This window comes from Onychostoma macrolepis, chromosome 12 (genome assembly GCF_012432095.1).
Source record: "Onychostoma macrolepis isolate SWU-2019 chromosome 12, ASM1243209v1, whole genome shotgun sequence".
NCBI classification, from domain to species: domain Eukaryota; kingdom Metazoa; phylum Chordata; class Actinopteri; order Cypriniformes; family Cyprinidae; genus Onychostoma; species Onychostoma macrolepis.
In genome coordinates this window covers 30,927,080-30,999,168 of record NC_081166.1, presented here as the reverse complement: position 1 = coordinate 30,999,168, position 72,089 = coordinate 30,927,080, and the positions used below count along the sequence as shown (strand labels likewise).

The window sequence follows — 72,089 nt, the reverse complement described above, 5'->3', positions numbered from 1 at the left end:
CTCAACCCATCTTTAATTTCGTCTAATTCCTCCATCTCTATATTTGTCACGAATCTGGTCTGCACTCCCGGTCACTCACCACTAGAGGTCACCCGCACACATCACATGGACTCCATTTCCCATCATTCATTGCACTAACGACACACACAGCTCCTTGCACTGATCACACACAGCTGATTCCCATTTGCACACAGTATTTAAACCCTGGACATTCTCTCCCTCGTTGCCGAGTATTGTATGCATTATCGCTGCCCTACAGAGCCCCGTTAGTTTTCCTTGCCTTGCCTAGCCTTGCCTTTGTTGTTTAATCGTGTTTTCCCCTGCCTGGACTATCGCTGACGTTTTGGACTACCTCTCCTGTCTCGCCCCTTTGGATACTGTTCGCTGATCATCGACCCACGCTTGTCTCTGTTTACTCTTTGTCTCGCCCCTGTTATACCTGTTTGCCACTGTTTGACCCTGCCTGTTATGACCACGTCTCTGCCTAATAAAAGTCTGCAAATGGATCCGCACGCCTCTCGTCTCGTCAGCCCCGTAACAATATTACTAATTTTATTATCTGATCATTCTGCTGTGTTTTGCAGTGTTCCTCTTTCCGATGTTAAAGCCAAGTCCCCTAGATGGCGCTTTAACACATCATTATTAAGTAATCAGACTTTCATATAGACTTTCAAAAGAATATATTAAGGAATTTCTTGAAATCAATATGCCCTCTGATGTGGATCCTCAAATAATGTGGGAATCGACCAAGTGTGCTATACGAGGATTCTGTATATCTTTTTCTTCTACTCTTGCCAAAGCGAAAACTCACCAGTTTACGCAATTAGAAAATAAAATCCAATCATTGCAAAACCTACAAAAACAACATTTTACTGAGCAACAGGCTACATAGTTGTCCTCTTTAAAAGAAGAATATGATTTACTTTCACACTCAAAGGCGGAATTTATTTTACATAGGACTACGCAAAAATATGATTTTGAATCAGAGAGACCTAGTCATTTATTGGCCCTTAGGTTGAAAGAATGCGAGTCTAAGGCATATATTAGCGCAATAAAATCATCGGATGATCAGGTCACCACGAAACCTGTGGCAATTAATGACATATTTAAAGGTTTTTACATGAATCTGTATAAAGCCGAAACAGATTTTGATGAACCAATTTGTAAGCAGTATTTAGATAAATTGGAACTGCCTCGGATCTCACAGATGGATAAAGAATCTTTGGAGGCCCCATTAAGTTTGGAGGAGCTCCACATCTCTCTAAAAAGCCTTCAAAAGGGCAAATCGCCAGGTCTAGATGGTCTCCCCCCTGAATTATATTTAGAAATTTGGGATTTGGTAGGGACACTTATGCTTAATTCATTTAATTTTGCAATTGAACATGGGGTATTTCATAGAGATCAAAAAACATCACTGATTTCATTACTTCTTAAAAAAGGGAAAGATCCATTAGATTGTTCCAGCTACAGACCGATTTGGCTTATCCCATGTGATCTTAAAATCTATGCTAAAGTTTTTGCTTTTCGTATGGAGAAGGTAATTCATAGTCTGATCAAGGAGGACCAAACTGGTTTCATCAAGGGGCGCAATGCATCTGACAATATGTGTCGACTCCTACATATTCTTGACTTTGCAGACTCCCACCCGACCCCTTGTGCGGTCTTTTCACTTGATGCAGAAAAATCCTTTGACAGGCTAGAGTGGAATTATATGTGGGCAGTTCTGCAATGTTTCGGCTTCGGTGAACACTTCATTTCTATGATCAAGACATTATACCACTCACCTGCAGCATCAGTCATAACTGGTAATATTATTTCCCCCCCATTCCCTTTGCAGCGGGGAACAAGGCAGGGATGTCCGCTTTCCCCCTTATTGTTTTGCTTATCTCTTGAACCCTTAGCACAAGCATCAGGAAATCTGAAGTATCGATTAAGATTCATGATCATAATCATAGTATTTCATTATACGCTGATGATATTATTCTATATTTAGACCACTTTGATGTTTCAGTCTCTAGTATAATTAAGGAATTTGATCATTTTAGTAGCTTATCAGGATATAAAATAAATTGGAGCAAATCTGCTTTAATGCCAATTAACAATGTTAAAGTTAATTCTTCTATTCCCTCATTTATCCCTATTAAGGAATCTTTCATCTATTTGGGCATTACCATATATAAAAATATTAATAAGATTGCCAGAGACAATTTTAATAATATTTTAGTTAAGGTCAAAAATGACATTCAAAGATGGAAGAATCTTAAAGTCTCTCTTCAAGGAAGAATCTCCACTGTTAAGATGAATTTGTTACCTCGATTTAATTTTTTTCTCTATGCTACCACTTTCTCCCCTCCAGGTTACTTTAAGGAGATCAACTCCGTAATTTCTAAATTTATCTGGAATGATAAATGCCCCAGAATTAAACTTACCACATTACAACATCCTAATAGCGCAGGAGGACTGGCTGTACCAAATTTTGAACTGTATTATTGGTCGTTCCAGCTTAAGGCTCTTCATAATTGGGTTGATCCTCAATCTACAGTTTCTTGGAGAGTGATTGAAGCTGACAAGGTTAAACCAAATAGACTCCAAGATATGTTATTTACTGGCACAGGAAAAAAAGGGGATAATTATAAATTTGGTCCGGTTGTGGCCAACTCTATTAAAATCTGGAAAATGGTGGAACGTCGGATAGGAGGAACCTTCAAATTTTGTAACAGTAAACATTTATGGCACAATTTTAATTTTGTATGCGGAAATCGTCCATTTGTCCAACCCTCTTGGTCCTCTTTAGGTGTAAACACGTGCGGTGATATATATGATAACCAGGGCCTATGTTCATTACAGACATTAAGAACCAAATTTTGTCTACCAGCATCCGCATATTTTGTCTTTCTTAAATTACGTTCTGCTCTCAAAGCGTATGGAGTTCCTTGGGCATCTCCCATCTCCTCTCATCCTATGCAGGATTGGATTGCACCATCTGTTGGTCGGCCATCTGTTTCTTTAATATATAATAAGATTATTGATTGCATTACAAAACCTCTTTCTATTAAAACTATTTGGAATAGGGAATTATCTGACCTTAATTTATCTGTCGACTGGGAGAGAGTGTGGTCTAATCTCAGTTTAACATCTAAAAATCTGGCTCATCGTCTTATTCACTTCAAAGTCATTCATAGAGCATACATAACTCCTACCAAAAGATTTAAAATGAAACTACAACCGAATCTCAACTGCCTTATATGGAATACTACATCATCAGGTACTTTTCTGCATATGTTTTGGGAATGTCCTGTCGTCATCAGTCTATGGACACATGTAAACCTGGTTTTATCATCGTTACTGCAAATTGATTGGTCTGTTAATCCAAGTTTGTGTCTTCTTAATGATGATTCTGGTCTCTGTATAAGTTCAGTGCAAAAGAGAATGTTGTTTGCTGGTTTTACAGCTGCAAAGAAGACAATAATACAAAACTGGTTTACACCGCACATGTGCGGAAAAACATATTGGATCCGTAGCCTCCTGCAAATAGTGACTTGTGAATGTACAACAGCACGAATCAATGGGGCCAAGCCTTCTACCATTGATGCTTGGCGGTGCTTTCTCTTTGATATACGTGACTGTATAAAGGAGTGACTTTTGTGTTTTTCTTGTCTTTCCCTCTCTCCCTCCCTTTGACTGGACTTTGAGATATTGAGTATGTGTCTGTTGTTTTTTATTATTTTTTTATTATTATTTTATTATTATTTTATTTTATTTATTTATTTATTTATTGGGTGTTATGTATGAAAAATAAAAAATGTTGATAACAAAAAAAGTGTGTACTTTTAGATATTTAAATAGATGTGCAATTTTCCAAATATTGTATATTATATTTTTTTTGTTTACTCGCCAGACTATACAGTATATCTATATCTCTGTCTATCTATCTATATCTATATCTATGTGTATATATATTAGGGGTGTCAACGTTAACGCGTTAATCATGCGATTAATCAAAAAATTTTAAAGTGTTAATATTTTTTTAACGCAGATTAATCGTTTGATAAGGTTTGACCCCAACTTCTTCCCGTCATCGCAGCGCGGAAGGTTATCTATCATTGTGTGATGAGGGTACAGCACCAGTGTTGCCAGGGTAATGGCACAAGTTTGAAAATACAGTCACGGGAAAAAATTACAGAGCCGTGGGTTGCGGTTTTTTGGGCTACTCTTTTAACCCTCTGGTTGTGTTCGGGTCAAATTGACCCGAAGAAGATTTTCTTTTTTCCGAAAATACTAGTTAACGTTATCGCATTGGACTCAAACTTACTGACTTTGTTCACATAGGGTATAAGTACTTCTCATAATTTTTTTTCGAATTTTCGTAATTTTTTGTGGGTTTTATTTCACCTAGTAACACTTGTTGTGTTCCCGGTCAAAAACAACTGCTTATAAATCTGTAATTTTGCTATATTATCACCAAATATTGGATTCATTCTTTTTGTCAACTTGTTTTCTTTCATTTAGGACTGGTTTTGTGTTTCTATTTGCATCTGATTAATCGTAAGCCTAATTTATCTGAGAGTAGGTACCTCATTTTTTGAGTAAAAAAAAACATTTTTTATGAATAATTTTCACAATATTAAACAAAAAATTATAAAAATTTGCACTGTTTATCACACTAGTGTGCTTTAATGATTAATCAGAAAGTTTGGTTTTAAATGCTTTTATTTTGTACAAAATTGCAAAAAGTCACACTTGTGGTGTTCCCGGTCAAAAATGACCGGACTCCAAAAAATTGCTTATAAATCTGTAATTATGCTATATTATCACCAAATATTGGATTCATTCTTTTTGTAAACTTGCTTTCTTTCATTTAGGACTGGTTTTGTGTTTCTATTTGCATCTGATTAATCGTAAGCCTCATTTATCTGAGAGTAGGTACCTAATTTTTTGAGTGAAAAAGGCATTTTTTATGAATAATATTCACAATATGAGATAAAAATTTATGAAAATTTGCACTGTTTATCACACTAGTGTGCTTTTATGTTTAATCAGGAAGTTTGCTTTTAAATGTTTTTATTTTGTACAAAATTGCACAAAGTCACACTTTGAAAGTGAATGGGGAATAATGAAAGTAAGAGAAACAACTAGTATTCAGGAGCATGTTGTGCTTGCAAACATAAAGGCCTTGGACCAGTGCGTGTGTGGATGCATGTATACTCACGCTATCACACACACACACACACACACACACACAAACGCACGCACACACACACACACGCACACACACATCTATGCATACAAACTATTGTGAGTATTACACCTATTTCATCCTACCGTGAACTGCATGCAATATGCTTTTATGAATGTGATATTATAACTCTCTCTCTCTCTCTCTCTCTCACACACACACACACACACATATTTTCAGATATCAAATATCAGATTCATAAAAGCATATTGCATGCAGTACGGGTAGGATGAAATAGGTGTAATACTCACAATAGTTTGTATGCATAGATGTGTGTGTGTGCGCATGCAAGGCTTGTGTGTGTGTGTGTGTGTGTGTGATAGTGTGAGTATACATGCATCCACACATGCACAGGTCCAAGGCCTTTATGTTTGCAAGCACAACATGCTCCTGAATACTAGTTGTTTCTCTTACTTTCATTATTCCCCATTCACTTTCAATGGCCGGCCATTTTTGACATGTGTGACTTTGTGCAATTTTGTACAAAATAAAAGCATTTCAAAGCAAACTTCCTGATTAAACATTAAAGCACACTAGTGTGAGAAACAGTGCAAATTCTCATAATTTTTTATCTCATATTGTGAAAATTATTCATAAAAAATGCGTTTTACACTCAAAAAAATGTCTACTTTCGGATAAATGAGGCCTACGAATAATCAGATGCAAATAGAAACACAAAACCAGTCCTAAATGAAAGAAAACAAGTTGACAAAAAGAATGAATCCAATATTTAGTGATAATATAGCATAATGACAGATTTATAAGCAATTGTTTGGAGTCCGGTCATTTTTGACAGGGAACACGACAAGTGTGACCGGAGTCCGAACACAACCAGAGGGTTAATGTACCACGGCCGACCAACGTGTGTATAGACAAATAAAAATTAAAATAGATCCTTTTACTAATGTGTATTATACTTGGAATGTATCCCTGGCAACTTAAGAATGGAGAGGCGGTTGTAACATCACAAACAACGTGAGTTTCAGCCGAGCACGTTAAGGCTTTTAAACAGCAGAAATAAAAATGACAACAGCCACTATAGATTATATAAGATAATAAACACACGATTATGATAGATATGGTCTGTATGTGATGTTCAGCAGGGAATGTGTACATCTCAAATGCTAATTTGTGCAGCGATATAAAAAGGCTATAAATAGCATATTTTAACAACAGTAAACAACCAAATTCTACATGTGATCGCAAAAGGAAGTTATTACAAACACTCGATGGTGGTTTGAAGAGAATTTGGAGTAAAAGTGTACTATTAATCTCATAAATTGTTTTATGTAGCATGTTAGCTCTAATGCAGGTGCAGAACAGGTCCAATTCTTCTTTATAATGCATTTTGTCATAATATTTCATGTAAGGTCGCAAGAAAGGTTTTGTATTTATTTAGAAATACTTTTGATAATAGTTGTGTAAATGTATACTGGGATTGAAGCGATGTGGCTTGGTAAATGTTTTATTGCCAGTATAAAGGCTGATAATGGCTGAATAAAAACAAAATAATGATAAAAGAATAATAAGGATTATGTTTCATACCTGGCGGAAGTGTGAAAGGTTCTGTTTCCTTAAACTAGTTTGTCATGCATTTCTTTTTCAACACATTTACAGGTAAATCCTAGTATTTCAAATTTGCGATTAATCATGATTAATCACAGTCCGTGACTGTGATTAAATTTTTTAATCGATTGACAGCACTAATATATATATATATAAAGCATATGGTGATGTCACACAACAGAAGGAGACAGACAGGCGAGTATAAGAAACAGTCTTTATTGAGCAGAGGCACGGAATGGAGTAGGAAGTGACTAGAGGATCCAAGGCAGACTTAGCTGATGGTAATGGGAAAGTCTCTCCTTTGAAGAGGAGTGGACACGATGCAGATGAAGGGTAGATGATAGATCCTGGATGACAGAAGCTGGGCAGAGTTCCAAGGCAATGGTAAGTATCAGGTAAGGAGTCTGTAGAGTACGTACAGTATAGACGAGACCAGACAAGGGTTTGCAGGAGAGGTGGTTCTTTATAGTGACTGTGTTGATGAGGTGCAGGTGCCTTGAATCAGAACTCTGGGGAAAGTGACCGAGTGGGTGGAGCATGTTGATCTGGTGACGATGGGTGGCAATTAGTCTGTGATGGTTGTGACTCTGTGACAGTACCCCCCCTCCATGGTCGGCTCCTGACGACCGGATGGTGCGCTGACGACGGGGTCTACCTCGACCCCTTGGAGCTGGGCGATCTGGATGTTCAGAGTGGTATTGTGTGAGGAGCGCGGGATCGAGGATGTCATGACGAGCGACCCAGGAACGCTCTTCAGGACCGTAGTCCTCCCAATCTATGAGGTATTTTAGTCTGGACCCTGTCGCCGCGAGTCGAGGATGGTCCGGACCCGATAGACGGTCTCCTCATCTGCGATCTCGGGAGAAGGAGGTACCTCATCGCCACCAGATTCTGTGGGGGAAGACAACAAAAGGTTCAGAGTGAGGTTTGAGGAGAGACACATGGAAAGATGGTGAGATGCGATAGTGAGGTGGAAGGTTTAGCCTGTAGGTGACTTCGTTGAGCTGCCTCTGCACCGTGAATGGACCTATGTACCTAGGACTCAGCTTACGGCAAGGCAGGCGGAGACGAATGTCCCGTGTCGAGAGCCATACCTTCTGACCAGGTTGGTAGCGAGGGGTTGGTGTTCTTCAGGTGTCAGCTTGCCTCTTGTGTCTCCGCACTGCCTGTTGGAGATGCACATGAGCCGAGTCCCATACTCTCTCGCTCTGCTGGAACCAGTGGTTGACAGCTGGCACTTCCGAAGGCTCACCCGACCAGGGGAATAATGGAGGTTGGTACCCTAGGATACATTGGAACGGGGTGAGCCCCGTGGTGGACTGTCTTAAGGAGTTCTGGGCATACTCCGCCCACGGAAGGAATTCGCTCCAGCTGTCCTGGTTCTGGTGGCAGTAGGATCTCAGGTACCTCCCGATCTCCTGAACCTTCCGCTCGGTCTGACCGTTAGTTTGAGGGTGGTAACCAGAGGAAAGGCTTACCGACACTCCCAGCAGTCTGAAGAAGGCTCGCCATACTCGAGAGACAAATTGGGGTCCACGATCCGATACGATGTCTTCTGGAAGGCCGAAGTGACGGAATACATTCTGAAAGAGGGCCTCCGCCGCTTCGAATGCCGTAGGTAATCCCTTGAGGGGTATGAGTTTGCATGCCTTTGAAAACCGATCTACGACGACAAACACACAGGTATGGTTGTCAGAGCATGGGAGATCGGTCATGAAGTCAATGCTCAGATGGGACCATGGACGGTTGGGAATGGGCAGAGGAACCAGTTTTCCTTCCGGAAGTCTCCGGGGAGTGTTTGTGATGGCACAGACCGAGCAGCCCTTGACGTATCGAGAGGTATCCTGAACCATGGTGGGCCACCAGTAGCATTGTCGTAAGAGCGAGAGGGTACGAAGGCTACCTGGGTGTCCAGAGCCCGGAGACGTATGCACTGAGTCCATGAGGGGTAGACGATAGGTTGGTGGCACATAGAGAAGCCCCTCTGGACCTCCCGGCGGAGCAGGTTTGGAACGGTTAACTTGGGTAAGTAGCTCATCGATGGACCATAGAATCGGACTGACAATCATGGCTGGAGGGAGGATTGGTTCAGGATGATATCCGCGGGGGACCCCTCCAGCACCATGAACACGATCTCCTCAGTGTGTAGGCATCCTACGCTGAGCTTTAGTGTGGAAGAGAGGTGTCTGATGTGACCACGGCCCAACGGCTTTCCTTGGATGGTGTGAATTCTCAAGTCCTGGGAGCAGCGTTTCTTGTGGACATTTAGTTTCTGGAGAATTTGGGGGGAGATGAAGTTCCCTGCTGAACCTGAGTCGATGAGGGCTTGCGCTGAAACACAAATGTGTGGAGTTAAGAGTTGTACAGTTGTCCGACCTAAAGGAGCTATTTGAGGTGGAAGTTGAACAGAACTCACCGCTGGGCGAGGTGGTCGAACTGGGCAGGTTGTGATGACATGACCCTCTCCTCCACAGTACAGGCAGAGGCGATGAAGAATTCTCCTTTGACGCTCCACTTGTGTCAGATGGTAGGAGTCTATCTGCATGGGTTCAGGTGCTGGAAGGGCGACTGATGATACGGCGGGTGGAGGATGCAATGCGGGTTCAGAGAGGGTGCATGCTGTGAGATGTCTGATCGTGTAGCAGACGTGGAGGGCTGGAGAGTCAGACGAACAGCGTTAACCAGTTCAACAAAAGGATCGGATGGCCGATCAGCGGGAGTCTCCGTGGAGCTCTGCATTTTAAGGTCTGGTCTTCTGTCACACAACAGAAGGAGGCAGACAGGTGAGTATAAGAAATAGTCTTTATTGAGCAGAGGCACGGAATGGAGTAGGAAATGACTAGAGGATCCAAGGCAGACTTAGCTGATGGTAATGGGAAAGTCTCTCCTTTGAAGAGGAGTGGACACGATGCAGATGAAGGGTAGATGATAGATCCTGGATGACAGAAGCTGGGCAGAGTTCCAAGGCAATGGTAAGTATCAGGTAAGGAGTCTGTAGAGTACATATAGACGAGACCAGACAAGGGTTTGCAGGAGAGGTGGTTCTTTATAGTGACTGTGTTGATGAGGTGCAGGTGCCTTGAATCAGAACTCTGGGGAAAGTGACCGAGTGGGTGGAGCATGTTGATCTGGTGACGATGGGTGGCAATTAGTCTGTGATGGTTGTGACTCTGTGACAGGTGAAGCACAGCATAAAATAATTTTATCAATTCATACAGGTCTAGAAGTACATACAGCTGTATTACCAGATAAACACCCAGGTATCGGATCAGTACTCGGTATCGGACGATACCCTGAGCCTAGGTATCGGAATCGGTATTGGGAAGGGAAAAAGGGTATCGGAACATCTCTAGACAATATCAGTCATTAGTGTATTTAGTATTTTCTACACTTGATGAGGAGGATCAATTAATCATTTGCCACCCAATAATGTTTATGACAAAGCTGAAGATGTCAAATGCTCAAGGCATTGATGTTTGCCTACAAAACCACCATGGTGTCTGCACCCCTTTACCTAAATTCACTACTTCTGACTTATGTGCCCTCTAGAAGCTTGCATTGTGCAAGTAAACGGCACATTACAGTGCCATCCACAAAATCACTTTCACAGACTTTTACATTAACTTTTCCCTCCTGGTGGAATGACCTGCCCAACTCAATCCGAGCAGCTGAGTCTTTAAGAAACAGCTAAAAACACTTTTCTTCCATCTTCATTTGACCCTCTAACTCTAGCTCTCTCTATTCTAATTCTCTTTTATCTACTTGCTTTCTTTCTTTCTTGTTAAATGAAAACACTTCACCCTCTAACACTTGCACTCTCCATTCTATTTCTTTTCTATGTGCTTGTTTTCTTTTTATTTATTATTTAAAAAAAAAAAAAAAAAAAAACTTGCTATGTGTAATGCGTTAGGCTAACCAAGACATAGCACTTACATATTATTGCTCTTTTGTTGGTTTTGCTTGTGTTGTCTTCATTTGTAAGTCACTTTGGATAAAAGTGTCTACTAAATGTAAATGTAAAGGTCTTATATTCATCTTCCTGTGTGTGTGTACACAGCTAGTTTGTGACAGCAGTTGGCTCTCAGCCCTTTTTTAACTTTCTGTGGGTTCATGAGAGCATTAGTTTCGCTTTCATTTACTTTAACCTCAACACAATAAAAAAAATGAAAAAAAACCCCCTCAAATTGCCAATTTCTCAAGAAATAAATCACTCTTTATCATTTCTCAAAGGAGAGTTTTGTCATACTGTGAATCACTATTCTTAAATACACTGCAAAAAATGGTATGAGCTATCTACTTAAAAAAATTATGGTAACAATACTACACATAATAATTTTGAGTAGTTTTTAAGGCTTGAATTTTTAATGGTATCTACTTGAATAAATAATTTAAAATCTCCTGAATTATTTAATCTATGACACCGTAACGAATCCGGTCCATGACCTTCCGTCCAATTGCTACCAGAGGTCGCCCTTCCATTATATTGACTTTCACACCACACAGACTGTTATACATCACCCTGGACAGCATTTCCCATCATCCATTGCACTGATTACACACAGCTGTACCAATCACACGCTTACCTGAAAGCTATTACACACAATATATAACACCCACTCAGATCCTGCTCAAGTTGCCGGGTATTGTCTGCATTTATTACTCTCCTAGTGGTAGCACTTTATGGAGCCAGTTTCCTATCTGAAGTTTTGTCTAGTTCCTAGTTCTAGTCTCAGTTCATAGTCTAGTCTAGTCTTGTCTTGTGATTGCCCGTTACCTGATTATCTGCCTGTCTTGGATTTATCTTGTCTTCTCTTGTTATCGGATTACCCCTCTTGTCAAGCCCCCTGGATAATGTTAGTCATCGATCGACGACGTCCGTTTTTGGATTTCTCTTTTGTGTCGCCTGTACCATACCTGTTTGCCATTGGCAGAACCTTGCCTTTTTTTTTAAGCTTTGCATATGGATCCGTACGCCTCTCGTCTCGTCGGCTCCGTTACAGACACAATGAATTTAATGTTGTTAGTGAAATGTGCTCATTTATTAAGTTGATTCTCAAAAGTCTGTGATTTTGAGTAAGGCATGTTTGTATTTTACTTTGAGTGATTTTGTACAATTAAAAGACTGTATACAGCCTGACAGCTCAAGTGGGAAAATACTTGATAAATACTGAAAATACTGCACTAGCATTAACAAAGCATCACGCCTCACAGTTGTAGTACATGCAGTTATCCATAACCATATTCTCTACTCTTCAATGGTAATGACAGAATCTTCAACATAACAAACTCTTTCAAATGTCAAATATAACTGAACGTTAAACATTAATAGATGTTTCCCTTCACTCAAAAACACATAAAATAGCACTTAATTTCAATGTTTACTCTCCATATCCAGCCATATGCAAAGCATGCTGGGAACTAACAATCATCGCTAAAATAAAACTGCAAAATTGAGCTAATTCTCTTAAAATAAATAGCCTTCTTTTCTTTTTTTCAATTTAATCAGTTCCTCAATTCAAGCCTCAAAACTGCCTAAGTTTCCTTAAAAGATGACGAAAACATATCTCTTGGTTTTATTACTGAAAGGTTCTCAATATTTTCTATACAACACCGAACCACAATTTCTTTAATAAAATATACACACTATTTTTAATTATCACCTTAATTTTTTTAATGAAAATTACCCATTATTCATTTTTTACAGTGGAATGATCAAGTCACCCTTATTTATATAGAGCTTCATACAAAACCGATTGTGTCAAAGCAGCTTTACAGTGTTAAACAGGAAAATGGTGTGTCAATAATGCAAACAAAATTTCAATTCTGCTATAAAGCAGTTCTAAATAGAGGACAATAATAACAGTACATTTTTCAGTTAAAGTAAGTTTGTCGTTGATTCAGCGACGTCACCGTCCAGCTCAGTTCAGTTCTCTTCAGATAGTGTCTCTGCAATAAAGTCGATAGTGTTGTCAAAAATTAAGTGTCCCCAACTAGGCAAACCAAAGGCGACAGTGGCAAGGAACCAAAACTGCACCGCTGACAAAAATGGAGAGAAAAAAACCCTTCGGAAACCAGACTCAGTCGAGGGGGCAGTTCTCCTCTTGCAAATAGTTGTAAATGTTGTAAGTTTAAAAATGACTGTGTGGTCATTGACAATGAAGTACAAAACCACAGCAGAGCGGAAAGATTTTGGCGGTTTACAGAAAACGGCCTTGTGCTTAGTCAGACCATCTGCAATGATGAGAAAAAGAATAGACATCTGTTTGGTTAGAAAGGTTAGAAAGTTTCTCGGTGAAAATAAAAATGTGACTTTACACTCACATAGCAAGAATTTACAGACCTTTGTACATTAAAAGAGATTACCATAAAAGGGTTGCACCATTTATTGTGTTAAACCATGGGTGTGTAAATACATCAGATGAGGTGTTGCAATTTTTAACTTGCAAAAGAGGACAGCGTTGAATTTCTCTTTCATGCTTGCTTTCTTTTATGTCTCTCTTCCTTTATGTCTTCCTGTCTTTCTTTTTTATTCTGCTCACAGTATCAAACACTTGATCATTACATTTTATTTTTTCTATCACAGCTTGGAAATTTTCCTGGTTTAAAGTTAAATCAATACACGTGACCTACCCATATGTACGGTGGCCGGGAAGTGCAAAACAACATTACAAAGTGTGAAACACTTTTACGAAGCTTGAGACAAATTTACATTTTGGAAAACATTTTTACCTATCATAAAACACAATTACAAGGGAAAAACACTTTTACCAAGGACGAAACAAATTTACATTTTAGAAAACAAATTAACAAGACGCAAAACACTTTTACCAGTCCCGAAACAAATTTACAATGACAGATTCTTCACGGAAAGGGAATGTACCACACCCCAGAAGTGACGCGGTGAAAGGTGGTGTTGTTGGTGAGCGCGGTAAATTCGTCTTGTGGTTGTGGAGTAAATGCCGTAAATAAAAGTTTATGGTGACCGAACATGGACTGCGGCCGAGCGATGTTTTGCCCGTTTTGTAGTGATGTAAAAATGAAGCTTTGTGAAGCACCAAGGCTTCCCCTCAACTGTATCGTAAAAAGGTTCATTACTCAAAGCTTTTCAAAACGATGCACACTAACGACATCTTGTGGTCAAAAGGTGGAAAAAGCTGCCTTTGCGTCCCAGACGACCCAGCCATTTTTGGATTGTTTCAGATAATATACATCAGTTTGTGCTATGAAAATAAAACAAAGAAAGTATTAACGCTATATAAATTAATCTTTTACATGTCAGTCGTTGTTTTACACAATATATGAATAAATGAGTGAATAAATTTGTGGAAAAAATAGGCAAGAATATATGATATGCATAAATGATCAAAATAAAAGAAGATTATCAGAATGGTCAGCTGAAGTGATTGTGAAGCGGGAATTAATACAAAATGAACATGCACAAAACTACACATGCATATATTTATTCGTATATTGATTCATTCTTATCAAAGAAGTGAGTGACACTTCCGTTTTGTGGCAAACACATGAGCAGCTTAACACTGTCCGGCTGTCGAGACGTCCCCTGTGTTTCCGTCTGGTTCGCGTCCTTTAGAAACTCCAAACACCGACCACACGTACAGCAAAACCGCCTTAAGCTGCTCATGTGTTTGCCACAAAACGGGCAAAACATCCCTCGGCCGCAGTCCATGTTCGGTCACCATAAACTTTTATTTGCGGCATTTACTCCACAACACGAATTTACCGCGTTCACCAACAACACCACCTTTCACCGCGTCACTTCCGGTGTGTGGTACATTCCCTTTCCGTGAAGAATCTGTCATTGTAAATTTGTTTCGGGACTGGTAAAAGTGTTTTGCGTCTTGTTAATTTGTTTTCTAAAATGTAAATTTGTTTCGTCTTTGGTAAAAGTGTTTTTCCCATGTAATTGTGTTTTATGATATGTAAAAATGTTTTCCAAAATGTAAATTTGTCTCGAGCTTCATAAAAGTGTTTCACGCTTTGTAATGTTGTTTTGCACTTCCCGGCCACCGTACATATGCTCTTATAAATCCAGAAAGCATATAATGGTGATCGCTGAATATCTGCAAACATTTGGGCAATTGTTAATTTTGGGAAAAAAATGTAATAGTGTCTCCAGCAGGTTATGAATACTGCTACTAACAATCTCTCACTTTCTCTATTCTGTCTTTTATAAACATTTTCTAACTGAAAGCTTGTTTGTCACTGAGAAAAACTGTATGTTGTAAGGCATGTTTCTTTATGCTCCCCTATGTAGGCACTTACCTTTTCTTCTATATTTAATATATAGCTTTAATACCCGCAGTGAGCAGGACAAAGACCTCAATCAATCTTGAGCTTTATAAAATATCCTTATTAAAATCACTTTATAAATAAATTTGATAAATACATGTTATGTAACAGTCAAATTGACCCTTTAGCGACACCTACATATAAATTAGTGCTGTCAATCAATAAAAAAAAAAGTAACTAATTAATTGCACATTTTTCTGAAATTAAATCGCGATTAATTGCGATTAATCCCACATAACATTAAAGTTTTTAATTATACTTTTACATTGCGATAATTTGATATTCAATCTTCAAATTAATGTAGAAAGTATATTTTTAATATTTGTTTAATGCCATCTTTTTTTTATGACTGAAGGCAAGTATCACTGATACCAATTGATGTCTTTCCCTAATGTTTAACCATTGACTCTAGCCATTCAAAATTAAAACAATCTTCACATAAACCCATTATAATAAATGTCATATAGCCTATAGCTACCTGTGCCCTTCAGCAAGAAAATATAGCCTAATTTAATAAAGTTATCAAACACTAAATTCTAAAGTAAATAAAGTTAAAGCTTAAAACTACAGAAGTTATTGATTTCCTCTTTTTAATTTTGTTCTTTGATTAACAGACATCACAGCAGCTGGTTCTTAGGTTATTTTGAATGCTACTTTAAAAACTGCCGCTGAACTTGATGCGGATCTGACACTGCTTTAAATGTGACTCATAAATAATAAATACTTGCATGCACAGTTTTAAGGCAGCTTTAATCGCCATCTTTTGTAACTTCATGAGTTAACTGACGACATATCTACAACACTGCATACTCTTAGTTTCATTTGGGTTTGAATATGATACAGCACTTTAATATAGACTAATACAGCGTGCGCCGGAACATTTATGCGTGCACTTGAAGAGCACATGCTACGAGCACAGTTTAACGGCTGACAGGACAGGAAGATTCGTTTTTACTGACATATGTGACCCTGGAGCACAAAAGCAGTCATAAGCAGCAGGTATATTTGTAGCAATAGCCAACAATACATTGTATGGGTCAAAATTATACATTTTTCTTTTATGCCAAAAATCATTAGGATATTAAGTAAAGATCATGTTCCATGAAGATATTTTGTTGCTGAAGTGAAGTTGGAGTGCGTGTCTGAAAAGTGTCCCGTTTGATGTATTCGTAAAGACGTTCTGCATCTGAATAAATGCAATTCTTCAGCAGTATTGAGTGGGGTGGCCAAACCTAGCCCCTGTGTTAATTGCGTTAAATATTTTTCATGCGTTAAACTGAAAAAATTAATTGCCTGCGTTAACGCGCTAATTTTGCGTTAACCACTATTATTAATATAATTCCAGGACAAATACCATCCCATGTTCACTGGAAAATCATGCCTATGATGTTATGTTGCTTCTTGCACATTTCATGAAAATTGTCAGGTGAAATGTGCCATGCATGCGGCTAAAAGTAGTTTTATCCAAAAGAGATGAACACGAATCTGGCAACATTTTATTACATTGGGCGTTCTCGTTTTGAAATTAAATGTCCAAAAAGGTTAGTGGTGCTAAAAGGTTAATGCCTTAATGCCAAAAATAAAGTTATAACACCTCTTTCACTAGACGCTTACGGAGCATTCTGCAGGTACATTGCTGTACCATGTGAGCTACCTAGCAAATGTACTTTGTCAGAAAAGCCAGACATATGGAGCTGGTTGTGATGCAAAGATCAAAATATATTAGTTTACAAATCATGCATTCATGAGCTCAAAACACAGTACTGTGCAAGAAACCATGCACAAGTAAGTCTTTATTAATCAATAATCTGCTCCTGTAATCATGATTTGTGCAAAAGTGAACAGCAATAAATGTTTTTGACGTTTTACTGCCTCTCATGTTCATTTTAGCTGGAACCTGCTGTGAATTTTATGTGAAAGAATGGTTTTGGAGTTTTGATAGAATGTAAATAGAGGCACGTCTACAAATACAAACTCTACATCTTCAAGGTGCTGTGTGATTTCCTTTAACACTAGTAGGGCCAAATGGAATTGCAATTATTTTAACAAACAGGTTTCCCAAACCACCTCTTCTGACCCCTGTCTACCATAAATGTATTGCCTAATTCCTCTAATAGAGCATTTAATACACTCACTATAAAACATTTTTTAATACACTCACTATAAAACATTTTTATAAACAACAAAACCAGGGCTATTAATAAAATACCCAGGGCTTCATCCTGTGGCTGTTCAAAAGCCACCGAAAGGTCAAGGGTCAGCATGCTGCTATTGTCAGATGAGGTTTCCAACAACAGTGCATGCTGTAGATTCTGATACTTGTTTATATTAGCCAACTCGTTTGCCTTTCTCCTTCTTTAGACATCTCCATGCAGCTTTTAACATATTTCCACAAGAGCACACTCGACTGTAAGGCCTTCTGTCGGTCTCCTTCGGTCTCTTGCGTGTTTGGGAATGTTGCCACCCGTCTCCAGTGTCAGGATAGGGCTAATTTTAGCAGGACAGCTGAATGTGAGGGGTCATAATGCTGGATAAAAACAGTGGCCAATCGGACAGGCAGCTGTTGTGGTCTGTGCCAGATCCTTTCTTCTCTCCACCTCTCTTTCTCTCTCCCTCGCTTCAAGGGTCGCTCCATTTTGTCTGTGCTCCTTTCAGCAAGAAAGGTAAGAAATTAATTTTTAAATGCATCTAAATTCTGTCTTAACAGGACGTTGATATTAAAAGACTATCACAGTGCTAATGAGTATGAATAAGATAACAACAGGAATAGGAGGGTGTGGTTGTGTGCTGGCTTTATCAGAGCAAGAGTTATATATTTCCTTCCTGATTACTGAACTCAGAACTGCAACAAAGCGCATAACCTGAAGAACTGTGATCATTGTTATCATGATGTTGCTGGTAGTGCTAAATATTGCAAAAGGCTGCCTATATATCTAAAGGATTCTGATATGTAATTGGCTTTTGGTGCAAGATCAAGATGCTTTAAAGCAATTAAACAATATTATTTTTTTCAAATAATTTTAGTTAAATATATAATTTTACCATTTAAATCTCACAGCATACCAGTATGGTCACTACCAATATTGACACCGTTAGATCAAACATGATTGACATGTTTAATGATAAAAAAAAAAAAGGCAACATTCCAAAGCAATATAAATCTCCATGTAAAAATGAGACCATTTTTCTAACTATTGCAGAAATGCAACAATCTTGAGCTGATTTGAATGATATTCACACAACAGAGCCATTTAGTAAATCACACCTAAACCATTCTAAATGATTCATTTGGATTGATTCAAAACAGTTTAATGAATCTGAATAAACTGCACTGGCAAGCTTCTGTCAGCCCAATGTTACAATGCAACTGTACTAGGCCTTCTATACGTATATATTTCTGATATTACTTTCTTTTTGTAGCTTTTTTTAAATTTTTTATAACCAATGGCTCGTTATAATCGTTAAATTATTAAAAATTAACAAAATTAACCACAAATTAATCATCAGTATCAATGCTTGAGACTTAAAGTGCGCAAAAAGGGGTTAAAGTGTAGAAATAATCAAATACTTTATTTGCAGGAACAAACAGAACAAAAGAAAACATGCATACTTTTATATATACCCTTGTGCGAGAACAGCACATCTACACAAGTGCAGCAATAGGCACTAGTTTATATATAGTCTGAACGCTTAGGCAGTAGTGTCAAAAAGGGCAAAGGTAGAATCAGTGGATGAAGGGGGTGGCAGGAAAGAGCTTGTCCTACATAACTCACATAAAGGTCAACAATTAGAGTAGCAAAGCTTGACACGTACAGAACTCTTGAGAAGGACAGAAAGCAGGAGTAATCGATAGTCATTATGAGGAAATGAGAAGAAAGATAAATCTGAAGAGCAGGAATTAAGCGTACTGTCACAGTATAATTTCCCTGTACACTAATAAATGAAAGCAGAAGTTCTCTCTAAAAAAAAAAAGGAGCATCGCATGTTTTTTGAGATATGGTTCAAAAATAATCTTTGTATTTAGATTAAAAGTTTGTCAAAACACTTCCTCATCACAACATCCCTTTGAGTCACCATTAATTATTTAGCAGATGTTTTAATCCAAAAAGGAAATTACAGTACTTCCTGCAACAACCAAGAGCGCCGTGCTGAAAGGGTAGGTTATGGTTTTTAATGCATTATATCTCCTACATCACATTACACATTCTGCACTTTGTTTATTTAATTTTTATGGACATATCAAAGAAATACCATGGTATTGTAATCATTAAAGGTCATGTGTGTAATTTTATTTTTTTCAGCATTGCAATACCAGCTTAAACAAAGCCAACTATAGGTAAACCATAAAGCACTGCAGGAATGAGTCCTAACACAATGAAACGAGTTAGTCAATGGGTTTTTTGAATGGGCTTTTGGTTAAATGTCTGAAATAAGGCCTGTGGTGAACACAAGCTCAGGACATTTTCATGCTTTATTCTACAACAAAAAACATCAGTAATACCCTAGATTTATTTAAGCTTTCATGTTTCTGGTAAAAAGGTGGTTGCTAAAATGTCCCTAAATAGGACTAAAAACAGAACTCACTCATTAGTCCGCTTTGTGTTTATACTTACTAGGGGTGTCCCCGACTAAGGATTTTCATAGTCGAATCAGAATTTTCGAATCTTGCTGATAGTCAAATCATATGTTTGGGGGCGGGCAAAATACATTACCAAGAGTCAAGTTAGACATTCGACAGTCATAATTACTGAAGTTAACACACAGGTAAAATGTGTAACGGACACCTCGCAGATACAAAAATAATGTTTTATGTTTTGATTAAAAGATAGTTAACATTAAATGTCAGCGAAACCCTAAGAATTCACAATATTTTTTACAATAGTGCTCTCATTATAATGTTATGTATATGACAGTAGTTACTGATGTTCTGCATTTCTGTTTTGAGCTGCGCGCGCTGAAGATGACCAGTAGGCTAGAATGAAGCATATCATAGCAGGTTTTTAATCAATGGGAACTTATTTCTCACACATATAATATGCTTCGTTATTTATACAACATAACGACTTATAGGCTATCTGCACAAAATGCCCCGAATGCATGAATGTGTCTGCGCAGCGCTGAATGAACTCGGACACGTTCTTCAGGCAACAACGTGCAGAAACACGGCAATTAAACTTTTTTATATATATTTTTTAAGTCTTATAATAGTGCTCTCATTATAATGTTATGTATGTGTGGGGCGGTGCAATTTTGAGACACAAGCCCAAGTTTTTACTAGTAAGAAAGTCCGACTACGCCACCCTAGGAGTTAACCCCAGGGAAAATACTCAAACCACTCAAAAATTGAGTAATAAAGCACACAGGTTCGGTTCCCTCATAGAATTAGGCAAGAGACGTGAGTAAAGTACAAAAAAACAAAAACAAATGTTTATTAATACAAAGATGGTTTAAAATGTTGGACACTAAAACCCACAAAACACTAGAAACCCCACTTCAAACAGAAGAAAACAAAATTGCAAAAGGAAAAAGATAGAATAATTCCTGCAGGGCTGAGGTTCCCAATGGCGGGAATCAATGTAAGTGTCAGTTTGAGTCTTCTTAAAGATTTAAATCCTTGCCGCCAAGATGCTCCTCTGTCTGTCACGCATGGAAAGTGAAACTTAAATCTATAGGGGTGGTTGGATTTATTCACGCACGTTAAAATATTTATCTAAAGCTTCTTTCTTTTCAGATTCTTATTTACAGCACTATCTTAATAGGCTGTATTAACTTATTGGGAGAAAACTAGTAATTCTGTGTGAAATCAGACATGTGGGCACCCATATAGCCAATGTGGGACGACCGTAACACCTCAGCGAATATTCGACTGTGAGATTGGGAGTCGAAACAGGCTCCTCCTATCGAAGCATCGAATCTTCGACTATTCAGGGTCACCCCTAATACTTACACTACAAACTACTTTAACTTAAAATTTACAACTTGTAGAAATTTAAATAAAGACCGAAAGAGACTTAGTGATTGACACTGAAGTCGTGAAACCATGGTGTCATTTGTTTGTAGCTTAAATTTAACTTTTTACTTTAAGCCATATTATTTAGGCTTTGTGAAGATCATTATGATGAACAAAGCATGTAAGAATCATAAACTCTTGTTGGTCACAGAGCTTATTCTCTGCAATCCAAAAGCCAATGGAAAAATACATGTTTTTTTTTTTTTGTCAAACTAGGATGATGCAAACATATAGGTTCACCTCCAAAATATGTCATCCTTGCAGCACTCTCTAGTTTTCCAGCCCAAATTTGACTAAACCAGTGGAGCAGGTTTGGTGCAGAATTATCTCTTTGACTAACCTGTGGCCAACCGATTGGGAAAGTTTTGTGAAACCTGTTTGAAAACAACCATCCGTTTGATGACACTACTGACACTGAAATTAGTACTTCATGTCTCGTTAGTATGTTCCACAGTATTATCTGATAGCATCAGTGTATTGCACCCCTATCACATTAACTTATTTGGCTACTGTCTGCTTTGTTCCTGATTTCACTTTCCTCCTTCCAGTAAAGATGCCTCACGCATATCCATTCCTGAGCCCCGATCAGAAGAAAGAGCTGAGCGATATCGCTCAGAAGATCGTCGCGTCAGGAAAGGGAATTCTTGCAGCTGATGAGTCCACAGGTATGAACACTTAAACACTTATATGCTTTCAAAATGCTAGCCCTTGCAAATGGAGAATTCTGTCCTTATTCTCCGGCTTTCTTTTTACTGTGCATCATTTTAGGCAGCGTCGCAAAGCGCTTCCAGAGCATCAACGCGGAGAACACAGAGGAGAACAGAAGGCTGTACCGTCAGCTGCTCTTCACCGCAGACGATCGCATCCTGCCCTGCATCGGCGGTGTCATCCTTTTCCATGAGACGCTCTATCAGAAGACTGACGATGGCAAGCCCTTCTCTCAGCTGATCAAGGAGAGAGGTATGGTGGTCGGAATCAAGGTGGACAAGGGTGTTGTACCTCTGGCCGGCACCAATGGAGAGACGACCACACAGGGTATGGATGACCTTTCTTCATATCCTTCATTTTATGAGTTTTATTCTGTCTTTGCACAAATGTTCACATGTGCCCCCCTCAGGTCTGGACGGGCTGTACGAGCGCTGCGCTCAGTATAAAAAAGACGGCGCTGACTTTGCTAAATGGCGCTGTGTGTTGAAGATCACCCCCACTACTCCATCTCGTCTGGCTATCATTGAGAACGCCAATGTACTCGCCCGCTATGCCAGCATCTGCCAGATGGTGAGCCACTTTACAGCCTGCGACATAACACTTAACTTTGAACACAATTCAAAGTTTTCAGTCACGTGACTGGTGCGCAAAACATCCATAACATGAAGCTGTGCAGTCAATTTTCCATCTGTTTCAAGCCATGAATATTTACATCATCTCTCTAATAGAAGAAAAACAAAGTTATGTGACCAAAGGCAAGGCAAATTTATTTATATAGCACATTTCATACACAGTGGTAATTCAAAGTGCTTTACATAAAAGGAAGTGAAATAGTCATAAAACAAAAAATAAATAATAATAATAATAATCACAACAATAAAAACAAGGAAATTATATAAAATTTGATTTAAAATGAATTTAAAACAGTTAAGAGTAGAAAATGATTATACATAAAATACAGTGCAATCAGTTCAGACGTAGCACAGTGCTCATTCAACAAATGCACAGCTAAACAGATGAGTTTTGAGTCTGGATTTAAATGTGGCTAATGGTTTAGGACATCTGATCTCTTCTGGAAGCTGGTTCCAGCTGCGGGCAGCATAATAGCTAAAAGCAGACTCCCCTCGTTTTGTGTGAACCCTTGGTATTTCTAACTGACTCGATGCTAATGATCTGAGTGGTCTGTTAGGTTTATATTCAGTGAGCAATGTATTTGCAATGTATTTAGGTCATTGAGTAATTTATAAACCAAACTGCAAGTTTTGGACACTTGTGATCCATATACATCCCCCGCTGCAGTATTTTGGGACAGTTTAAAAAATATCAAATCCAGTATACACCTTACTGACGATCCTTGCAGATGAGCTTAGAACATAAACGCAACAGGCTAAACCCACGCACACACTATGCGATTTTTAATAGTCCTTAACGATTGTTGCTTGTCAGACTGTACGAACATGATGATCATGTCACACTGTGGGATATCACTTGTCATTAATGTCAGACTGTACGACAGTCAAGATGCGTTAAAAACGTCTGCTCATAAGGAAACTTATCTGGAGTTTCACATTATCAACACACACACATTCAGTGACCGCGAGCTGCATTATGCGCAGGGCTGAAATATTGGCTATCATGAAAAGTATATGAATGGCAGCAATACCAGCATATTTAAGAAGAATAGTGTAAGCAGCACTACACACCTAATCGAAAAAAGCATCGCAATAGTTGTTTATCATAGCAAAGGCAACATATCATTTGGAGTTTATGGCGGTTAGAAGAAATCTCTAGCATTAATTCTGATCATGGCTTGCCTTGAAAAACGAAGACAGTTTGACATTCGTCGTAGATGTCACACTGCAGGACAATGCGCCAACTTTTCTGACACTGCCAGAATTTCGTCGGAGATAAGATCTGATCGCAACAGCCATTAATCGGCTATTAGTAGGTGAACATCTCAGACTAGCGATCAAAGACTACAGATTTTAGTGCAGGATTATAGGAATCTCTTAGGATTTTCAAAATTTGTCTCAGACGACCAAATCATGGCCAAAACCGTACAGTGTGAGCTGGGCTTAATTCGCATGTTAATTTTGCATGTTGCATATTCTGAGTTCATCTGCTTGCCTGCATATAGAATGTTTTATAGTAAAGTGTATACTGAATTTGTATACTTAAATTTGCCTTAATTCATTGACCCACATTAAGCATTTTCTTTAAAATGGTTAAATATGGAATCTTTGAAAAACGACCTGAATCACTTCTTATCCGAACCCGACATGCATAAATTATTTTTTCAAAAAGAAAGACCTGACCCGAGACAGACCCGATGAAATTAGACCCGTAATCCGACCCGACCCGATGGCATTTATTTTCAAACCGACTGGACCCGAATGTAAACGGCATTGACGTGTGCACAGCCCAGAAAAATCCCAGTGTCTTGCTGACTGATTTGGCCGCTGCTCCATTACTTTCATTTATTTATTTATTACTTTATATTTTTCCTGCCTGGCTGCCTTCGGCTTTCAATTGTGACCAGTGGATTTGAAAAATAAATGTGATACTTTGATAAAAATTATATCGATAGCCTTATAAATCATGGATTTAACTACGTTATTTACCTCATCTCCAGTGAAGGGCTTCTGCACACAAAAAAGAGAAGGCATGAACATGCAGCGTAATAAAGCGAATGGCTTTTCCTGATGGATCTCATATCTATAAGATGAATTACTTAAAAATGCACTTAACACGAACGCGCAAGTATACATCCGGGATAGTTTAAAAGAATTTGGGTCTTATCAGGTCCATTTGGAAAAAGCACATTTATTTTAAAATTCCCGAGACCGAAGGCTGCTAATACCAAACCCAAACCATGTCCAAGGCACTCGTTGAAGTTTTGGACCCGAACCCGCTCGGGTCTCGGGTCTTGGGTCAGACCTCGAGTTTTCGGATCCAAGTGGACCCATGAAGACCTCTAGTATGCATCATCAATAAGGTGATATACTGAATTAGATCTTTCAATAATTTAGCGCATTTAATACAAACCTGGTAAAAAATAATTAGTGGACAGCAGATGAAAGCCTTGTTTTACCCTTCAGGTGGGTGTTTCTATAAGGGTGTGACGTTACGTGACAACTACAAAAAACAGAATTGTTTATGTACATTTAAGTTTTATTGTAATAGTTCATGGTGTGCAAAAATGCTGAATTATAAATTAATTATGAAATAATCAACAAACATGATTTAAAGGTCTATTCGGTGGTTCATTCATTAGGGCTAGCTCCACTGTTCTACATGTATTTTAAATACAGTATTTAGAGAGAACTAACTGTTGTCATTGCTTATCTCAGTTTTATGTAACTAGTAGCACTGTAATTTTATGTAAATAAATAATAGTACTACTATAAGATACTAGTGAGTTTTTAGACAGCGGTCTACACAACAATTCATTCCCTTATCCATCAACCCCTTAAAGTTGTAACAATGTTTACTCTCGTGTTTTGTCATAATTTCTGTCTTCTGGCCGTACAGGTAGTGAATAAACCTTATATAATTCATACTTATAATTACGCACCTTATATAATTTTTTTATAGTTATAATTAATATGTTTTTGCTGATGTAAACAACAAAAAATATTGAAAGTTTTTGGCATATATTTTGTATGGCTATACGTGTATTTAGTTGCACTTATAATTCTTGTTTGTTTCTCTGCTGTCTGTGCCCTTATCAGAAAACAGACTTAAAGCATTCACATAGGCAAGATGTCACAACTCATTTACACTGGTTGCTGTTGTCTCCGCCAGCATGGCATCGTGCCCATCGTGGAGCCTGAGATCCTGCCTGATGGTGACCATGATCTGAAGAGATGCCAGTATGTGACGGAGAAGGTCCTGGCGGCTGTGTACAAGGCTCTGTCAGACCATCATGTGTATCTGGAGGGAACCCTGCTGAAACCCAACATGGTGACCGCTGGCCACTCTTGCTCCCACAAGTACTCTCCTCAGGAAATAGCCATGTCCACCGTCACCGCCCTGCGCCGCACCGTTCCGCCGGCCGTCCCCGGTGAGTCGCTCCACCTGCGCTGCGTCCCACACGGGATATACCTGCCTCCGGAGGGCACTGCCCAATAGAACAACCACGGCCGCTATATTGAAGGGTACACCTGATGGATTCTTTGCACAGGTTTCACGAGTTCACCTGCCCATCCAGACCTAGGCCCGTATTCACAAAACTTTTTATCTTAACACTAAGAGTTCTCCTAAATAGCAGTAAAAGTTTTTAGTTAAGAGTTTTCTCTTAAAACCTATTCACAAAGCTGCTGAGAAAAACTTTTACTAAGGAATAGAAAGAAGTCTTAAGGCCTTTCCACACTGAGCACGAAAAAACGAAACGAATTTCGGATGCGATAACGCGCTGGAATAAAACAATAGCTTCCACATAGACCACGAACATTCGCGCACCGAAAATGCAAAATGTTTTTTTTTCGTCCAGTCCGACGAATCTTTTCAGTTTCGCAAAGCGAAAACACGGGCCGTCCAATAAGATTTGAGCTAGGATCACGTGACCGGAGCAGCTGCTGTTACACAAAAGGGTGAGAATGGTGGTTTCAAAAACCAGTGTAAAAAACAACGAAGAAGAGTATCCCGGATAAGAGAGTGGATACTGAGTTCTTGTTATCGTTGATATTTGAGAACAGATTTATTCTCACATGTTCTTCATACAGAATAACATTTCTAATCATTTCTAATAATGATCTGTAGACGTGCGCGAGTGTAGACCTAGATCTTCCATATTTAAAAAAAAATTGAGTGAAACATTTTTCTACAAATGAAATATGAAAGCAAATAGACATGATTATGACGATATATTTTCTGTATGTGTTTTGTATGCAGCTCATGGTATTTTTTATAGCAATAAAGGAGGTTTATTTTAGTTTGTATTTATGTTTACAAATATTAGCAGTGTAGCATTATTAAACATACAAAGAGTGCATGTGTATGCTTATTATAGAATCAAAATAAACTATAGATTGCAATCGGAAGTTATTACAAGCACTCGATGATGGTTTAAAGTGGGTAAGCAAATACATTAATAATTAAATACATTATCAAGTGTAGCTTGATGCTAATTGTACTTCTAATTATATTTTAGAATGTAACCTATTCTTTTTTTTATGTGTTTTTTTTTATTATTTAAGAAAAACACAAGCATCTCAAGGCATAATACAAGTATCAATCTGTTACAGAACTAAATGAAAAAAAACAAAAAAAACACACACAAATAAGTAAGCATAGTAAATGTCCATACACCTATAAATGTTTAGCTACAATAATATAAACATACAGATAAATATCTAAACATCAAGCAAGAAGAAAAGGAGGAGGAAGAAGGGAGAAAAAAAAAGCACGCACAAAACACATTTTATTCAAAACCTGCCTCCTTAAAATGTTCCAAAAATGGGCTCCAAGACTTTATAAAAAGATCGGGTTTCAATCTAACTCCAATTTGAATCTTTTCAAGTTTGAGGGCAAAAAGAATGTCAGAGACCCATTGACAATAAGTTGGAGGAGATGGCAGCTTCTAATTAATTAGTATAAGCCGTCTAGCCAAAAGTGTGCAAAATGCAGTATTTTCCATCTCTAAAACTGTCAATTTCACATTTTCCGGAAGAACCCCAAATAGAGCTGTCAAAGGTTTAGGGTCTATTCCAAATGCTTTTTCAGCATCTAGAGAGACCACAACTTCGAGATTGTTGGAGTGAGGTGAATAGAAAACATTAAAGATGCGCCTAATATTAAAAAAGAATGCCTGTCTCGAACAAAACCAGTCTGATCCGGTGAAATTACTCTATGCAATGTTTTTTCAAGCCGAATAGATAATATTTTGGCCAATATCTTGTAGTCACAATTTAAAAGCAATATGGGACGGTAGGAGCTACAATCGGGGGGGTATCTTTCCTAAGAATTAGTGAGATAATAGCTTGATAAAAGGTTTTGGGTAACTTCGAATTTTGAAGGCTCTCTAAAAAAACTGAAAGCAACACTGGACATAGCAATTTAGAAAATGCTTTGTGAAAGTCAGACGGGAAACCGTCCGGGCCAGAAGCCTTGCCTGTTTTTAAGGAGGCAATTGCATCGGCTATTTCCTCAATTTTAATATCTTCATCCAAAAAAATCACACAAATTCTTCTCTATAGTGGGCAAATCCAAGTTATCTAAAAAAATATTCATTAATGATGTATCTTGAGGAGATTCAGAGGTGTACAAATTTATATAATATTGTAGAGTTCATTTCTTTATAATCAGTGGTAGTAATTCCTGATGATAAACTAAGCTGGGGTATCAAGCGCGATGTCTGCGTTTTACCTGTTTTATCACCGAATTCATAGATCCTATGTTGAGTACGTAAAATCTAATTCTCAGCCTCTTCTGTCGATAGCAGATCATATTTTGTCTGCAAGATCTGACGTTCTTTATAAAAATTGGGAGAAGGATTCAATGAGTACTCTTTATCAATTGATGTAATAGAACTAGATAATTCTTCTAGCTGCTTTTTTCGCTCTCTATTTTTATTAGATGAATATGAAATTATTAAGCCATGCAGATAACATTTTAAAGCCTCCCAAATGGAAGAATAGGCCATACCCCGAGTACTATTAATTTCAAGAAAGGAAGACATATTTGAGGAGATAAATTTAACAAAGTCTTTATCCTTTAATAAACCAGTGTTAAAGGACCACTGATAATTCTTAGGGGGTGCCTTTGGAAAGTTAAGTCCCAAAACAACTGGTGCATGATCAGATACCACAATGCTTTCGTATGAACAGTCCTGAAGATAAGGAAGAAGTTTGTTATCTAAAAAAATATCATCTATTCGTGAGTAGGACTGGTGTACTTGAGAAAAAAAAGAACATTTCCTTGTCGAAGGATTTAAAAAATGAAACGCATCGCAAATACCAAAATTACGCAAGAAAGATTGAATGATCGTTGCACATTTTGAAAGAGACATAACTCTTTTTGAGGACCTGTCAAGTCGTGGACACATCACAAAATTAAAATCTCCTCCAAGGATTAATGAATGAGAATGAAGGTCTGGTATACATGACAGAAAAGAGGTGATAAAGGTAGCATCATCATAATTAGGAGCATAGACATTGGCAAGAATTAGGGGGATTGAAAACAAAGTTCCTATTACAATGACATATCTGCCCTTATGATCTGCAATAACTTGTGATACGACAAACGGGGTAGATTTATTTATCAAAATGCCACAAACCCTAGATTTGAACTGAAAATGTGACTGATAAACTTGTCCTGCACAGTCTTTTTTCAATCTAAAATGATCGGATGAGCAGAGATGCATTTTCTTGAAGAAACACAAAATTGGCTTTCGGTTTTCTAAGATGAATCAGAATTATTATGTTTGACTGGATTATTCAAACCTTTACAGTTCCAGCTAACCCATCTCACCAACCCATCTTTATTAGCCTTACTACCCATCGTGTAACAAACAGCTATACAAAACAGTGAATACAAAAAAGCATGTAAAGAAACACCAACAATTAATGGCTCAATCGTGTGCTCTAGAGATGAACAAAGATATAAGAACATATTCACAAACGTCAGGAACCCTAGCACAGAAACCCACCCCGCGCCTTCGAACTAAGCTAACACTCCCCCAACTAGAGCGTACGCTACCCTCAGGAAACATCCCGATGTGCGTGCGAGATGTGGTTCTTACCTCGGACGCATCTCCGCAAACAAATACCAAATACAGCAAATACAGCCTATTTACAGATAAACAAGCCCTACAAAATTAAATCTATACATATTAAACCACAGAATTAAGTGCTGCCAATAGTCTATGGACCAGAGAAAATGAGACATTAAGTTCCAGTACTTTGTACGTATTCAAGCAGGTAATAGGTGTTGTTTTACAAAAGCCATTGCAGCGGTTGGAGTATCAAACACATGTTCAGCGCCGTTCTTTATGATTCTGAATCTAGTTAGACCCTTTAGACCGTACTTAACATCTGACATGGACAGTGTTGGGAAGGTTACTTTGAAAATGTAATAGGTTACAGATTACAAGATACCCTACTTAAAATGTAATAAGTAGTGTAACTTTTCAATTACTTTATTGAAGTAATATAACTGATTACATTTGATTACTTTTTGATTACTATTTGAAATTTCAATGTTTTCAACTGTTCATTATTTTGAAACATGTAAAGCAGACAGGGTTACACAACCTTACAGTAGTGCTCAACATTTATTACTGTCAGACTTTCAAAATCCTTCATCACTTCAATGAAGATTGTAATATTTTAATTTTAAAGGAGACATTGGATGCAAAATATCTTCATTTGCATATAAATGTGTCTTAGTAGTGCGTAGACACAACCACCCTACAAATCCTTTTTTTAATCCCCCAAAAACATAAACAGTTATCAAGCCAATATGATTTCATATTGCGCAGGCCCCTCCCACAACCTCTAATGTACTGTCCCATATTAGCATATTTCCACCCTCAGCCAGTTGTACGAAGTCTGTAATTTTCTCCACGCTTGAGCAGCTGTAGGGACAACGTCTTGTATGCAATGCAGGTGTTTTGTTGTTAGATGTAGAAGAATATAAGAGTCCTAATTTTCTCCAGACATCAGAGCCACTGAGGACGCAGTGGATTCGTTTTTGATTTTGATGGTAATGCGCCAACGAATACTCCTAAATTCGTTTATGTCTGCGCAAATCATTTTCTCCTTTGCTTTCTGAATGAGGGACAATTCAAGGCAAGTTTTGTTAAAGGGGTCATATAATGCCCATTTTCCACAAGTTGATATTATTCTTTAGGGTCTTAATGAAAAGTCTGTAACATAGTTTGGTTAAAATTTCTCATTGGTAGTGTAAAAAAAACACCTTTTTCACTCTGTCAAAAACAGCTCTTGTCAGAGCAAGCGGTATTGTGTCATTCTCCTTTAAATGTTAATGAGCTCTGCTGACTCCGCCCCTCTCTTCCGAGCCGCTCTCTGAGGGACTGTTTACTTTAGCCGCATTCATCAGGAAACATGCTAATTAGCACATTATTAGGAAAGGCCATTTGCAAAGATTCATTTAAAAAACCTTGTACTCACTTCTTCTGGAGGTGAAGCTGGATCACGAATGATTCGTGTGAACATAGACGCATTTAGGTAGATGGAGGGCGCATTCCCTTCAGAACCGAACCTAATCCTCTTCAGCGGCTCAGATCACGGGAGAAAATGACTACTGCTATGTTCATTATTACATCCAACAACACAACACCTCAATCGCTCATGAGTCATTCTTGTCTACATCTGCTCCGGCGCTGAAACACCTGATGACTGCTCACTCAGGGCGGGTCTGAGGTAAGACACCAGTGCAGTCTGTGCTGAAACCTGCTGTCAATCAACAATCGTGGGAGGGGCCTCGGTCCGTGTGACGTCACTCGAACAGACGGCTCGATTTGAGAAAGGGGTAAAGATTTAACGAGATTACAAAAAAAAACACTGGGTGGATTTTTAGCATTATAGGGTGGTTGTGTACGCACACTGCCAACACACATTTCAGTTCAAACAACTTGTAAAAGTGCATGTAGCATTATATGACCCCTTTAAAAAGTTAAAGCTCAAGGACGGATCAGTATCCATTGTTCATGATCCAGCTGCACCTCCAGAAGTAGTAAGTCTCACACTTTATATTTTTTTTAATGATTATTTGTGAATCAGAGTGAGCAGAGCTCATTAGCGTGTAAAGAGATATGCGCTGAAACGAATCGCTGTGGACAGAGCTGCTTTTGAGGTAAAAAGGGTGTTGTTTTACACGACCACTGATACCATTTCAAGAAGACCCTAAAGAATCACACCAACTTGTGGAAAATGGGCATCCGATGTCCCCTTTGAAGCACAGCCACCACAAAATCAGACTTTGAGATCATTCTGAGGTTAAATACATATTTAAAATCATAATAGTTTAATAGCTATGATACTGTTTTTGAAATCAAATCTTTGCATAGCTATGACAGGAAACACTGGAATCTAACAATGCCTTTAAAAAAAAACAACAGTTAATCTTAAAAAATAAAGCATTTACATAAACCCATATAGGAAATAAAAGAGTTATCAAATAAGCATATTATAAACTCCTGAAACATTGGTGTTTCATATTTTAGAGCACTCACTGCAATTTATGAAAGAAATCAATTAAATCTGTATGTGGGAGTATGTGTGAAAAAAGAAAAAAAAAATTCAGATGTAATCCCCTTTGTAATCCTTAACATTTTCATAAGTAACTGTAATTACATATTTTTTCTCAGTAACTGTAACTGATTACAGTTACTTTTATTTTGTAATTAAATTATGTAATTCCGTTACATGTAACTAGTTACTTCTCAACACTGGGAATGGACCTCAGAAGACGTTTCACCTGATAGTAAGTGGCACGCTTCTTGGCGATCTCTGGCAGAAAGTCCGGGAAGACGAACACAGTTTTGTCTCTGAACTTAAGCTGCCCACCCTGGCTCGCTTTCCACCAAATATCCTCCTTGACATTGTAGCGATAAAAACAGATTACGAAGGCTCGAGGATGGCTACCTTCTGCAGGTTTCGGTGCAAGTGTACGATGAGCGTGAGCTAGAAGTGGAGGTTCAGGTAGATCAAATATTTCTGCCAGAGCTTCTGCCACGAACTTCATTGGCTGTGGGCCTTCCAGACCTTCCGGAATTCCCACTAGGAGAAGATTGGATCTGCGGGAACGACACTCTTAAGTCGAGGCACTTGGCTTGCAGTGAAGTGATCTCTTTTGAAGAGAAGCAACCGTTGGCTTCAGCGAGTGAAGACTGGTCGTCCATTCTGAGGTAGCGGTTTCCAGACTCGTTAAGCGCTCACTCTGGGATTTGAGGTCTTCTTTCAGAGACGAAAATGTGTTGTGCATTTCTTCTCGTACCAGAGAAATTTCACCTGGAATTTCAGCGGCATGTGCATCAAATTTTGCGTGAATTCCACTTTCAAGCCTGCTAATAGCAGCCATAATCGCCACACCCTCAGACATAGAAACTTCATCACACTGAGCCACCGGTAGCAGCTGAATCGGTCTTCTTTTGTCATTGGGCTTTTGTAGTCATCGTTGAAACTCAAATAAGCTTGCAATAATAATCAAGAGTCACTTCCAAATACACAGGGTGTAAAAATAACGCTGTATCAAGTTTTGAAACAGAATTCAAAGGCCGAGTTTGCGGAGCTCCCGACTCATGCGGCCTCATATGGTAGACGCTAAACCGGAAGTCCTAGGATGTAGCCTATTCTTATAAGCATTATAGATAGTTTGTGTTTCTGGTGTAGAACCAAACTTTGTTTATCTTAATTTAGATGTTAAATCCACATACGAGACACATATCTGAGGAAAAATACATTGTTGGTCAGTTACTTTTAGCCTTAATATCTTTTGTGAATACGGGCCCTTGATGGTTAATGGTAAACAAACTTGGCTTGCTGTCTGTAATGGAGGCTCGAACCCAAGGCTCAGCTTGAGCACCGAGTGCAACCCCCCATTGCGGTACTACCTAGAGGGAGAAAAACAGAAATAGAGGAGGAGATGGGGAGGTGGAGGGATGCAGGAAGAATTGATGCTGGGACGGCGTAATGAGAGCTGCTTATATAGGCTCGTAATGATGATTGACAGGACTAAATGACTAGGCTCCTCCCGAACATACGTTTGGAATGTGCAATTTATACATTATTATCTAAACTAATCATTTCTAATCCAAATGGCTCGTCATTTATAAATGAGCACATTTTAAACTGCAATACAAAGATCACAACGCCAACCTCTATCATCTTCTGCTCCCAAAGGCATCACCTTCCTGTCCGGAGGCCAGAGCGAGGAGGAGGCCTCGATCAATCTGAGCACCATTAACCAGTGTCCCCTGAGCAAACCCTGGGCCCTCACCTTCTCTTACGGCCGGGCCCTGCAAGCCTCTGCACTGAAAGCCTGGGGGGGCAAGAAGGAGAACGGCAAGGCCTGCCAGGAGGAGTTTGTCAAGAGAGCCGTGGTACGTAAACGACCTCACAAAGACAATGAAAAGATGAGAGGTTGCCAATGTACAGTTATGATCTGTGATGCCAGTTCCTCAAGTGATTTTGGGATCATATATGTCTATAAGTATGACAGACCACTAATAGCAGCTGTCAAATTTCCCCAACTTCTTTCTGAGTGACACTCCACATTATGTTATTAATAATCACTGTACTTAATTTCCTCTTTCCACCCATGTTCAAAGTCCCACTCCACATATGTTTGTAGAGGTCACTTTTTTAGTCATCTTGGTTTCACGAGTGTTTCCCTATTCATTTTTCTTATAAGGATTTTTAAAAAGTCTTCAAGAAGAGTTATAAGCCATGAACCAAACTAACTTGCTATGGGGTGAATCCTAACATTACAAACTTTAATGTGAAGCAAAAACAAAAATTTGACATTTGAAATTCAGACAAAAAGGTACAAATGAAGGTATAAGACTGCGAATCTCAGGGAAAGAAGCATTGCAAATGACATAAATAATATATATAGTACTAATTTAAAGATGTACAGTATATTTTCTATATGGAAACAATATATTATTGTTATATATTTACATTTATTCCGAAATAGGCAGATATACACAAATATTTAGTCAATTGAGACTTGATTATGTCATTCGCAGTGCATCATGGGAGGGGATGGGCAGCTAAAGATCTTTTGGTGTGATTTGTTTGTTTTGATTCCTGATTGGTGGTGATTTAGGTAAGGTTAGTTGGTTGGGTAAAGTTGTTTTTCACCAAATATTTCAATGTTAAAGATGAGTATTTTGAAAATAAATTGAAATAATGCAGACTGTTGGCTTCAACAAAAGCATATATCATCAATTAACAACCTCATAGCTCACAGGAGGTCATTTTTAAAGGTTTTTAAATTAGCGTTCAAAATCAGCTCCCTTATGGCGAAAATGAATGGGATTTTGACTTCTGGAACACAACTGACGTGCTCTGCAATGTAGTTCAGTCACACTGAATTTCTGCTTTTTGCTGCGCAACAGTAGATATCTGCAAATATTTTTGACACCCAGCTCACTGTTCCTGTTTTCACTAATCTCATTTATTAATGTGTGAATTTCCTGTTCCTTCAGAACAACAGTGCAGCAGCCATCGGTAAATACGTCTCCAAAGGAGACACTGGAGCAGCGGCAGGAGACTCTCTCTTCGTGGCCAACCACGCTTATTAAAGAAACACAACTGGCCACACTTCCACGGTGTCGAATCCTTTCTGTGAGCCACAGCACTGTCACTCCTCTAGTCATTTTCCCACTGTCATCATGATGTCAAAGAACATAAGTGTCATTGTAACTGACCAGTCCACCCCCGTTTCATGCTGTCAGTCCACTGATCTGTCCTGTCCTTGCGACTACAACCCTTACAGTTTTGCATCTGTTGTTTTCTTTTTCACTAAATATTTTGCAAAAGAATAAAGAAACAATCCACCAAAACACTGACTGATTGCCTTTATGCACAAGTTCGTGGTCTCTGTTTCATCAATATAACTCTGAAGCAAATGTATTAGTTTTATTACTTCATTATTTAATATCATTATGCACTTAAGATGTTTCAGATCACAGACTCACTAATTTAGTTATTATAAAACTGCACAGAAAAGGTCTAATATACAACTAGAGAAAGCTATCTGTTAGCATCTTAATGATTCATAATGATCTGTTAGCATCAGTTTTAATGATTTTTACAAAACCTTTCCAGAAAATGTCACATTTGACTCTTTGAAAAATGAAATATTAAATATATTAAATTAAAAATGATATATTTAAAAATATGTACACATATTTGTAGTATTTGTTCTGCTGCATTTAATGTTTGACTTAAAAATAATAAAAAATTTAAAATATCAAAAGTAAGATGTCACAGCACATTATTGTAATGAGATCTGGGGGCTAAAATGTCATTAAAAAAATAATGGCCCTAATTGGTCCTTGTTTTCTTATGATTATGGAGTGAAATTTGACTCAAACATTTCTTGACAGGCTTTATGAGACCTGAGCTTTCAGTTCTACATTTTCTTTTAGATGGGTATTTACAAGTTGGGAAGTAATTATGACTTCTCATCTCGCACTCTGCTTCTACAAAATGATGAATAAAGAACGTGCATCAGATGTGTTTTTTAAGTTTTTATTATATTTGTAGGTGCTGTAAATGTAATCATTACATATTTGATCATAATTATCGTAATTGTACTATAATGTCATATTTTTGTACATGCAACTTTGCTGGTTTTATTGTAAATGTAAAAAAAAAATCATGAATTTCAAGAAATTTACCATCATTACAGATGCTGCATCTGTTGTGTCCCTTTTAATTTTGCTCACTGACAGACCAGAATCTCTGGGCTTAAGAAAAGTTTCTCACTCACAATTATGACATTGTGTTGGTGTTCATTTGTGTTCAATTTGCACAATATTTCCAACGCAACTTGAATCATCAGAACTTCCCACAAGTTGTGGGAAGTGCTCTGTATAAAAACTACTCGCCAACATCCACTTTAATAGCGTGACACTTTTGAATTGATTGCAATAAAAAATGATTTCTCCTCACAATGATGTAGTTATGTTTCCAGTAGAGGCTGACTGGTCACGGAAAACAGAGCAAGGACTTTTTGGTGATTCACTCATGAGCTTTAATTTTTCCAATTGCTTTTTTTTTTTTTTTTTTTTCTTCTTAGCATTTTGCCCTTTTTCCAAGTTGTTCAGAATTTCTGTGCATTTTCTCTTTGACACCCTCTCTCAGACACTATTCTGTTACCCGTACCCTGTTGCACGCGTGTGTGAGTCAGTTTAAAGTGACTGTAAGTGTGAGATAAGCGTCATGAAGAAAATGATCAAATTAGAGTAGCGTGAGAGCTGAAGTGTGGCAGAGCATGTGAAGCTGCCGTCTGTGCCGTTGGACGAAAAGGTCACGAAGCCAATGGCGGCTCCTTCCACGTTCTCCGTGACCCACGTGTGGAACTCAGAGACACGTGAATACACCTCTGGGAAACCTTCTTTGGCGCAGCCCAGACTCGTCCCAAAGCTGGTGATTCCAGCCTGGACCCACACAGAACCCTGTTTGCACTGTAAGGGACCTCCAGAATCTCCCTGCAGACAGAGAAACACAACCGCTGTGGTGCTTTAAACGAATAGTTCACACTTTTGGTCCATTCCTGGTGCAGCTGCAATCATACGGCTTCAGGAGACTTGTAATTAACAACAAATGTTACATTGATCACTGCTTGATTGCTAAACCAAAAAAGTTATTGCCAAGGAATAAAAAAAAATTTAAATGGCAACTGCAACTTTTTATCTCACATTTCACCATTTGAGTTTGTATCTCACAATTCTGACAATTCTGAGATTCTGGAGGAAAAAAAGTCACAGTTGTAACAAGATACGAACTCGCAGTTTGAGGAAAAAAGTCAAAAGTGTGAGATTGCAAGTGTCACTTGCAATTGAGACTGCTGTGGGTGCATAATTAACAACTATGAGATTCTCACAATACTTATTAAAAAAAAATAGACTTCTTTCCTCATAATTGAGAGTTTATATATCACAGTTTTGACTTTTCTTCTCAAAATTGCATGTTTATATCTCACATTTCTGACTTTTTTCACACAGTTTATGTCTCACAGTTCTGATTTTTCTTCTCAGAAGTTTATATCTCTCAGTTGCAAGCTGACATCTAGCAATTCTGAATTCTTCTCAGAACTGCAAGAAAAAAAGTCAAGATTGTGAGATCACAACTACCCTTTTGCTCACCTGACAGATCCCTTTGTTTGCTCTCCCTGCACAGATCATCTGTGCTGTGATTGTAGCGTCACCTACTGGTTTATACTGGCAGCTGCACTGTGAGCTTCCCACGACCGGGACCTGCACCTCCTGAAGAGCCTGCGGAGCCGGCAACGGTTCTGTCAAACACAGACTCGGAGAGTTAGGAACACAACAGCACTAAAGGAAGACCCATAACACCCTCAGTCTAGCAGCTGTGACCACAACAGGTGGTCAGATTTTCTTCTTTTTTAGCATGAAAATGGGAACACTATGTATGATAAGAAAATAAGTAAAGCATAAATATAAATAAGAAAATATTTTGCAACACGGAAGCAAGCTATTTTCTGTGAATATGCAAGACTTCTGATTCCTTATACACTATCAGTAAATAACTACAGTAGAAGCTGCTACATTTGCATATTCAAGTTACAAATAGCTGCACCTGCTCTTACATTAAAAATAACAAGGCTACTACAAGAATAAAGAATAAATAATAAATGAGAATCCTCATACAACTACTCACAGAGAAAGAACATAAATAAAAAATAAATAAAAATGACAAAAACATGCCCATGTCTCATTTCACCACAAAATCAAAAAATAAATTAATTAATAAATTACAATACATTGTATAATATATGACGGTAATTACAATATTCTTAAAACTGTTGGGACAGATTTCCTGGGAAACTGCATTCTTCTGTAGTTCTGTATTTACATCATATCCGGTGTGTTGATGGGTTTTTGCAGATACAGTATTGTTCAAAATAATAGCAGTACAATGTGACTAACCAGAATAATCAAGGTTTTTAGTATATTTTTTATTGCTATGTGGCAAACAAGTTACCAGTAGGTGCAGTAGATTCTCAGAAAACAAACAAGACCCAGCATTCATGATATGCACGCTCTTAAGGCTGTGCAATTGGGCAATCAGTTGAAAGGGGTGTGTTCAAAAAAATAGCAGTGTCTGCCTTTGACTGTACAAACTCAAAACTATTTTGTACAAACGTTTTTGTTTCTAGGATTTAGCAATCCTGTGAATCACTAAACTAATATTTAGTTGTATGCATTTTTGATATCACCCCACAAGTTCTCGATTGGATTAAGGTCCGGAGATTGGGCTGGCCACTCCATAACATTAATTTTGTTGGTTTGGAACCAAGACTTTGCTCATTTACTAGTGTGTTTGGGGTCATTGTCTTGTTGAAACAACCATTTCAAGGGCATGTCCTCTTCAGCATAGGGCAACATGACCTCTTCAAGTATTTTAACATATGCAAACTGATCCATGATCCCTGGTATGCGATAAATAGGCCCAACACCATAGTAGGAGAAACATGCCCATATCATGATGCTTGCACCACCATGCTTCACTGTCTTCACTGTGTACTGTGGCTTGAATTCAGAGTTTGGGGTCGTCTCACAAACTGCCTGTGGCCCTTGGACCCAAAAGAACAATTTTACTCTCATCAGTCCACAAAATGTTCCTCCATTTCTCTTTAGGCCAGTTGATGTGTTCTTTGGCAAATTGTAACCTCTTCTGCACATGCCTTTTTTAACAGAGGGACTTTGGGGATTCTTGAAAATAGATTAGCTTCACACAGACGTCTTCTAACTGTCACAGTACTTACAGGTAACTCCAGACTGTCTTTGATCATCCTGGAGGTGATCATTGGCTGAGCCTTTGCCATTCTGGTTATTCTTCGATCCATTTTGATGGTTGTCTTCCGTTTTCTTCCACGTTTCTCTGGTTTTGCTCTCCATTTTAAGGCATTGGAGATCATTTTAGCTGAACAGCCTATAAGTTTTTGCACCTCTTTATAGGTTTTCCCCTCTCCAATCAACTTTTTAATCAAACTACGCTGTTCTTCTGAACAATGTCTTGAACGACCCATTTTCCTCAGGCTTTCAAATGCATGTTTAGCAAGTGCTGGCTTCATCCTTAAATAGGGGCCACCTGATTCACACCTGTTTCTTCACAAAATTGATGACCTCAGTGATTGAATGCCACACTGCTATTTTTTTGAACACACCCCTTTCAACTAATTCAACTAATTGCCCAATTGCACAGCCATAAGGGGGTCCATATCATGAATGCTGAGTCTTGTTTGTTTTCTGAGAATCTACTGCACCTACTGGTAACTTGTTTGCCACGTAGCAATAGAAAATATACTAAAAACTTTGATTATTCTGGTTAGTCACATTGTACTGCTATTATTTTGAACAATACTGTAATTGCCTTTTCTTCTTTTGTTTTGTATATCGGGCAACCTAGCGGTGTTAACAAAATATCACTTGAGGGAGAAGCATCCAACTGAAGGCCCTATGACCCAACAAAACATTCAAGGTGGAATTTGTGAGCCGGATGGACTCGATTTGTCCAGGTCCAAATTGTAACCCCAGAACGTTATTTTACATTTTACTGAACAAAATGTAAGTAAAACATTTTGTTCAGTAAATGTACAATATAGCAAATTCAGTGCACAGGGCCCAGAATTCCTAGTGACGGCCCTGTATCTCACTCTTTGTATTTTTACATAATTATGGTACAAGATTATCCTGTTTAAATCAATGTGATAAACGAGATAGGTCATAAGTAATCTGATTATATTACCTGAAATGTGTAATGTAATGGATTACGTTACTGACTACAATTTGTGTGATATAATTTGGAATCAGTAACGGATTACAATTTGTAAGTAATCTACCCAGCTCTGATTGGAGCCCAGTCTTCTATGGTAATTAGCACCCACCACACAACACACTGATTGATATCCCTACAATTTTTCATAAAAAAAAGATTAGCCCTTAGAATTTTTCAGCTAAATATACACCAAAAAACCTCCAAATTCAACACGAAAAGTTTAACTTTTAGCCAAAAAAAGAGAATCTTTGATTTAAAAATCCCTTGAAAACAACATGCCACTCTTTAATGTATAATTTATTTTGACTGAAATAAACTTGGCCCTAAAAAACCTTAATTAGTAAAGACCTAATGCCCCATTTCCAAGCACATCCCAGAACCCAACAAACACAAACTGTGATTCTGATCAAACACTAATAGAAATTGGCTATGAGTGATCACAAGGTGGGCCGCCTCAGAGGAGAGTCTGAGGTACACCGCTGAAGAAGTGTCTTGCACATTTCCCTCTCAGTAGGAAATAAAGATATAATTGCCCTGAATTAACCTCAACCTAACCATAACGACCCCATTCATCCCTAAACCTGGCCTAACTTAAAAACATAGGGATAGTAGCTTTCAAAACGCTTAACCTGAGACTCACGTTAACTTTTCAACTTTCTTTTTTCCGATTGTTTACTCTCTCCGCTGTGTGAGAGGCTCTCTTCTGTGTGCGTGATTCGGTTGTGTGTGCTCAGAAAACCGAACCGAACTGAGTTCTCTTTCGTGTCGTCACACTTTTCAAATATGTCTGCTCTTCTCTTACTCCCAGATGTTGACATTTTTCAACGTTTTATGAGACGTGCAAGAAGTGTAGATCAGAGCGATGCAGTTTAAATCTGCGCATCTACCCTCCCTTCTACACAGAAGATTCGTTCTGACTGGATCTCTACCAGATTGTTTCCTCCCTAACATTTCATCTCATTTTTATTCATTGATGAAAATGTAAATACATTTTCGTCATAGTGTTTGTCATTCAAAACAAGCTTTTATTTAGTTATGGTCTCATTTTCGTTGGTGAAAAAATGTCATTGATGAATAATTAACACTGCAGTGTATGACTCTTCAAACCACAAGATTAATCTGCGCAAAATAGCAGCTCACGTAATTACCAAATCAATATTCCCTCATTCCTACCCAAGTAACTATGCATTTTTTATCTTAATGCAATAAAGTAAAAGTAGTTTTAAACCAACATTAATTAAAGTGAGTAAAATGATTTATATTCCTAATTTACTTTTTATTACAGTAATTAAAGTTGTTCTGAATAGATTGTTTTCTTAAGAAAAATATACACACAATTTTACTCTGGTTTTGTTTTGTTTTTTTGATTTGGGGTGAAATGTGACCTGGCTAGACATGTTCTTAGATTTCAAGAGATTCACTGGTGTTCTCAGGCTGTCAAAGCTACATATATTAAAATATGAAATCTACTGAGTAATTAATTAATGCAGAGTTGTTTTTCTAGAAGTTAGAACTGTAGAAATGTTACCCTGTGCATTAAAATGCGCTTCAAACACATATCTTTAAGTTGTGAATGACTGGCTCTGGTGCACTCACGGTTTTTGCCGATGTTTCCCCAGCCTGTAGCCCAGCAGAGTGTGGCGTTGTGGAAGACGCTCGCTTTAGACGCCAGGCAGACCGGACGAATGTATGGAGTGACGGTCACAGGCTGGCTCAGTTTCATCAGGGAGATGTCATTATTAAACAGTGTGTTGTTGTACTTTGGATGGACGGTGATGGACTGAATACCAATTCTTACTTCATTTGGGTTGGCAGCAGATGTGACCTGGGTTTGTCTTCCCAAGTACAGTGTCCAGCTGTTGGGGTTAGTACTGTTGTGAATAGAGAGAATAAACATTTGCTTAAGATAGAGACAAGTTTCAGTAAATTTGCTACCAGTCTTATGGAAACAGTTTAAAACGGTTTAAAACTTAAATGAATAATTCACCCAAAGATAAAAATAAAATGCAGAACATTTATAGAGCAGGCCATCCAAGATGTAGATGAGTTTGCTTCTTCATCAGAACAAATTTGAAGGAAGCAATAGTATGTATAGAGGACTCATATTTTAGCCAGATGCAGTGGCTTGATGTTAAAATGCTGGATTAGTTTCAGCTTTTGTCTTCTCCAGATGTTAACTGATGCTGTGGATTATTGTGATGTTTTTATCAGCTGTTTGGACTCTCATTCTGACGGCACCCATTCACTGCAGAGCATCCATTGCTGAGACACTGATGCAGCGACACATTTCTACAAACCTGATGAAGAAACACACTCATCCTGATTTTGGATGACCTGAAGGTGAGTAAATGTTAAGCAAATATTAATATTGGGGTGAACTATTGTTTTAAGCTGCTAAAGATTGAAGAGTCATGCAGCAGCACTTCTTACGAGACGATGCAGTGCGCGGCGGTCATCACCCACTGGCTGTGGATCAGGGTTCCTCCACAGATGTGTCTGCTCTTGTAGTGGACACTGACCTGCCAGGGCCAGTTACCCGCAGGGGCATCACTGCCACCCACTACACGCATATTTAGAGGAGCTACTCCACAGTCTGCAGCCACTAAATTATAGATTACAAATAAAAAAAACAGTTTACCGCAATGTGCACAGTATACACAATATATTCTACCAGTCAAAGGTTTGGAATAAGTTTTTTGAAAGAAGTCTCTTATACTCACCAAAGCTGCATTTATTTGATCTAAAATTCAGTAAAATAACTGTAATATTGTGAAAAAAAATATTACAATTTAAAGTAGCTGTTTTCTATGTGAATATCTGTTAAACCAGGGGTGTCAAACTCAGTTCCTGGAGGGCCGCAGCCCTGCAGAGTTTTGTTCCAACACACATACCATGTAGTCTTCAAATAAGCCTGATTAGCTGGATCAGGTGTGTTTAATTAGGATTACATCTAAACTCTGCAGGGCTGCAGCCCTCTAGGAAATGAGTTTGACACCCCTGTGTTAAACTGTGATTTATTTCTGTGATGCGCAGCTGTATTTTCAGCATCATTACTCCAGTCTTCAGAGTCACATGATCTTCAGAAATCATTCTAATATGCTGATTTGCTGCTCAACAAACATTTATGATTATTATCAATGTTGAAAACAGATGTGCTGCACAATATTTTTGTCCAAACCCTGAGAAAAGACTTCTTTAAAAAAACATGAAAAAAATCTTAATTATTCCAACCTTTTGCCCAATTGCGTATTTTGTGTTGCTCTTATTGTTTACTGTCTGTGCATTTGAGCCTGCAGAGTAAACAATTTCAAACTTTTAAAGAACTTGCCTAATCTGGATTTCATCTGAAAGGAATAGATACATATGCTAGTAATAACCTATGCAGTTTTGCTTTTTATGTAAATGCACCCTGTTTTAAGAAAGTTTTGATATTCTTACTGGAAAATGGAAAGAAAAAAAAACAGTGATAAAGGTAATTATTGATTCAGTGTAGTGAATGCATTAGAAACTAAGAGTTTCTACACATTTAAAAAATTAGACCTTTTTAAATAAAATATAGTTGAGATTCACATTTGACTCTGCAAACACACATACTTAAATACTCATAATCAAACTCACCCTCCATACTGAACATCATGGCTGTAAAGCTGAGCAGGATCACTGACAACTCCATGGCTGAAGTGAAAGACCAGGAAAGAGAGCTGTCTTATGTCTCCTCTCTCTCTCTTTAAATTGCCTGTTTGGCGTGTCTTCTTGGTCTGACACAAGTTGGCCAATTGTTCATGCAATAAAACAGGTTGGACTTGTCTCATTCTTTTCTATAAAAGTAAGTTTGCATAATGACAGTGATGCCAGTATAGCTAAAACACAACCTATATCATTTATCCTATAAATAAACACAATTAATATGTTTACAATTTTTGCATAGACCTTTTAGACCAATTATTTTGACCAATTATTATAGACCTTATTGACCTTTCTTTATTTTCTTTTTTTTGCATAGATCCACCAACATGGTCCTTTTATAAAAATCCTTTATTTCAATTTAAAAAGTCTTTTTACTGACATTGTTGCCACCTCGGCAACCAAGTACATTCACTTTATTTACTTAATTTAATTACAAATTAAAACCAAGAAGTTTAATTAGAGGCAAAATTGTTGGTTGTGATGGAAATTAAGCTACAAATGAGATAATTTATGCAAATAATACTCTTAACAAATATTGAACTGTTTCATATTTCTTTCATTCTTGGTTTAGGTTATAATAATTTTATGATGGAAAATTTATATTTGAATGTTATATTGAAGCTGAAGTCTGTTAAAAATCAACCCCTGGAACGCAGTGCCCATTTTTATGAGTTATAAGGCGTGTTATGACACTCTTTTGTTAGCAATATTTGAACTGGGTTTATGCACACAGCTTCAATGCAATGCGATGCCACATAGCAGCATTTGCGTCTGATATATTTCTGGACATATCCAGGAACCATGAAGCTTTGCTTTGAATTTCATGCTCTGTTGTTACATCTAAAAGAATCAGATTAGCTCCTGTTGGAGACTGTCCTCCTCCGAAAAACGACCTCGTAGGTCGTCTGTGCAAGCAGCGTATTACGACCTATTATTACGTTTTTAAATCTAGCGCCCTCTAGCAGCCTTAGACATTACAACAGTCTCGTTTGTCTGGTGTGTCGTCATCAAATGACCTTTGACTGTCGTTACCATCGTTACTAATTAAAAAAGGAGGAGTGACCCAACAATTCACCGTACGTCGTTGTCCAGGTATGTTCATTATTTAATTTTATGGTTTGTTTTTTAAGGTACCGTTCTGATTGTCTGCAATTAATGTGTAAGCAAGTGCAGTTTGACGTTTTCTTTACAAATCAGTTGTGAATGCCTCTGAACTAATGTAATCACAGTGCTGTTAAATGCCCAGTGGCCACAACACGTTTTACCATAGTAACTGTCGTTTTACTGTGGTATGTGTAGTTAAACCACAGTAAACACACTTACCCACGGTTTTACCACAGTAGCTTTGGATAAAATAGTCTGCTATGTAAATTTAACAACTGCTATGTAAATTGCACACTATTTGAAAAGCACAACACTAACCATGATTTTACTATAATTACTGTGTTTATTGTGTACTCTTTGTAGTTAAAGCACAGTACACAACACTTAACATACTTTGAAAACTGTGTTTTTACTGTGTAATGTTACTATTTGTAGTTAAAGCACAGTAACACAACATTTACCATGTTTTTACCACAGTAACATAGTTTTAATGTGGTATTTGTAGTTAAAACACGGTATCCACAACACTTACCTTGTTTTACCTCAGTAACTGTGTTTTTACTGTGTACTATTTGTAGTTAAAGCACAAAAACACAACATTTACCATGTTTTTACCACAGTAACGTAGTTTTAATGTGGTATTTGTAACTTAGTTAATCACATAACTTGCCATGCCTTTAATACTTTTATGTAAAAAAATGTAATTCAATATTTTTTTGACTTGCAGTTTCTTCAGATCACATACATCTCCATCTCCTACAACAACCTTTAGTGTCCAGCAGCTGTTTAACAGCTCTCTCTCTCTCTCTCTCTCTCTGTCAGCTTTTCCTTGCCTATTTTTCTGAACTGTTTTATTCATAATTAATTTACACATTTTTGCTCTCTTTCTTCCTTTCTCTTTTTCATCATGGCATATTTTCAAAGCTCAGAATAGAATTTTGATCGGTTATGTCAAAAAGCTGCTAATATTAACAGGTAACTTGTACTGGAAGATCCCAGAGCTGAACCTGAAGAAGCTGCCAGGGAGGCTAAAGTCCTTCAAAGGTTCAACATTTTCTGTTTTCTTTGTTTCAGCTAAAAAGGAAGACCAAAGGAAGGCCTGTTGAACTCTTGTCTTGTCTTGTTTGTGGAGAGGGATGAATCTGGCCATCTTGTGTGTTTATGGAGAAGACCAAAAGCTGCAAAGGCAAACATTTCCAATGGTACGTCTGTGCTGGTCTTAACCCTTTGACTGAACTTTACGGCTGTTACATTTTGCACAGCATTTGATGTTTCTTAAACTTTGCTTTACATATCCCACGGCCCCATCAGGAAGAGCCCTCAACAAAGTCTTACGCCGAAGTAGTAATAATCCATAGAATTTCAGCAAATTCATATGATATACTGTATATTCCTACAAAGTTTTACGACTTCTACTCTTACTGCTGTCATTGGCCTTTGCCTCAACTCTCGTGCAGATTGTGCCCATTGTAAGTAGTCAGAGTGTTTGTATCATAAAGTTTATATTAAGTCAATTGTATTCTTTATTAATCTTTACAAATTGGCGCAGTCTCTTCCCGTTCTAACAGTACATGATATCTGTCCACACCTCACAGTCTGCCTTTCTGTCCGTGTTGATTTTTATTGAACACATCTGTCCAAGCAAGAGTCTGGAAATGCTAGTTTAACTTGTCACGTGACAAATCAGATCTTCAATTAATTTGGCCAAATCAGATCACTTAAAGCTGTTCACACCAAGAACAATAACTATAATGAGAACTATTTAGCATCCACACCAACAGACAATAGTATTCTATTTATTATAAGCACGCTCTATAGTTGTGTTGTTGTCTGCCATTTGTTGTTGTCAATATTTTAATTGTTCATGTGATAAATTCTCTTTCTCTCTGTGTTGCAGGATTTCTCACATACTACTCCATCAGCTCTCCACAATATCAGCCCTTTCAAAAGCTTCCACATCTCTGTCTCTCTCTCTGCTCTCACATCTGTTCTCAGTCCTTTACTACCAACTTCCAGTCTTAGCATGTCTATGTGTATTAATTTTTCCTCTACAGTCAACACTCCCATCTCTACTGTGAGCACTTCTGTCGCTATTACTATGACTTTTATAATTATAAAATTATAATTGTTATCAACCATTTTAATTTGTCGTGCATATAGTCACAATAGAAGAAACAATGATTACAGGAGATACATTTTTGGCCTATTTGTTCATTAAAGGGAAAAAAAATAACGTCTTTTCAATTGGAGGCTCAAAACTTCCCGTTTGTAAAATATTATTTGGCATCTTATAACGTTTTTCTGTAAACAAACTCTCTTTTTCTTTTTGAATATTAGACTTTTTTTCTTATATTGCATACTTTTTAGTTACATGTTTGTTTCCATGTACCCATTAATTACTTTATCAATCAGTCATTGATTTAAGTTGTTATATTTCACTATAATTGATTACGTCTTTGCAGATACATTTTCATAATCAACTACTTTTTTTTTTTTCATTTTTTTTTTTTCATAGTGACAAACTAGAGAGAGAATGCTGTTCTGGGCACTATGTTTGTCTTGGAAACGTTTGACATATCAATAAACACTGAGAAATGACTACAAAGTGTGTGATTCATAATTTTATTTTTATTATTATTATTAATATTATTCCTATTGTTCAACTGGCACATCTAAGACTGGCAAGATTGCAGGGTCCATTTCCAGGAAATACAGGTAATTAATTGTATATCTTTAATACACTATAAATACACTGTAAATGTTACAGAAGCAAAATTGATGTTGTTTGAATAATTATGAGAGTTGTAGTTTCTTTGTAAGCAAATGAAAGTATAGGCAAACCTTTGAGTTTAAATATTGTATATTAATTAATGTTAGTGTAAACAATGTATACAATGGAAACCATTACACCCTTGTTTAAAAAATAATAATAATAAAAAATCACTGTAATCAACAAATCTATTGCTGAATTAGGTTAACCACACGATGCAATCTGTTGTTGCAGTTTTATATTGAGTGGAGACAAATAAATCTTTATCTTATTATCGGTCCATTCACCACAAGAACCCGGAAGATGACCATATATGGACAAGTAAGTGTGACGCCTCTGCTCAACTGGGTTGCCATTGGCTTTGAACTTCTCTTGGCGCTCGCAGAACTCACTGTGATTGGATTATCTTTTAACCCAAATTAAAAAACGCTTAATGTTGCAAAGTACGTTTTGCTGTTATTAATGCGTCAGTAATACCTTCAGTTAACAATTAAGTGTTGCTATTTCGTGAGAAATCACCTCTTTATCGATATCGTAACCCTAACCCTAAGCATAACTTCATTGAACTACAAATAGGTCTTTTTGCGTTCAATGGATAGAATGGCAGAGGCTTATGGATAATGTAGTTTAAAATGTTTAATAATGAATTGGGGGAAAATACAATCTTTTTTGAACAAAGGTATATCTAAACATGTTCATTGTGCAACCATCTATGACATATTTAAGAGACAGGCTGAAATTTGGTATTTTACTAAGAGCACTTTTTTAAACACCTTTATACCACCTTTCCGTATATGTTTGAAAACTGTGTCCAACATTATTTAGTAAACATAGCACAAGTAGTTGTCTTGCCAATTTTCTGTTTGATACTATAATCAGACTTTGATTTACAGCCATTTGAAATGTTACATTTTTTGCTCTTCCAGGGGTCTCTGCTGGGCCCCTGGGGATTGAAGGGCTGCAAAACATACACAGATCTATTCTCATCATGGACAACAAACTGTGCTGAGTTGCATTTATCTCTGAAAATTTATTTTAGATTGTCTTTTCAACAACTTGCCATTATGTAAGTTGTGGCAAGTTAGAATAAGAATGGACCCCAAAAATCGCCATTTGGAACGGGATCCATTTATTTAATTAGATCAAGAACAAGAATACAGTGCTGACAGTAAACAAAGACACCAAATTAAACAACCAATACATATTGTGACACTTCATTGTACTATTACAGTATTACGCCATTGTGTCATTCAGTAAGACAAGGTACAGACAGACAGTGTGTAGTTTATGTGCAAAGTCATACAATTCGTGCATTGCCAAGAATCACAGCATAAAAGACCTTGAATTTGTAAAAGTCTTGTCAAAAAAATTGCATTTTTGTCCTACTCAAGTGTTGGACATCAGTAATGTACATGCTCATCTTCATTATACTATTCATGTTGATCTTTCCCTGGTAAATCATCCTCAGGTATGCATGAAGTGCTTGTAGCAATTTAGTCCATGCAGTCTCTTCTAATGCATCTTTCAGCCTTCCCCTAATGTAACAGAGTCATTAATATGACCTAATGATAATGTCTTAATTCAAACAATCATGGTAATTATATGTATTGTTTACAAAATTAAATGGTGTATGTACCAAATACCATCCTTAATACAGAATATTCACCATACTTTATTATCCAACACCAATGTGCAATACTTTACTGGAGGATACAGCATAAAAACAGCTAAAGTAGCATATAAAGACAAATCATATTCAAGAGAAATAAAAAAAATAGTTATTTAAAACCATATTATATTAATCAGATAATCAGATGAAGCCACCCAAATGCATGCATGGTGAAATGTCTTGAGCATCATAGAATCACATTCAGTTTCCTTCTCATCATCAGAGCTCTCCTGGTTTTCTTCCTCTTGCTTGCTTGTCCATGTCCCTATCATAAACTTCTTCTTCAATTTCATGAACAATCTGCAGTTGTTATCCATCACATTACAGTACTGACAAACAAAAGAAATGTGACCAATTCAAATCAAATCACTTTATTGTCACAATACCATGAACACGTACAGGTGGTGAAAGTCTTTTGTGCAAACTGCAGCATGACATTATGGATGACACATATTGAATATATATTCAACATATGTAGTTAAAGCTATATATGTATATATGTATATATATATATATATATATATATATACACACACAATACATGTAGAGAACAACATATGGTAAATATTATACTATACAGAGAGCACGAAATTAAAACAATAATAAAACACAATAATCACAGTACACATATACCTTTGCAGTGCAGTACAGTATGAATTAGTGCAAACAGAATGTCAGGGTGCAGAATAATAGTGAGTCAGAGTCCAGTCAGTGTAAGTGATGAAGTGCAGTGCATAAGAGGTTGGTGGGGTGTGTGTGGTGTTAATGGTACGAGTTCAGTTCAGTCTGATTGCTTGTGGAAAGAACTTGTCTCGCAGTCTGCTGGTGCGGGTTCTGCTGAAGGTAATGGTGAAAGCAGTCCATGGTTGGAGTGGCTGGAGTCTGATGGTCCTCCGTGCTTTCTTCACAAACCACCTGGTGTAGATGTCCTGGAGGAACAAAATCATTTAGGGTGCTGTAAATCAATAAACAATATATAATATTATTTATAATTGTTGCACTGGACTTTCCATTGATTCCTGTTGAATGTTGTTGGAGGTATGGGCTATCACTATGGGCTACCACTATCTTGCAGTTGTTCAGTTGGTAAGTTTCTTTTATGGGCCGTAACATCTGAGCTGTCGCAGTAGAGCTGTTCGTGAATGCAGTCTTCACAGCAGATATCTGATGGGTTCAGGCAGCAGTGCTTCACTTGGTGGCCACTGAATTGATATCTTCATCAACTGGCTTCATCCTCCTTCAAACAAACAGACAAAATAATAAGTCAATGATAACTCCAGAGAAATAGTGTTGGTGAATAGGTGCAGGTGTCAGTACTCACCATATTCGGTAATTTCCTTCCCAAATCCCAGAGATGATGCACAGCTGATTTGCTCATTCTAGGAGCTATGAAAAAAGATGTGTATGTGAAAAATGATAACTGCTGACTTGAAGAGTCCTTTGAGAGATCAACATCAAATGCTGTACTACATTTAACTGTATTTCTTGAATACATACATACCAATGGAAATGTGCAAATTTTCAGTTCTCTGTCTTCTCTGTTTGGGCACAAGAAGACCATGTTCATTCCCAACAGGACTGCTTTGACTGGCTTGCTGTGATTGATTTTCTTTGTGTTTTTGGTCTTCCATTTTGGCTGTAAAACAAGAAAATATCTATTGACCCCATGTTTAATTAATGCTGTTGATTAAACATATAAATTAAGACAGATATATTTAAGTTCATTCACCAAAAGTTTCAGGTCAGAGGATTTGATGAATAAATGTTGATTACAATTTTCTACAAACCTTACCTGGCGAGGGCTCATCATGACAAGAACTCGCTGACCCTCACTAGCAGCTGTTCAGTTGACAAAACTGAAAAAGGCCATCATGTGAACTCTCTGTTTTTACCTTACAACAGAGCAAAAAGAATGTGTGAGTGAGTGAGGGAGTAAAGGACTAAGATGAAGAGAAATAGGCAAAGAACGGCAGAATTGTGTGTTTAAGTTTAACGAAATGCGAGGAAAAAGGTTTTTTTTTTTTAGAAAAAGCTGTATCAAGCTATATTAATATGAATTATTTTAAACATGAGTCTATACCGCAGTTATTTAACATTTAATGACAGAGTAACAATATCATCAGAATCTATTTTCATTTTTTTAACATTTAAAAAGACATTTAACATTTAACATTTAATTTTCCAGCTGATGAACAATAAAAACAGCCAATCAGAATTCACCTGACTTTAAAGAGCTTGAGCATTTAAAGTGGCAGACAACAACTTAACTGCAGCGTGTATAATAATAAACTGAACGTTATCATTTGTTGGTGTGGATGCTAAAATACAGCAGTTCTCATAGTATATATAGTGATCTGATTTGGCCAAATTAATTGAAGATCTGATTTGTCACGTGACAAGTTAAACTAGCATTTGCAGACTCTTGCTTAGACAGATGTGTTCAATAAAAATCAACACGGACAGCGTAAGACTTTGTTGAGGGCTCTTCCTGATGGGGCCGTGGGATATGTAAAGCAAAGTTTAAGAAACATCAAATGCTGTGCAAAATGTAACAGCCGTAAAGTTCAGTCAAAGGGTTAAGACCAGCACAGACGTACCATTGGAAATGTTTGCCTTTGCAGCTTTTGGTCTTCTCCATAAACACACAAGATGGCCAGATTCATCCCTCTCCACAAACAAGACAAGACAAGAGTTCGACAGGCCTTCCTTTGGTCTTCCTTTTTAGCTGAAACAAAGAAAACAGAAAATGTTGAACCTTTGAAGGACTTTAGCCTCCCTGGCAGCTTCTTCAGGTTCAGCTCTGGGATCTTCCAGTACAAGTTACCTGTTAATATTAGCAGCTTTTTGACATAACCGATCAAAATTCTATTCTGAGCTTTGAAAATATGCCATGATGAAAAAGAGAAAGGAAGAAAGAGAGCAAAAATGTGTAAATTAATTATGAATAAAACAGTTCAGAAAAATAGGCAAGGAAAAGCTGACAGAGAGAGAGAGAGAGAGAGCTCTTAAACAGCTGCTGGACACTAAAGGTTGTTGTAGGAGATGGAGATGTATGTGATCTGAAGAAACTGCAAGACAAAAAAATATTGAATTACTTTTTTTTTACATAAAAGTATTAAAGGCATGGCAAGTTATGTGATTAACTACAAATACCACATTAAATCTATGTTACTGTGGTAAAAACATGGTAAATGTTGTGTTATTGTGCTTTAACTACAAATAGTACACAGTAAAAACACAGTTACTGTGGTAAAACAAGGTAGGTGTTGTGGATACCATGTATTTAACGACAAATACCACATTAAAACTATGTAACTATGGTAAAAACATGGTAAATGTGTGGACTTTTACATGATCACTTTCCAACCGCAGGCTAATTTCAAACAAATATCACAATGAAAACTAACTTTATAATGCTGGCAGGGTCCACTTGAATGATCTGAACGTCAAACATGTTGAAATAATGGGACAAACAGTGTACAGTATTGATTTGAAACACGACATAATTTCATTCATAAATACGGGACGATCGACTAACGTTACTTTACGAGACGGGTGGAAACTCTGTACGTGTCTTGAAGTTATCTAAAATCCATATCTTTTTAGCAATAAAACACTTTGAATAGCCGGGAGAGTTTAAAACGCAAATAGCAAGCATTTTTAAGAAACCCACAATGCATTTAGGTGAAAGTATCTGTAGCATCTCCTGTTGCCGGTAGGGGCGCTAATCTAGGGAACGCTCGTATGGGTCGTGTTTGAGGATAGTGACAAACGACCTTTACGGTCGTATGAGTTGGAGGACTTGTTGCCTGTTGTATTGTTCTCTCCTTTGGCTTGGATACATTGCTCTTTTGTGTATTATTGTAATTTGTAAATAGCTTTGCATAAACGCATCTGCTGTAGATGAATGAATGTAAAAGCAAACTGTAAAAGACTGGGTTACCTAGAAAGAGATTGAACAGGTCAGACATTAATCACATCTGAAGGTGGAATGATGCCATGAAACGGCTTGTGTGCCGCTCATTAAAGTCATTAAAGGAACTTACAATGTTGGTATTGACTTTCATGGTATGGAAAAAAAAATACAATGGAAGCCAATGGCTACTGGCAACTGTTTGCTTACCAGCATTCTTCAAAATATCTTCGTTTGTGATCAGCAAAAGAATGAAAGTCATTCAGGTCTGGAGGGTAAATGGAGTAAATGATGACAGAACATTAACATTTTTGGTTAAATAAGTTTGTCTTGCAATAGTGTTTTACAACCCAAATTCCAGAAATTTTGGGATGTTTTTTTAAATTTGAATAAAATGAATACTAAAAGAATTTCAAATCACATGAGCCAATATTTTATTCACAATAGAACATAGATAACATATGCACAAAATGAGCTCATTTCAAATTTGATGCCTGCTACAGGTCTCAGAATAGTTGGGACGGGGACATGTTTACCATGGTGTCGCATCTCCTCTTCTTTTCAAAACAGTTTGAAGACGTCTGGGCATCGAGGTTATGAGTTTCTGGAGTTTTGGTGTTGGAATTTGGTCCCATTCTTGCTTGATATAGGTTTCCAGCTGCTGAAGAGTTTGTGGTCGTCTTTGATGTATTTTTCATTTAATGATGCACCAAATATTCTCTATAGGTGAAAGATCTGGACTGCAGGCCAATTCAGCACCTGGACTCTTCTACTACGAAGCCATGCTGTTGTAATGGCTGCAGTATGTGGTTTTGCATTGTCCTGCTGAAATACACATCGTCTGGAGGGGAGCATATGTTGCTCTAAAACCTTTATATACCTTTCAGCATTCATAGTGCCTTCCAACACATGCAAGCTGCCCATACCGTATGCACTTATGCACCCCTATACCATCAGAGATGCTGGCTTTTGAACTGAACGCTGATAACACGCTGGAAGGTCTCCCTCCTCTTTAGCCTGGAGGACACGGCGTCCGTGATTTCCAACAAGAATGTCAAATTTGGACTCGTCTGACCATAGAACACTTTTCCACTTTGAAACAGTCCATTTTAAATGAGCCTTGGCCCACAGGACACGACGGCGCTTCTGGACCATGTTCACGTATGGCTTCCTATTTGCATGATAGAGCTTTAGTTGGCATCTGCAGATGGCACGACGGATTGTGTTACCGACAGTGGTTCCTGGAAGTATTCCTGGGCCCATTTAGTAATGTCAATGACAGACTCATGCCGATGAGTGATGCAGTGTCGTCTGAGAGCCCGAAGACCACGGGCATCCAACAAAGGTCTTCCTTACGCACAGAGATTTCTCCAGTTTCTCTGAATGTTTTGATGATGTTATGCACTGTAGATGATGAGATTTGCAAAGCCTTTGCAATTTGATGTTGAGGAACGTTGTTTTTTTAAAGTGTTCCACAATCTTTTTACGCACTCTTTCACAGATTGGAGAGCCTCTGCCCATCTTTACTTCCAAGAGACTCTGCCTCTCTAAGACATCCCTTTTATAGCTAATCATGTTACAGACCTGATGTCAATTAACTTAATTAGTTGCTAGATGTCCTCCCAGCTGAATCTTTTCAAACTTTCTTTCTTTTACAGCCTTTTGTTGCCCCCGTGCCAACTTTTTTGAGACCTGTAGCAGGCATCAAATTTTAAACGAGCTCATTTAGTGGATAAAATTGTAAAATTTCTCAGTTTAAACATTTGTTATGTTCTCTATGTTCTATTGTGGATAAAATATTGGCTCATGTGATTTGAAAGTCTTTTAATTTTCATTTTATTCCAATTTTAAAAATGTCCCAACATTTCTGGAATTCGGGTTGTAATTCTTCATTATATAGAGGAGACCTAACATACAACAGTCAAGTCAAGTCAAGTTGAGCTTTATTGTCATTCCGCTACATGCGGGGGCATACAGTGGAACGAAATGTCGTGCCTCACAGGACCACGGTGCTACATAAATACAGGCATACAACAATGGAGTAAAACAATATAAACCTATACACAACTATCCTACTGATAGATTTTGACTATAAATATACTATATATAAAAAGTACTTATACAAACTAAAAAATACAAACTATACGAATGCTTCAGATAAATACTGTACATGTGCAAGGAGAAACATTGAGTTCAAGCAGCTGGCTGGGGAACAGTGCAGGAGGATTTGTAGTGCATGAGCATGTAAACATACATATATTACTGAGTTCTTTTGTGGGATTTGTGTACACACAGCAGTGTGTGTGAAAAGTGACTAGTGCGCATAGAGGAGGAGAGTGTGCTACTACAGGTGGTTTGTACAGGCCCACTCACCTGTGTGTAGCACACTTGAATTGCACGTTACATGTTACAGGAGGTAGGGGTTTGTATGGGGGTTCAGAGAGGCGGGGTGATTTGAGTTCAGGGCTCTCACAGCCTGGGGGAAAAAGCTGTTGAGCAGTCTGGCAGAGCGGGCTCTGATGCTCCGGTACCGTCTTCCTGATGGTAGGAGCTGGAAGAGACTGTGGGAAGGATGTGTTGAGTCCTTCACGATGCTATTGGCTTTGCTGGAGCATCGTGTGAGGAAAATATCCAGGATGGAGGGGAGAGGGGCACCGATGATCCTTGCAGCTGTGTTCACTGTCCGCTGGAGGGTCTTGCGGTCTGCTGCAGTACAGTTCCCGTACCAGACAGTGATGCAGCTGGTCAGCACACTCTCAATGGTGCCCCTGTAGAAGGTGGTGAGGATGGGTGGAGGGAGACTTGCTCTTTTCAGCCGGCGGAGAAAGTGTAGGCGCTGTTGTGCCTTCTTGGAGAGTGACATGGTGTTGGTGGACCAGGTGAGATCCTCTGTGATGTGCACCCCCAGGAATTTAGTGCTGCTGACTCTCTCCACAGTCGAGCTGTCGATGGTCAGTGGGGGGTGATCAACGGAGTTTCTCCTGAAGTCCATCACAACCTCCTTTGTCTTACTCACATTGAGGGACAGGTTGTTAGTGCCACACCATTCAGCCAGCTGTGCCACTTCCTCTCTGTAGTGCGTTTCATCGTTGTTGCTGATGAGACCTACCACTGTTGTGTCATCAGCGAACTTGATGATGTGGTTGGAGCTGGACTTGGCAGTGCAGTCGTGGGTCAGCAGCGAGAAGAGCAGCGGGCTGAACACACAGCCTTGTGGGGCACCTGTGTTCAGTGTGGTAGTGCTCGAGGTGTTGTGGCCGACACGGACTGACTGAGGTCTTCCGGTTAGAAAGTCCAGGATCCAATTGCAGAGGGAATTGTTAAGGCCCAGCAGGTTGAGTTTATTTATGAGCTGTTGTGGGATTATTGTGTTGAATGCTGAGCTGAAGTCAATGAACAGCATTCTAACATAAGAGTCTTTGTTTTCTAGGTGGGTAAGAGCCAGGTGGAGGGTGGAGGAAATTGCATCGTCCGTGGAACGGTTTATACGGTATGCAAACTGGAGCGGGTCGAGTGTGTTGGGGAGGCTGGTTTTGATGTTGTGCATGACTAACCTCTCAAAGCACTTCATTATGATTGGAGTCAGTGCTATGGGACGGTAGTCATTTAGACAGGACACAGGTGATTTCTTTGGTACCGGTATGATTGTTGTGGATTTGAGACATGTGGGGACGACTGCCTGGCTCAGCGAGGTGTTGAAGATATCTGTTAGGACATCTGTCAGCTGTGCAGCACAGTCTTTCAGTACACGGCCAGGTATGTTGTCGGGACCCGCAGCCTTGCGTGGGTTGATCCTAGATAGGGACTTCCTTACGTCGGCTGGAGACAGACAGAGCGCCTGGTCGTTGGGAGGTGTGGGCAGTTTTTGTGCAGGTGTGTCATTCTGCATTTCAAACCGTGAGTAAAAGTGGTTGAGTGTATCTGGGAGGGATGTGTCATCATCACAGGCCTGTGGCGGGGGCTTGTAGTCTGTGATGGTCTGAATAGCTTGCCACAGGCTCCGTGTGTCACTGCTGTCTGTGAAGTGATTGTTGATTTTTTGAGCATATGACCGTTTTGCATTTTTGATGCTGAGGGACAGATTGGCTCTTGCTGTTTTGAGGGCTGCTTTATCTCCTGATCTGAATGCTTCATCTCTGGACTGTAGCAGCCCACGAACCTCTGCTGTCATCCATGTCTTCTGGTTGGCACGTGTGGTGATGGTCTTGGTGACTGTCACATCATCAGTGCACTTTTGGATGTAAGCAGTCACAGTTTCAGTGTACTCCTGTAGGTCTGTGTGGTTGTTGTAGGTGGCCGCCTCTTTAAACATGTTCCAGTCTGTGTCCTGGAAGCAGTCCTGCAGTGCTGAGGTGGCATTGTCTGGCCATACCTTGATCTGTTTGTGAACCGGTTTGGCCAGTTTCAGAAGTGGTCTATATGCTGGGATTAGCATAACAGAGATGTGGTCCGAGTACCCGAGGTGGGGGCGGGGTTCGGCTTTCTATGCGTTCTTTTCTGTTGTGTAAACAAAGTCCAGTGTGTTATTTACCCTTGTTGCAAAGTTCACATGTTGGTAGAACTTTGGCAAAACTGTCTTTAAGTTTGCGTGGTTGAAGTCACCGGCTATGATGAAAAAGCCGTCTGGGTTATTTGTTTGTTGTTCGCTGATGGCGCTGTACAGCTCGCAAAGCGCGTCCTTTGCGTTTGCGCACGGGGGGATGTATACCGCGACAATAACAATGGTCGTGAACTCCCGCGGCAGATAGAACGGTCTGTAACCTAAATAAGGTTAGCCTATATATTGCTCTAATATGGTTATTATATTTTATTGGCATATATAACAGTTATCTGTATAAATTATAAAACACTATTATGAAAATGTAATGTTTCATTTATTATATTAGCCCATATATATATTTATTACATTTTATATTATCATCTCACACATGGATCGGCATTTTATATAATGTATTTCTATAATAAAAATACATATCTGATATGACTTATAGTTAGCATAAAAAAACAATATAATTCTTATTCTCAAGGATTAAAGATTAAATGGAAAAAAAAATAAAAATGATTACAAAACCATCAATTAGGTGGCGATATGCACTAAGCATAAGGCCTACATGACCTTTGAACAGAAGAAGAAGAAAGAAGCAGCATGGAGCGCTTATTCTTAGCGTCCGTTTCCATAGTGACTCGTCGATTCATCGCTCTGTTGAGAATGTCTTGAGTCTTAACCAGGAACATACTCTGAGTTGAATGAACTTACTCTCGGATGCGTTTTTGGAACCACATACCTCGAGTAAGCAAGGTTTGGGGTTAATCAACCGAAAGTTCAGGGTTTATCTGACGGTAAGTTAACCATGCTTTCTGGAATACACCCCAGACAGTAATGAATCTCTGTCCGCGCGGTAGCAGGTTAGTCCGTGTAGCTGAATGGCGGAGTCCGGGATGTTGTCGTTCAGCCATGTTTCAGTGAAAACAAACACACAACAATCCCTTGTCTCATGCTGTGTAGATCGACTGAGTTGAATTAAGTCCAGTTTGTTTTCCAGAGAGCGAACGTTTGAGAGCATGAGTGTTGGAAGAGCCGGTCTTGTGGGGTTTTCCCTCAGCCTAGCTCGTATACCTCCGCGCTTACCGCGCTTCCGTCCTCTCTCACACCGCTTGCGACTCCGCCTTGTGCGGGTAGCGACAGTAGGCGAGGCCGCGGTCTCGAGGTCCGGCTTCAGCAGTAAACAGAGGCCTCGTAGCTTCTCAGTAGCCGCCGGCGAGAGTTGGTCTTTGTATGCGTTGCCGATATCCAAAAGTCTTTGGCGATCATAGATGAGTTTAGGAGTGATTTCCTTATGAACTAGCGGTAAATTTACACTATTTGGAGACGAACAGACGACATTAAAAGACAAAAAAGCACCGTCTTTGGGACCTGGAGCAGCCGCTGCGTCTGAACGCGCCGCCATCTTGGTTGGATATTCCTATATAACAGTGTTAAAATAAATGTTGATGTGTGTAACAGTGGCCCCTTTATTCCTGTCTGAGGGGCTCTGTGTTCCTTATTTTCTCTCTCTTTCATTCCCTCTGTCACTGTAAATCTTTTTACTCTTTCTGTTGCACTCTAATATTTCTTCCACAACCCATTCTTCCTTTACCTTTCTAATCCCAGTTTAACCCTTATTTCTTTGACGATTCTTACAGTGAAATTGTCGAAACCTCTCTAAACTGGACTTGAGAAAGAGTATAGTCAGAGTCTGAATCAACAAAGGGTTATTTGCTTGATTGGTAACATTTCAAATACATAACAGCTAAATAAATGATACAAAATATAATATAAAATATTTTTTTTAAAATACAGTTAAAATACATGTTGAAGAAATTTCATTGGAATAAAAAAAAATACTCTGTGATACACTGTGATATCCAGTGATATCCATATTTATCTAATCTGTTGTGCTTTGAGATATGAGACAGGCCTTGATATATCACTGATTGGACTGAACACAAATGTCAGTATCTAGATACACCTGGCTGAAGAGTGTGAACTCCAGTCACGGACAATAATACTCGGGTCCTCTAATAAATCTGGTTACTGTGTGGTCAGAGCTATAAATATTGTATAGCACAAGCTTCTTAAACTCTTCATTAAGTTAATGTTTCACCACAGGTGGAGACAGAGCCAGATGAAATTGAATGGTGAAATTGAGTGTCTCCTTTGTTTCCTCCAAATGGAAGTACAGTTAGTTTACAGTTATACTAACTGAGGTCCAAGATTGCTGGTGAACCCCAGTTTGAGTTGGGTCACTATACAGCATGAATGTAAAGTAGTCCAGAACATTGGATGGAGGCCAGATTGAATTTTAAGTGACCACTGTCCTAAATGTGTCTTTGAACATCTCTCTCTCTTTCTCGCTCTCTTAGTAGCCCGTGTTTACCCTCTTCACGCCATTTAACTTCTCTCTCTCTCTCTCTCTCTCTCGCTCTTAGTGATCAAACTGAATGACTGCATTGAACAGTAGATATAAAGTTTGTACACCCCCTTTTCACAAGCACTCAGCATCTTTCTTTTGCCCGCTTGATCCCCGCCTACTGTCCCCTGCCCTATATAAGTGTGTTTCTCAGTATGCAATACAAAGAGCAAGAAGCAATGAAAGAAAGAAATAGAGTAATGATAAGGAGTATGATCACACTCCAGTAAATCGCCATGAAGTGTAAAGTCCTGTTCTATTTATGGTTGCTGGGCCTAATAAAGCCAGGTAAGTACTAGCTCATGCATCTCATTACAGCAATAACACATTTTTCTCTTTAAATGCATTGTTTTAAGTTAAGGTTCTTTTAAGGCTTTGCTAATATGTTCATTACTGGATTATTATATTTGAATGTAAAGCTATGTGTCTGTTCATGTGAATACCAGTAATAAACCAGAACGAAACACTGAGGATTCAATGCAAATGCTGGCAAAATATGTGCTGTCAGTCTCACAGATAATAAATTATACTGAGAGTAAATAAATGGCACTTTAAGACAGTGTAACAGTTTAAAATGCATGTTTTCCCCAGTAAAAGTGATGTCTGTTGTACAAACTACAAAACTGGGTACATGAGCTGTTGTTTACTTGCTCCTGAATATTGAGATCTTGTTTTTTTAATGCTTTGCACTTCGATACTGAAGATAATACTGAGATACTGAAGAGAAACAATAACTATGTGTTTCATATTTTAATCCAGAAATGTGCATGTTCATCCATCGCACTGATGGAGTGTTTGTTTCTCAAGTATACATCATTCCAATGCCCTCCTTTCTTCTATACGGAAAATATTAATTATCTTAGTCACTGAATTAATTGATCAACAGTTATCACTGACTCATTATTGTTATTAATATTAACTATTAAAATTGACTTTTTTTTACTATTAATTTAATCATTTTTCATAACTTTTTACTGTGAATATTTATTTTTAATGCACTTTGTCAACAGATAATGACATTTTTAATCAGAAACACAGTGAAGAACACTTTGCAAAGCAAAGAAAGGTTTAGGCGAGTTTTGGATGTTGAATTTGGTCTTGGTCTTTGGTCTTGTGCCGTTTGTACACTTTTGTGTGTTATCTCGTCTTGGGAATTATAATGTCATATATAGTCAGAGGTCTAGTAGTACGCCTAGTTAATTATTGTATAGAAGATGAGTATTATCCGAAACAACTGCAGTACACTTAATAAAGTTATAGCCCCCTGCATTCAAGTGCTTTTCTTGTTGTATTGCTCATTTGTCACTTTTGATAAAAGAATCTGGTAAATTAATAAATATTAAATGGAAAACCTTTAAGATTCTGTTATAGAGGTACATTCAACCATAATATTTTAGATGCCATATTCAATTTTAAAGCAGACCTAAATGAAGCACAGGCTTTGAGCGACTGCTCTCGTTTTTGGTCCTTTCATATTGTTCTGGCATTCTCAGGCTCCTCTGCAGATGTCTCTGTGTCTCCGGGCTCCTCGGCTATCCTCAACTGCTCCTTTACATTGCCGCCTCTGGTTGATGATTCACTCTTGAACATCACCTGGTCCTTCAGCGGTTTAGTCATCGCTTCAAGGAACCACACTCAACCAGGCTTCTTCTTGAACACCACTGCCTCCTTCATTGGCTCCTTCCCACTGACTGTTTACAATGCCACTCCAGACCAGCAGGGGGTGTACGAGTGCAGGGTGAGCTACAATGAAACCAATTACTCTACAGATGTGACTCTGACAGTGTTAGGTGAGTCTAACTGTTGAAAAGCAGAACCAATGTTCAATTAATTCACATATATAAATACAATACGTATCCCACAGACAAACAAACTTAACCTGTGAGTCGCTTTCTAATTATCTCTCAGTTCCTCCACTGGTCTCCATCATCTTACCTGAGGTAGTTTTGAAAAGAACAACCGTGGTTGAATGTTGGGCAAGGAGCTTCAGTCCTCCACAAATCATGTTCACCTGGACAAGAGCGGGAAACAAAATCCAAGAACCCCAAAAGCTGCAGGTGAAGCGCACAGAGGACGGTCTTTACGATGCGGTCAGCTGGCTGACCTTCATCCCTCAGATGTCTGACCAGAACACCAGCTTTGGCTGTGAGGTGCAGCACACAGCCCTGGAGAAGCCCATCCTAGAGGAGTTCATGCCGCACATCACAGGTATTCAGAACACGGCTGTTATTCACATTAGTTGCTACGGTGACCCAGTAGTGCACAACACAACACAATTAAAAAAAGCAAACATAAGCTCACAACACAACGAAATAAAAAAGCAAACATCAGCTCACAACACAACGCAATTAAAAAAGCAAACATAAGCTCACAACGCAATTAAGCGAGAACACAACGGAAATGCTCCCGACCACTAGGGGGCAATTGTTCTGCAGAAACATTTTCGGGCGCCACCGGGCGGTCCAGTGTTGCCAGGGTCGCGGTTTGCATTCGTGGGTAAAATTACAGAGCCGTGGGTTGCGTTTTTTTTGGGCTAATTTTATAATGTACCACGGCCGCCCAAAGTGAAGATAGATCCTTATACTAATGTGTATTATAATAATACCTGAATATATGAATATAATACCTGAATATATATACCAGAATCAAGATTCAAGATGGCGCCTCTGTGTTTGACACGCCGTCTGCTGTTCTCCCAGTCTCTGCCTCTGCTGCTCTTAGTATTTATGTTTTTATCTACGTCTATTTTTATCACTGGCTGTAAATTAACTTGTAATTTGACAAGCAGATAAGTACCATTGTTAAGTCCTGTTTTTATTATATCCGGCTTCTCTCCAAAGTGAAGTCTTTCTATCACTAAAGAAGCTTGAAATCGCAATACACACATTTGTTACATCTAGGCTTGACTACTGTAACTCTCTGTATGTTGGTGGTCTCTCGTCTGCAGTTAGTCCACAACACAGCAGCTCGGCTTCTTACTGGAAAGCGCAAATATGAGAGTATTACACCGGTTTTAATCTCACTTCATTGGCTTCCAGTAAAGTACAGAATTAATTAAAAAATTTTACTGTTTGTTTTTAAATCTCTTCACAATCTGGCTCCACTGTACTTAACCGAGTTGTTATAGCCTCATCCTTTGTCGAGATCGCTCAGATCTACTAATTCTGACCTGCTGCATGTTCCTAGGACAAGGCTAAAAATGAGAGGTGACTGTGCCTTTTCTGTTGTCGGCCCAAATCTTTGGAATAGTCTCCCCTCTCACATCAGAACTGCCCCTACCTTGTCTGTTTTTAAATCCACTCTAAAGACCTATTTTTTTCTCGCTAGCTTTTGATATCTCATGACAAATTGTCTCTGACCTTGTTCTTAGGAACGCCACACATTTTTACAGCTTGTGTATATTCTGTGAATATTTAAGTATTATTTTGTTTTAAAACAGTTTTTTTTTCTTCTTCTCTGTTGCTGTGTTTTAATTTGCCTATTGTTGTATAGTGTTGTAAAGCACTTTGGTCAACTCTGGTTGTTTTTAAACTGTGCTATATAAATAAAATTGTATTGTATTGTATATACCTGGCAACTTAAGAACAGAGAGAAGGATGTCACAAACTATTACATGACATGAGTTTCACCCACAGCATAAGATGTTAAGGCTTTTACACAGCAGAAATACACATGACAACAGCCAGTCAAATCATGCTTGTCTCTTATAAGGCTGCATGTTCTGCGTGTCTCTGTTTATATGAATAGCATAGTTTTTTCTACTACACAAACTCAAACACACGTGAAGCTCACAGTGATTTCACCGTCGCACTTTATCAACTGTATTATCTCCAGAGCCAAAACATATCAAAACATTCCGTAAAAAAAATGTTCATTTAAAAATCGATTACACATATTAAGATCAATTTTGTGGCGTCTCGAGGAAGTATCGGTGTTTCACTGCCAGCGCTGCCCCCTAGTGGTCAGGAGCATTTCCGTTGTGTTGTGGCTTTATTGCGTTGTGTTGTGAGCTTATGTTTGCTTTTTTAATTTCCTTTTGTTGTGCACTACTGGGCCACTGTAAGTTGCACGCATTTCACAACACATTCATCAACACTTCGTCAGTTGCAAAATGATGCAAGTGTCCCAAGCATTTTGTGGAACTGTGCACATGCTGTAGAGTTTGCCTCACAAAAGGCTTCAGTTGCAGCTACATCCTTGCAGATACCACCTTGATGTTGTCAGTTTGCTAAATTGGGTCAAAGCTAATGCTCTGCATACCAAGCCTTTTAAGAGAATGAGTTCAGGGAACTGGCTAAATATTAACATTATTATTCCCTTGTCATTTGAGGGCAACATAAGGCTCATGTAATAAAATGTTGGGAATACATGTGTAACTGTCCATAAATTATTTATTTGCCAAATGACGGTAGATTTCTGTGAATTTGGGTTATTTATGAAGGGATTCAGGCGAGCAGATTCACAACAGCTGTGGCGCCTGTGTTCCATTGCTATGAATTATGCTCATTGTTCTGCATTCTCATAGGCTTCTTAGCATTATTTCACATTTAAGGAAAGCTGTCCGCACATTGCTCGCCCAAATGGAAAAATGTGCTGTTGCTTCCAGATCTTGATTACCGAAAACCAGTGTTTACAATCCAAATTCTGGAAATGTTGGGACGTTTTTTTAAATTTGAATAAAATGAAAACTTAAAGACTTTCAAATCACATGACCCAATATTTTATTCATAATAGATCATAGAGAACATAACTGTCATATTCACTGGAGCAAGGAACGGAGAGACGAGGAATTCACGAAATGAGAGTCTTTAATAATCCAAATAGGGAACATAGAGCACATGAAGACATTCATAGACCGACAAACATGAACTGAATGGACTGGGGCTTATAAAGACAGGATAACGAGGGAACTAAGGAGACACACCTGGAAACCAATTAACAATCAGACTGGGGAGAAACTGGGACATGGAACACATGGGGAGCAAAAAACACAACAAAAACAGTCCAAAATCCTGACAATAACAAATGTTTAAACTGAGAAATTTTACACTTTTATCCACTAAATGAGCTTATTTAAAATTTGATGCCTGCTACAGGTCTCAAAAAAGTTGGCACGGGGGCAACAAAGGGCTGAAAAAGCAAGAAATTTTGAAAAGATTCAGCTGGGAGAACATCTAGCAACTAATTAAGTTAATTGGCATCAGGTCTGTAACATGATTAGCTATAAAAGGGAGGCAGAGTCTCTCAGAAGTAAAGATGAGCAGAGGCTCTCCAATCTGTGAAAGAGTGTGTAAAAAGATTGTGGAATACTTAAAAAAAAACAATGTTCCTCAACATCAAATTGCAAAGGCTTTGCAAATCTCATCATCTACAGTGCATAACATCATCAAACGATTCAGAGAAACTGGAGAAATTTCTGTGCGTAAGGGACAAGGCCGAAGACCTTTGTTGGATGCCCGTGGTTTTCGGCCCTCAGACGACACTGCATCACTCATCGACATGATTCTGTCATTGACATTACTAAATGGGCCCAGGAATACTTCCAGAAACCACTGTCAGTAAACACAATCCGCCGTGCCATCTGCAGATGCCAACTAAGGCCGCATTTACACTGCACGGTTCAAGCGACCCAATTCCGATTTTTTTTCCCTCCCATGTGGCACAGATCGGATATGACCCACGACCGTGTAAGCAGGAAAAAATCACATGGACTCCGATATTCTCCGATCGGTTTCAGGCCTCGTTCATATGTGGAAATAAATCAGATTTGCATCGGATATGTGCATTTGCGCCTGCCGTGTAAGCGGTCAGATCGGATATTCCCCTGTAAATGCGACTCCTACATCATTGAAAAGTGAGGTTTTTTTAAACATTTTGCGGTACAGACATACCTGTAAAAAATAAAACCTCTCTAGTTGAGTAGCAGAGTATTACTTTTGTTTGTTTGTGTTACATAAAAGGCAGTCTGACGCTGAAATGTGTGCTCGTTATTGCCGCTGTTGTTGTCAGTTACGGCTCATGCACGGACGAGCTCTTCAGTCCCGTTCGTTCCATTGAAACCACAAAATAAAATGCACACAAACATGTCCCTGCCTTTGATATACAATCACTGATGAACGCATTTGGTTTTAATTAATAAAAAAACACAGACGATGTGACATGCTTAACAATATCTACCACCTGAGTATTATTCCACTCGCAAGCTTTCAGTGGAGCTGCGTATACATCACTGTCCTGAAGAATTTGTGCTAGGATATATAATTATTTTGATGTAAAGATGTAACTTTTGCATTAAAAACATTTCTATATGAATTCCATGTCAATAAATTAAACTCAATGTACTATTCAAATTGATTTGTGATGTCATATATGCTATTTTTGGCTTGTTTCACCAAGTGCAGTGCAAAATGCACACATCAGATACGGGTCACTTTTAAAAGAAATGTAAGCACTTCGTCCAAAAAATCGGATATAGTCACAAAATCAGAATTAGCCATCAAGACCTGCAGTGTAAATGCAGCCTAAAGCTCCATCATGCAAAAAGGAAGCCATATATGAACATGGTCCAGAAGCGTCGTTGTGTCCTATGGCCTATGGGCCAAGGCTCATTTAAAATGGACTGTTTCAAAGTGGAAAAGTGTTCTGTGGTCAGACGAGTCCAAATTTGGCATTCTAGTTGGAAATCACGGACACCATGTCCTCCAGGCTAAAGAGGAGGGAGACCTTCCAGCGTGTTATCAGCGTTCAGTTCAAAAGCCAGCATCTCTGATGGTATGGGAGTGCATAAGTGTATGCGGTATGGGCAGCTTGCATGTTTTGGATAGGTATATAAAGGTTTTAGAGCAACATATACTCCCCTCCAGACGAGATCTATTTCAGGGAAGGCCTTGTGTATTTCAGCAGGACAATGCAAAACCAAATACTGCAGCTATTACAACAGCATGGCTTCTTAGTAGAAGAGTCCGGGTGCTGAATTGGCCTGCAGTCCAGATCTTTCACTTATAGAGAACATTTGACGCATCATTAAATGAAAAATACATCAAAGACGACCACAAACTCTTCAGCAGCTGGAAACCTATATCAGGCAAGAATGCGACCAAATTCCAACACCAAAACTCCAGAAACCCATAACCTCGATGCCCAGACGACTTCAAACTGTTTTGAAAAGAAGAGGAGATGCGAATATTGTAAAATTTCTCAGTTTAAACATTTGTTATGTAATCTATGTTCATGTGATTTGAAATTCTTTTAGTTTTCATTTTATTCAAATTTTAAAAACGTCCCAACATTTCCGGAATTTGGGTTGTACATAAAGCAAAACTAACCATTTGTTTTTCTCATGCTTGACAAAGCTTGCATTTGTGACATGTATAAATGTGTGTGTCTCAGAATTTGGGAATACTTTGCCACCGAATAGATATTCCTGACAAAGGCCTGCTTTTATATCGACACTTGGTGTTTCTTATTTGATGTCTCTTATAAATTAGATAGCATACCCAGGTAAAAAACTGGATTATTGTTGTTCTGCTTTTCTAAATCAGTCTACGCTTTATCCAGCTCTGGAGGTCAAATCTTGGCTCTCTCTGCTTAGTTCTCCCAAAGGTCTCTCTCTCTGCTGTTCCCTCTGCTTCCCACTCCTCTCCGCTCACCCTCTCCTGCGACCTCAGCGGATTCTACCCTGACAACGTGTCCATTCTCTGGATCCAGAATGGAAAAGTTCTTCCCAACCGTCCTTTGTCCGTTCAGAGTGAGGAAGGGATGTACGGGAGACATCAGTATCACACCCTGAGTGCGGAGGAGAGGAGCAGAGGAGGAGAGGTGCAGTGTGTGGCCCAGCAGCCCAATGTGCAAGAACCTGCCTATGCAGCTATCAACCTCTCCGCCGTTGACCCACGAGGTATGGGACATGACTTCACTTCTCATGTACAGTAATATAATGCTACACTATGCCAAGATTAACAGCTTTATTGTGCTTTATGATCCAATCAGCATTGAGAACAGACTCAAAGGAAAGAGTCTGCGTCAAGGGTGTCCAGTCCTGCTCCTGGAGGGCCATTTTCCTGCAGAGTTTAGTTCCAACAACCCTAGCTGGAGGTTTCTAGTGATCTGGAGGACCTTTGCTTAGTTACCACTTGTAGTACACTTGATTGTACTAGTGTATGAAAGATGGGTTCAAGTGTACTACAAGTGGTAACTAAAAAAATTTTTTAAATGCAGAGATAGAATGTTAAAAGTGCATTTTAACATTTAACATCTTCATGGTGTCTCAAAATAGCACAGTTGAGTACACTTAGATGATCTTAAGTTTATCTTAAGTACTAAAGAGTAATTTTTAGTATATTAAGTACAAAATTAGTGCACTAAAATAGAACACTTTAAGTACATTATGGAAGTGTACTTGTTTTTCACCAAACAGCCCTTCGCAATGAAGGATTGTGAAGGGTACACTTGGTTCAGGTGTGTTTAATCAGGCCTAGAGCTAAACCCTCCAAGAGCAGCACTGGACTCCCCTGGTCTACAGTAGCCACTTTTCCACTGTCGGGTCAGTGCGAGCCAGTGCTTTAAACGGGACGGCGGGGCTAATAGCCTCAGACCTGTAGCACCGAGTCCAAAATCACGATGCGTTTCCACCGTCGGGCCAGAAGCTCCGCTGTGCTTCACTAAAACCCGCCGTTTGCACTCCTCTCTGGAACAACGTCACGCAACCCCATCATTTCATCAACAGAGAAGTTATCAGAAAACTAATCAGAAATAAGTCACTGGAAATATAGAGCGATCACAAAACGAACATGATAAAAGCGGCCGTTTGTTTGCATGTTTTGTTCAGATTTAAATCCAAAAGCATCGATGTTTTACAAAAGCCTATTAAGTGATACATTGATCATAATGAATTAATTTATCAGGACTGAAAATTAGTCACACAGAAATAAAGCAATGTGAACCACTATTTCACAAAAGAAAGAGGACTAATAGGCCTGCTTATTCAGTAGAGTCTGTTTCTGTTTATTTGTAGTCACAGTATACATCACGTTAAGTAATTAATGATAATTTCTATATTTTTCCATCAAAAATACGACCTGAGTAACAGAGGGAGCTCCCGAACAAAAACCATTATATATTTTTATGACACACGCAGAGCTAAAGTCTCCAGACGAGATTTATGACAGATAAAATATGTTCTGTCAGGACCACTATCGGCAAAAGATAGATACTTAGCATAAAGTTTTGGTTTGGCGGTATGGTTCTGTTCTGTGCAAAAACTCCCTGCCCATCCATGCAGCCTGTCATGAATGAGCAGGGAGATCAACAATAATAACCCCCCCGGGTAAACAGAACAGAACAAAGCAGATATCATTAATGTACTTAATGATATTTAAGTGTATTTAGTGTATTTAAATCTGATTCAGCAAGGAATATCAGAAAGACAAGTCCTGACTGCGAAAGGAGGAGCTGGGGATGGAGCTGAGAATCAGCTGATGCAAGCTTGACTCACGTGACCTGCCAGAACTAACGCTAATGATTCATTTACTAAATAAATACACGATTGTTATAGAGAATGAGAAGCTGACGTCTGATTTCTTCAAGCGGTCGTATTTACCATGTATTGTATTGTATGTTTAGTATGGTAATGTTAATGGCTAGCGTGCATAGTCTTTTGCATTGCTTATAAATATTTCTGCCTTGTATGGTGATCATAATCCACATCGGATCAAGTTATTTCAAACACTCGCTGCTGTCTGAAAGTGAGTTTTGAGCTAAAATTATTTTAAAAGTCTTTAATGCTGGTGTTATAGCTGTTAACTTTATGAAATGATCTGCAGCGCTGACGCTCAAGACTCAGAGAAACTCCGCCTTTGTTCATAACCACTCCCGCTTTGGCCCAAGGTTTTCGTTGGGCCAGAAAACCCCGGCCGCTGGCCCTGAGGAAGCACCGACGAGGCACGATCAAGCCCCGGAAGTGACAGTGAAAACGCGACTGGCCCTGGCACGCACTAGCACGCCCGCTTTTGGCCCGACAGCGGAAACACGGCTAGTGACTACCTAGGTGAAAAAGAAATATATTTAAATTGTGCTTTTTCAGACACTTAATATATTTATATTATACTATACTAAGTGCATATTAAATGTATTATTTTGAAACAACTTTAAGTATATTAAGTGTATTTCAAGATATGTTTAAGTTCGATTTTAATCTATTTGTAATATATTTAATATATTGAAATTGTGTTAAATTGGAACCACTTTAAGTATATTTAGTGCAATTTAAGTGTATTTCTTAAAATACATTTAAAATGCACTTTTAATACTTCATGAACTACAAGTAGAGTATATTTGAAGCATCGTTTCAATGTGCTTCAAGTACATTTCAATTGTATTTAAGTTCATTAGAAATGCATTAGCATTACACTACTAGTATATTATATTATATTTATTAGTATTATATTTTTCAGTACATACACACATGTACACACTTTGATATCTAGAAAACTTTAATGTATTATATATTGTTGTGTACATTACAAATATTCATAAAGTACATTTAAAAAGTACAGCAGCATATATACTTTGGTGAAAAACAAAAAACATACTATTAAATGTATTAAAAATGCACTTGAAATACAAATATGTTTATATTATATTTGTATTACTACAAACATACTCAAGTACATTTTAAAACATTATACAAAAAACATTATAATAAATGAAAAAAGACTGAAATGCTATGGCAGAGCCATCTTATCCATTTGTAGAACATTTCAGTTATACCTGTATTACTGTAAAAGTAAAGAATTTTACATCAACGAATAAATAAAAATACAATGCAATTTTCTGAAGAAAAACAAATACATAATTTACTGAAAAACAAAGTGCAGAATTGAATAGATGTGTGTGCAAAGACTGAAGATGATAAAGTTCAAGCAACAGAATAGGGAGGGATGGAGGGGTTTTGGAGGTGGACGAGGAGATGGTGTAGGGATGGTGAGAGGCAAAGGTGCGGGGATGATGGCAGGATGTGGTGAAGGGATGGTGATGAGAGGATGACGATGATGCCCTGGCGGCTTAGATGGAGTTTGGCACATGGCACAGAAGACCCAGAGCATCCCAGTGCTGACAACACGGTAGAGTCGAGGGAGGGAGGAGCCAAGATGTAGATGGTGTGGCTGCCGACATCTGGGGTCCGACTGATGGAGACAGAGCTGGTGGATCCGAAGGCGCAGACGGAGGGCCGATGGAGCTGAGCGTCGTCGCAGGTTACAGAGACCTGGGCACAGCCTAGTCGTCCTGGCATACAATATTTTGCACAAGTGCCTTGCAGCTTTAGAAAAAAAATTATAATAATTAGATAACTGATTTTTACGTGAATGACTGAAAGGAAGCACAGATTAGCCACCTGGAATGGACACATTGCTAAACGTTTTTCTTCCAAGATTAACCAAATCACCCTCCATTAGGCCTGATTCAAAAATCTCTATAACACAGATGATACAACATTAAAATATACTTACTATTCCTTTGCTTGTCTCTGCACTCAGATTTCAGTTTGTCTTCAATAGCAGCTGATCTGAAAAACAACAAATGTTAATATTTCCCACACGCACAAACAAAGGCAAATGATGATTGCAGATGTACTGTATGCTCTCTTATAAGCAACCCTTCTTACAATTTAA

At 38.4% G+C, this 72,089-nt stretch overlaps 3 protein-coding genes and 1 long non-coding RNA gene across 8 annotated transcripts in view; 2 read left to right on the top strand and 2 right to left on the bottom strand.

The window, feature by feature from the left end:
• The first annotated feature begins 17,618 nt into the window (after positions 1-17,618).
• Positions 17,619-35,361, top strand: aldoab (aldolase a, fructose-bisphosphate, b). 3 transcript variants are annotated; one of them, XM_058793883.1, is made up of 8 exons: positions 19,199-19,268; positions 19,414-19,448; positions 21,671-21,787; positions 21,891-22,157; positions 22,240-22,400; positions 25,635-25,893; positions 33,695-33,894; positions 35,005-35,361. In XM_058793883.1, exons 3-8 carry the CDS (start codon positions 21,676-21,678, stop codon positions 35,098-35,100), a joined length of 1,095 nt encoding a protein of 364 aa, XP_058649866.1. In that variant the 5' UTR covers positions 19,199-19,268; positions 19,414-19,448; positions 21,671-21,675; the 3' UTR covers positions 35,101-35,361. The 3 variants fall into 3 exon arrangements, with proteins under 3 accessions (XP_058649865.1, XP_058649867.1, XP_058649866.1); XM_058793882.1 differs by lacking the exons at positions 19,199-19,268; positions 19,414-19,448 and adding an exon at positions 17,619-17,775; XM_058793884.1 differs by lacking the exons at positions 19,199-19,268; positions 19,414-19,448 and adding an exon at positions 17,668-17,775 and having other exon boundaries at positions 21,676-21,787.
• Positions 35,362-36,038: 677 nt separating this feature from the next.
• Positions 36,039-43,188, bottom strand: zgc:123217 (uncharacterized protein LOC641414 homolog). 2 transcript variants are annotated; one of them, XM_058793886.1, is made up of 6 exons: positions 43,048-43,188; positions 42,758-42,929; positions 42,126-42,198; positions 41,924-42,035; positions 37,672-37,820; positions 36,039-37,014 (listed from the first exon to the last, which is right to left on the bottom strand). In XM_058793886.1, exons 2-6 carry the CDS (start codon positions 42,895-42,897, stop codon positions 36,715-36,717), a joined length of 774 nt encoding a protein of 257 aa, XP_058649869.1. In that variant the 5' UTR covers positions 42,898-42,929; positions 43,048-43,188; the 3' UTR covers positions 36,039-36,714. The 2 variants fall into 2 exon arrangements, with proteins under 2 accessions (XP_058649869.1, XP_058649868.1); XM_058793885.1 differs by having other exon boundaries at positions 41,924-42,198.
• A 6,768-nt stretch (positions 43,189-49,956) lies between these two features.
• LOC131551275 (uncharacterized) lies at positions 49,957-52,721 on the bottom strand. The gene is made up of 6 exons (XR_009273721.1): positions 52,382-52,721; positions 52,155-52,282; positions 51,350-51,449; positions 51,059-51,193; positions 50,879-50,943; positions 49,957-50,794 (listed from the first exon to the last, which is right to left on the bottom strand). It is a non-coding gene; the product is annotated as an uncharacterized LOC131551275 (long non-coding RNA).
• A 7,872-nt stretch (positions 52,722-60,593) lies between these two features.
• Positions 60,594-72,089, top strand: part of si:ch211-180a12.2 (uncharacterized) — a 21,216-nt gene continuing 9,720 nt past the window's right edge. For both annotated transcript variants that reach the window (XM_058793425.1, XM_058793424.1), the window contains exons 1-4: positions 60,594-60,708; positions 61,914-62,210; positions 62,329-62,628; positions 68,012-68,317. In XM_058793425.1, coding sequence (XP_058649408.1) covers positions 60,657-60,708; positions 61,914-62,210; positions 62,329-62,628; positions 68,012-68,317 — 955 coding nt within the window. In that variant the 5' untranslated portion in view covers positions 60,594-60,656. The remainder of the gene's footprint in view (positions 60,709-61,913; positions 62,211-62,328; positions 62,629-68,011; positions 68,318-72,089) is intronic.

What these genes read in the sequence shown, in the direction of transcription:
- aldoab (XM_058793882.1), top strand. Translation starts at nt 17,637, where the DNA reads ATGCTGGATAAAAACAGTGGCCAATCGGACAGGCAGCTGTTGTGGTCT. An exon ending in TGCTCCTTTCAGCAAGAAAG is followed by an intron (nt 17,776 to 21,670) that starts GTAAGAAATTAA and finishes TCCTCCTTCCAG; the next exon opens with TAAAGATGCCTCACGCATAT. An exon ending in AGTTTGTCAAGAGAGCCGTG is followed by an intron (nt 33,895 to 35,004) that starts GTACGTAAACGA and finishes CTGTTCCTTCAG; the next exon opens with AACAACAGTGCAGCAGCCAT.
- zgc:123217 (XM_058793885.1), bottom strand. Translation starts at nt 42,897, where the DNA reads ATGCGTGTAGTGGGTGGCAGTGATGCCCCTGCGGGTAACTGGCCCTGG. An exon ending in GGGAAACATCGGCAAAAACC is followed by an intron (nt 37,821 to 41,923) that starts GTGAGTGCACCA and finishes TGTGTTTGACAG; the next exon opens with AACCGTTGCCGGCTCCGCAG. An exon ending in CAAACAAAGGGATCTGTCAG is followed by an intron (nt 37,015 to 37,671) that starts GTGAGCAAAAGG and finishes CTCTGTCTGCAG; the next exon opens with GGAGATTCTGGAGGTCCCTT.